The 60,948-nt window shown below is 32.8% G+C and overlaps 7 protein-coding genes, 1 non-coding gene and 1 pseudogene across 12 annotated transcripts; 5 read left to right on the top strand and 4 right to left on the bottom strand.

The window, feature by feature from the left end:
* Window positions 1-11,260: 11,260 nt before the first annotated feature.
* Window positions 11,261-11,701, bottom strand: LOC11418635 (protein AGENET DOMAIN (AGD)-CONTAINING P1). Its single transcript, XM_003610003.1, has one exon. It carries the CDS (start codon window positions 11,699-11,701, stop codon window positions 11,261-11,263), a length of 441 nt encoding a protein of 146 aa, XP_003610051.1.
* Window positions 11,702-14,066: 2,365 nt separating this feature from the next.
* Window positions 14,067-19,320, top strand: LOC11418634 (RNA-binding KH domain-containing protein PEPPER). Its single transcript, XM_003610002.4, has 6 exons — window positions 14,067-14,460; window positions 14,829-15,081; window positions 16,138-16,286; window positions 16,482-16,733; window positions 16,951-17,142; window positions 18,834-19,320. Exons 1-6 carry the CDS (start codon window positions 14,191-14,193, stop codon window positions 19,011-19,013), a joined length of 1,296 nt encoding a protein of 431 aa, XP_003610050.1. The 5' UTR covers window positions 14,067-14,190; the 3' UTR covers window positions 19,014-19,320.
* An 842-nt stretch (window positions 19,321-20,162) lies between these two features.
* On the top strand, window positions 20,163-24,734 carry LOC11440751 (alpha-L-fucosidase 2-like; annotated as a pseudogene).
* A 366-nt stretch (window positions 24,735-25,100) lies between these two features.
* Window positions 25,101-26,788, top strand: LOC112421046 (macrophage migration inhibitory factor homolog). The gene is made up of 3 exons (XM_024781032.2): window positions 25,101-25,303; window positions 25,528-25,728; window positions 26,582-26,788. Exons 1-3 carry the CDS (start codon window positions 25,193-25,195, stop codon window positions 26,615-26,617), a joined length of 348 nt encoding a protein of 115 aa, XP_024636800.1. The 5' UTR covers window positions 25,101-25,192; the 3' UTR covers window positions 26,618-26,788.
* Window positions 26,789-29,111: 2,323 nt separating this feature from the next.
* LOC11446016 (macrophage migration inhibitory factor homolog) lies at window positions 29,112-30,017 on the top strand. Its single transcript, XM_003610000.3, has 3 exons — window positions 29,112-29,350; window positions 29,514-29,714; window positions 29,800-30,017. Exons 1-3 carry the CDS (start codon window positions 29,240-29,242, stop codon window positions 29,833-29,835), a joined length of 348 nt encoding a protein of 115 aa, XP_003610048.1. The 5' UTR covers window positions 29,112-29,239; the 3' UTR covers window positions 29,836-30,017.
* A 2,988-nt stretch (window positions 30,018-33,005) lies between these two features.
* LOC11445794 (proline-rich protein PRCC) lies at window positions 33,006-37,444 on the bottom strand. Its single transcript, XM_003609999.4, has 2 exons — window positions 36,326-37,444; window positions 33,006-33,436 (listed from the first exon to the last, which is right to left on the bottom strand). Exons 1-2 carry the CDS (start codon window positions 37,298-37,300, stop codon window positions 33,278-33,280), a joined length of 1,134 nt encoding a protein of 377 aa, XP_003610047.1. The 5' UTR covers window positions 37,301-37,444; the 3' UTR covers window positions 33,006-33,277.
* Window positions 37,445-41,375: 3,931 nt separating this feature from the next.
* Window positions 41,376-44,028, bottom strand: LOC11425441 (uncharacterized RNA-binding protein C1827.05c). 2 transcript variants are annotated; one of them, XM_024781424.2, is made up of 8 exons: window positions 43,827-44,028; window positions 43,623-43,721; window positions 43,417-43,531; window positions 43,145-43,346; window positions 42,139-42,208; window positions 41,933-42,042; window positions 41,795-41,842; window positions 41,376-41,556 (listed from the first exon to the last, which is right to left on the bottom strand). In XM_024781424.2, exons 2-6 carry the CDS (start codon window positions 43,710-43,712, stop codon window positions 41,971-41,973), a joined length of 549 nt encoding a protein of 182 aa, XP_024637192.1. In that variant the 5' UTR covers window positions 43,713-43,721; window positions 43,827-44,028; the 3' UTR covers window positions 41,376-41,556; window positions 41,795-41,842; window positions 41,933-41,970. The 2 variants fall into 2 exon arrangements, with proteins under 2 accessions (XP_024637192.1, XP_003610046.1); XM_003609998.4 differs by having other exon boundaries at window positions 41,791-41,842; window positions 43,827-44,027.
* Window positions 44,029-45,602: 1,574 nt separating this feature from the next.
* LOC11438644 (mannosyl-oligosaccharide 1,2-alpha-mannosidase MNS1) lies at window positions 45,603-53,745 on the top strand. 4 transcript variants are annotated; one of them, XM_024781550.2, is made up of 14 exons: window positions 45,603-46,117; window positions 46,204-46,413; window positions 48,157-48,269; window positions 48,358-48,423; window positions 48,584-48,755; window positions 49,381-49,470; window positions 49,723-49,847; window positions 50,418-50,483; window positions 51,249-51,357; window positions 51,437-51,535; window positions 52,348-52,428; window positions 52,503-52,673; window positions 53,020-53,307; window positions 53,420-53,745. In XM_024781550.2, the coding sequence occupies exons 1-13, from the start codon at window positions 45,911-45,913 to the stop codon at window positions 53,263-53,265; spliced, it is 1,755 nt and encodes a 584-aa protein (XP_024637318.1). In that variant the 5' UTR covers window positions 45,603-45,910; the 3' UTR covers window positions 53,266-53,307; window positions 53,420-53,745. The 4 variants fall into 4 exon arrangements, with proteins under 4 accessions (XP_024637318.1, XP_003610044.2, XP_039688459.1 ...); XM_003609996.4 differs by having other exon boundaries at window positions 53,020-53,745; XM_039832525.1 differs by lacking the exon at window positions 50,418-50,483 and having other exon boundaries at window positions 53,020-53,745.
* A 6,434-nt stretch (window positions 53,746-60,179) lies between these two features.
* On the bottom strand, window positions 60,180-60,252 carry TRNAA-UGC (transfer RNA alanine (anticodon UGC)). The gene has a single exon. It is a non-coding gene; the product is annotated as a tRNA-Ala (tRNA).
* Window positions 60,253-60,948: the final 696 nt, after the last annotated feature.

Here is a 60,948-nt window from a genome sequence, read left to right as displayed (position 1 = left end):
AAGCGACTCTAAAGTTATGATCGAGACTATTCTCTCTAAGACATGTTTGTGTCTTAAAATTTAGTGTCTTGATCTCTAATATTAAGAGTATTTTATTGTTGCATTTTAACTTTGAGGTTAAGTTTGCTTGACAACAAACGAATATGATTGTTCACATCCAACATACGATTAACATGATTTCAAAAGGAAAAAAAAAAAGGTATTGATATGTTCTGTGAACCACCCTCCCATCAGGTAGGATTACTATAGGTACTCGAGAGAAATTAGAATAAGTGGTTTAGGGGATCAAATCTTGCACCCATTATGTAATGGAAGCTAATTATCCTCCTAGATGTTAGTAAGGTGACAATTTCCCACCCCGATTAAAATCTTGTACCCATTTGTTCCAATGTATGTATCCATTGAAATTTTATTTTCTCCCGTTTTGTATGTATGGTGCGACCATGATTGTTTGATCATAGCTTATGCGTGGTCCCACAAATTGGATGGTAATTGAAAACAACCCTTGACATGGGGGAGGATCGATTAAGCCACTAACTTGATAAGAACATCTTAGCCTGCTGAAGAGATAAATTTATCCTTTCAACCTTTAAGCTTCTTTCAGACTTGATCTTTAACAAAATCACGAATTTGCTGCTTTGATCTATCTATTTGAATTGTGTCTAAAAAATCCTTAAAATGGATCCATATATTTGCAAGAACACTTTGGATAAAAAAAAATCTCAAATTTGCCAAGATTTACAAGCGGATTCTGTAATTTTCTTTAATGGTAATCAAAGATTAATTATATCAACCTAATTTATGTTTTTCCATTGAAAAGATTTGCAATGAAAAAATTGTGTGGTTTGTTAGAACCAAATTGATTCAGATATAATATCTTACTATTGATTATACTAGTGTGTAAATCCGTGTCGGGCACAGGGAAAATTTATGTTAAAATGTTTAATATTTTAAAATAAAATATTAATATTTGAAACAGAAAAATATGAAGAATAAAATAAAAAATAGATTTATGATATAAATAGTTTAAGTAATTGCTACGTATCTGTTTTAGCCTTTGTAACCCGAAAAAAAAATATTGCTACTTATCTGCATATCAATCAAAACAGTTATATGTTACAAAAAAAAACACATTCAACAGTTTTATCTCACAAACTCATCCATTCATATGAAGGTTTTTTTTTTTTTTTTTTTTTATCACACGGTTGAAATTCTCATAATTCTTAATGAGTAAAAGTATGACCCCTAAAGAGAAGTAAGTGAAACAGTAAAGGTATTAAATAGTAAACAATAAGTGACAAAGAAATTACAGATTGTTGAAAATTTCATTGTAGACAACGTTTTGTAGTGTCAGCACATAGATTTCCTTCATCATCCAAAATAAGGATCTTCAAACCTTTTCTTGTCCTTGCCCTTGAAATAGCCACATAGAACTGGCCATGAGTGAATACCGGTCGTTGTAAATATAGACCAACTTGAGAAAGTGATTGACCTTGGCTCTTATTTATGGTCATTGCAAAACACAACGACAATGGAAATTGTCGTCTCTGAAACTTAAATGGAAAGCCTGGATCAGATGGAATCAAATTCACCCTTGGTATGAAAATCTTATCACCAATGCTTTTTCCCGTAATGACAATTACACTGACAATATTTGGACAAATTCATTTATCAACAACCTTGTTCCATTACATAGCCCATTGGCTTGATCTATATTCCTCAAAAACATGACTGAAACACCAATCTTCAACCTCAATCGATGATTTGGAATTCCTGAACATTTCATGTCATTCAAAAATTCAGGGGTGAACCAATATGCCTATACAGCACTATTTTCATAAGAAAGGACTGTTGAGTCAGAACTTAAGTATTCATGTTCCTCACCTGGAATTAACGATAGAACAAAATTATTAACAACATCTACAGAATCATGAGTTGGAGCAAGTATTGCCCTCTCTTCTAAGTATTGCAAATCGCTCATGTTCTGTAAAAGCAACGGATATGTTAACTCAACTAAAGATAATAGAGGATTTTGCGAGTCAGTAACCAATAAGTTTTCAGGGACATGAAGAGAGCTCTCTCCATATTCATTTGACTCTTGTTTATCGTTTCCAATATCAAGCATCCAATCTGCAATTTCTTTCACGTCATTAACATCTTCGTTGGGTCCTGGAGCAGTCAGCCGCATGTTTTGGGACAAAGTCAAAACTTTACAGTATTTCCACAGTTCATATGAGTTTATCGAAGCTGACACTATGTCATGCCTATCACCCTTTCTAACAACAGGTAATATTTTTCTAAAATCACCTCCAAAAACAACCACTTTCCTGCCAAATGGTTTATATAGGTTAGACTCATCAACAGTCCTCAATATATCCCTTAAAGTACGGTCTACAGCTTCAACACAATATCTATTTAACCATTGGAGCTTCGTCCCATATAATAAGCTTTGCATTCAGGATGAGTTTAGCCTTATCACTTTGTTGAAGGATTCCACACGTAGATGTTTCGGTCGTAACAAAAGGAATACCAAACGCAGAATGGGCTGTCTTTCCTCCAGGCAACAATAAAACCGCAATCCCACTTGAAGCAACATTCAAAACAATTAAACCTTTGGATCTGAGAGCAGCTGACAAAGTTCTCCAGATAAATGTTTTTCATGTGCCTCCATACCCATATAAGAAATAAAATCCCTCTGAAGTTAAGGTTGACATCAATGAGAGGTGGATTGCAGCTAACTCATCCATGTTATAGTTCAATTCATCTGCCAAGAACCTATGTTTGAATTGTTCCATTTCTGCATTTGTTGGTTGTGGCATGGACTCATAACTCTTTAGAGATTTACCATTCATGTATAGCAACTTGTCAAACTCAATTAAACAAAGATTTTTCAGATCGTTATCATTAATCTGAATACCTGCAACAGAGAGAATGAATGATTGTAAACATATATAGTCAATATGTGGATATACTAAGGACAACACAATTTCAACACACAAAAATTCCAAAATATATAATTGAATACCTGTGTTGTTTAACCTCCTCCTTACGTCGTACAAAATACCATCACACAAAAGTTTCCATGTTGCTTCCCAAATGACAAAAGGATTTGTCATTGAATCCATGAACAATAATCTTACAAGCAATGCCCTCAACTGCCTGCCAGAGCCCAAATGATTTGCCTCAGTAATACCATTCACGAATTCGTTGTCATTCTTGAGCAATCCCAGTGCAGAACATGCTTCCCTAAGCTCCCGTGTTTTGTGCCATTCACTGTCTTAAGATCGTCGTAACTCATGCATCCTTTTTGCATAGTCAACATAAGTCTCAAAAAGTAAACATTACCACTTCCTGGGGAAAATAAGTAACCTTTCAATGGAGTTTCCATTTTTCTAGGCTGCCAAATTCTGCTACTTTTGATATAAACAAACCTTGTTGGGTATTCAACATAAGTCAACTCCCTTCCAGCTGGATATTTTTTGTTTGCCTCAAACCAAGCAAGAAACATTGTGTCAACCTCTTCGTTATTGGATACAACAGACTGAAGTGTAGTATTTTCGGGAAATGTTATAGACTGTTCATTTTCAAGGTGAAATGAAAGCCTTATAATAGGAGGCCAGCTCTGATGGATGTCATACTCAAAAGTCCTCCACACAGCCTCACATGGCGCCAAATACTTACACTCATAGTACTGTTTGATTTAATCCAAGATCTGACCAGATTCAATTCGATTTGAAATCTCAATTGTGGCTCTGTCAGGCCCTTTATTAACATATTTAAACAAATATTTGATTGAGTTTCCCTTATTATAGTACTCAACATTCACATGTGCTTGATATATCATTAGTAAATGCGGATTGTAGGAAACTACATACCTATTGTCCAAAGTTCTTCCTTTTTTCAAAACAGACAAACCAGTATCTCGGTGCATGTACTTTGGATAACCTTCATCATCGACTATAGTTGAACGACGGTAATCCTTTGGAAAAAACTCTGAGCACTTTCAATCCTTCATGCACGTGGCATGTCCACATGGACCATGGATCATGAACCTTGAAACAGCATTTGCAAGTTTTGGATATAAATTGTGATCGGGCAGTTCTGCTGAAATGAACTTATCAATGTCGGCACCTGTTTTCAATGCATTTGATGCTTCAAGCTACAACAATATGTGTTTGTGTGGGAATCCCTGTAACACCCCATTTTCCCAACTTAAAAATTTCAGAAACATTTATCAGAGTAACAACAGATAACAGGATATCACACTTCTTAAAAATCATAAAACAGATAATTAACTAATTATCCTTCAACATAAATCATCAGCGTAATAGCAGCGGAATTAATCCAACATCATAAAAAGTCTTTAAGACAATACGTAAAGGAATAGAAACATGCAATCAAAGACCCCATCCCGTTACGTATCAGAGCAACCTAAGACTCAGTGAGGAAAGGCCACTCACGACGGCAAACACAACAACCTACTCTGGACCACCTGCAAGTTACTCATACGAAGAGCAACATTTCCAAGCAGAAGGGGTGAGATTTCACAAAACAATAATATTAAGCATATAATTCAACAATTATATTTAACAACATAAAGACATCTTATTATTCATCATAGATAATAATATATCATAAATCACTTCGTTAACAATTCATATAAGTAATCACAACTTCACATCTTATCATCATCGACTCAACAAATGCAACTATGCAACTTAGACCTCTTATATGCATGTGGTACCAATACAGGGCATCAAGCCCCCAACAATGAAATGTTAATGCATGGACTCGACCTCTTAAACATCTTAATTCGACAACCTCTTATATAATCCAATAATTTGGAACATCATCATCTTCATCAACTTAGACCGACTCATGCAGCTTAGTTAAATAACAACAGCAACATAGGCAGTATACAAAAACAGCATGACATAATAATATCAATTGCAAGTCAACATCATCTTAAATAATTTACAGCAAGTCAACATCAACAATAATCATCTAATACAACCATTACAACTTCATATCAACATCTTTCACAATATATAAATATTCTCACATTAATCATCAAAGTAAATCATATATTCTCCAAAGGCATATGAACATTTCACATAACCAACAACAGCAACATAGCCAACACTTAAACACCTCAAGGTATAACAACATCAAATAATAATCAACATCTTAAAACATCATATATACATATAACACTTCATCAATCATGGACAATATCGTATTCACAACATATACATACGTATATTAATTCATCAATCATAAACAACATCATACTCATAAACATATACATTCATATAACACATCATCAATCATGAACAATATCGTATTCACAAACATATACATACATATACTAATTCATCAATCATATTCAATTATTCACTGTGACCTACGTGCAGTAATTTGACCATAACTCAAGTTCTATAAATCCTTTTGAAGTCAAACCAACGGCATTAGAAAGCTAGCATCCATACCTACAACTTTCGTGTTTACACCTAAGACCAATTATGTACCAATCAATACCAGTTTTCATTTCAAATTCGGACAAAGTTGTGCTGAAATTCATAAACATTCACTGTGACCTACGTGCAGTAATTTGACCATAACTCAAGTTCTATAAATCGTTTTGACGTCAGACCAACAGAATTAGAAAGCTAACATCCATACCTACAACTTTCGTGTTTACACCTAAGACCAATTTTGTACCAATCAATACCAGTTTTCATTTCAAATTCGGGGCAGAGATGAAAAGAAAAATCAGAAAAAGCAACCTATATTATTCAACTTCACTTTCATTCAAAATCATCACTCTTAACCCTAATTCTCAAATTCTCAAAAACTAAACCTACAACATGTTAAATACAATTTTCAGAATCATAGACTCAAGATTATTGAATGTTAATCCCACCCTTACCTTAAGAAATCGATTGCAAGGTTCTCTTCTCGTTCCTCCTCTCTAGGTTTTCTCCCTTTTTCTTCAAAAACTGGTTGTACGTGAAAAATTATTCTGACTTCTCGCTTTTCTCTTTTTATAACCTTAACCTACCTATTTTCTCTTAACTCCACTTATTCTCTTAAACTCTTATAAATTCCCAAATCAGCCCCCAAAGTCTCAATATTCTATTTTAATATATATATATATATATATATATATATATATATATATATATATAGAGAGAGAGAGAGAGAGAGAGAGTGAGTTAGGATCCGTTGACACCAAATTACATCCGTTTATTTTTTTAATCCAAAGATCCGTCATTGTTTGTTAAATTTACTTCCGTGGGCTTTCTTCCCTTGATTCCTCCCTTCCCTTGTTGGAAAAACTCGTTTCTGCTTCCCTTGTTTAACGCATCTAACTGAAAGTATGTGTGTTGTCGTACTCTTAGATCTCAATTACTCAATCACCTCTACACATATCTAGCTAATCTAATTCTTTATTTTTTTCTCAATATTGGGATTTGATATCAATTCAATTTGAAGGGTTTTCCATTCTACCAAAACTATAAAATTCATTTTGTTGATATCCAATCTTTTGAAACGATAAAACCCTAGGATTATTTTAATTCATATTCAATCATTTTTTTTTAAGGAAATTCATATTCAATCATGGTTAAACACCTAAAATTAAAAGCAAACTCATCTAACAATCTCCTACTTTCACCATTATCCTCTCCAATTGTGATTTTATCATAAGCTTGGCATAAATTTCCTTCATATGCTGCAATAGATACGAGGAGTTAAATAAGAGGGAAAGGAGATTCAAACAAGAATAATAATATTCATAGGAGTGGGGGAAGAGAAAAACAATTTTCCTAGAAGAGAATAACTAGTATCAATACACCATGTTTTCAGTTTGAGTTTTTCAATCACTAAAAGCAATAATAATTGTGTGTGAGTGAGAGAAATGATACACAAGAAAAAAAAAACACGGGTTAATTATAGGCCTTTGAATTAAAAGAACTGACGGATGTGATTTGGTGTCAACGAATCCGTTGACACCTGGTGTCAACGGATCTTAACTCATTTATCTATATTTATCAAGGTTGCAACTTAATCTTTCACAACATTTTTTTAATTAGAGACATATACCATCGAGTTTCAGAAGAGGGGACTGTAACGCCCTCTTTGAATTATTTGTTTTATTTGATTATTTTATTGAGTTTAGAGTCTTTTTGAATAATTTATTTGATTTACGATGATGTATGTTATTTTTGTGTTATAGGTTGGTGTTTTAGTAGCATATTATATTATAATATATATTATTTGGTGTAGAGATATTATGTTATTTGTTAGTATAATATATATGTTATTTGATGTAGAAATATATTATATTATATTATATTATATTATCTAGTGTAGAAATATATTTGTTATAGAAATATATTTGTCCCTAATTATAAGACCCTTTTGCTAAAATCACGGGAATTAAGAAAGCGGATATTTGTATTAAAGTTGTTTGTAATCACTATTGTTTTTACAATTTTATCCTTAAGAGAGAGAATTAGTTTATGTTTTCCATATGCTACTTATTGCTGATTGAAGAAAAAGATGTATAATAAATAGGGGCATGTAGGTAAAGAAATAATTAATGTAGTTGGAAATAACAAAGGGATCTTATAAAAAGGGACAAAAAAATTTCTCAAAAGGGTCTTATAATTAGAGACGGAGGGAGTATTATTTATAGATATATTTTGACGATAACAAAGTAAAAGAACAATTTGTCTACTAACTGTTTATTTAAGTGAAAGATTTAGTTAGTAACTAGTATATTAATGACTATATATTTTAAGGTAGCATGGATTAAGAGCAATTTAGGAGTAATAATATAAGTGATGTTCAGTTGAGTAATCACAAAAGATTATGATAAACTAACGAACAAGTAATCATGTTTACTACTAGAGTGTTTCTTAATCTATAAGTGAAAGTATGATTGACCAAAGAAATAACATTCTTAATTAATTCGTCATATATACATGATGATTTAGTTAAAAATCATCTGGTCCTTGAAAGCAAGACGCATTGCTCAAAACTAAGTGAAGCTTGACGTATAAATCATTGTTCAAAACAATTCATATTGATTGAAGCAGCGGAATGCTACTTCATCAAATAAATGTTGGTGGCATTTCACATGGGAAAGGTGAATCCTTTTCCATCATGGGAAAGTTTTTTTTTACCATTAGATTAGAGATGAACATAGATTTTATGATGGTCAATCTACACTATATATTTTTCCCTCATCATCTTCATCAATTTACTCTTAAAAAACTCAGAAAATTATAATCCATATCCATCTTCAGCTTCATCGGTTTGCTCTTAAAAAACCACCAAAACCAAGAGACTACAATCCATATCCATCTTCATCAATTTGCTCTTAAAATAAAAAACAATCCAAAAACAATATTCATGTAATTAAAGTAAAAAAAAAATAAATAAATAAAAAAAAAAACACGCTCTTTTAAGGAACAACAACAAAAATTAAATTATAAGAATAAAACAAGCACAAGGTGTGCAAGTATAGGCAAAATACAAAGGTTTACCACAAAAATAGGTGTGAAATTGATTGATAGCGGCAGCCCCCCACAGAAAAATCCAAAAAAACTAGCCAACCTTGGGTAGAAATACACTGATTAATAGGAAGTGGGATGAGATGTTGGGCGGAAGCAGTTGGTGGGTTTGATGTTGCCGAGCAGCTGGTGTTGTGATTGATGTTGTTGGTGGCGGGGGAAGGAGAGAAGGGTGGTGGAAGATGTAAAAGAAATAATATAGTGTTGCAAGTGTATGATAAGATCGTGCTCTTTAAAATGATCTAATGGTTAAAGTGAACTTTCCCATGGTGGGAAAGGATTCACCTTTCCCATGTGAACACACACCATAAATGTTTCGAAGTTCTTAGTCATTGTTCAAAACATTCCATTAAGATCGAAGGATATAAACGTCAATTCATTCGGTGATCATTAGATCGTAAATTGCCTTGACTAAGAAGAAATTTCCCTGAAGTTAGTTAAAGTCAATTCGAAGTTCTGGTAACTCGTATCTAAAGATTCAATTTCAAATTATCCTCCGGACAACACAAATTACACAATTACTCACTTCGTCTCACATTATTAGTCGTTTAAGGTTTGTGCACAATTATTAAGGAAATAATTAATTGTGTTGATTTCAATAGTAAGATTAATATCGTTTATTAAAATACCTTTATTAATTGTAGTTAACAGAGCGCAGTTAAATTAAATGAAATTCGTCTTCGTGAGCTTAGCTCAGTTGGTAGAGACAAATGCATAATATATACAAGGTCCGGAGTTCAAACCCCGACCGTCACAAAAAATAAATGAAATTCAACAAATAAGGGTATAACAAATGAAAAAAACAATAAATGTTGAATTAGTATTATAAAATGACAATTATTTTGATACAGAGACAATTAGTTTGAGATGGATTTATATTCGGGGGCTTTGTTTGGTGGTTATGGTGTACCGTCTATACGCGACACCATTTGTATCTTAATTCGTTCATACCTTACGTCTTGTGAAGATGACGTTTTAATAATATTTGATGATTAAAAAACTGTAAATAGTACACTACTTTTCAATGGCTCTATGTATGAATGCAACATATCCAATTTGTGAATAATACCACTTTTCAAAGAAATATATTCTTCGGTACTATAAAAGCAAAATCATGTAAACTGAACAGTTTGTTGATGACCAATGGACTGAAAGTCCTTGAATAATAACTAACTCTAAATATTCATAAAATCATATGGTGAAAGATATCATGAGATGTTCAAGTTAAACATCTACAAATTAGAGAAACTAGAAGACAGAATAAAAAAGGCAAGTTCATTAAAGTAAAGAAATATTCATAAAAAGCCATGAACACGTGTTGACACAAGCTTAACTACAAAAATTTGAGAGTTATGAAAGCATAATATAAATCATTGAAGTTTTTTTTATACACTTGAATGGTATAGCTTTGAATTGTAACATCTCTCTTTGAAAGTCAAAATTTTAGCTTCGAGTTTGTATCAATTAAGATACATTTTTTGACTAATATTTCGATTTCCTCCTTGAATTTTAAAAAATCGGTCAAATTCGTCTATAAATTTTGCGAAATATCTATTTAGTCTCTGAATTTAACAGACGCCTATCAAAATGGTCACTTCGTCCAAAAGCTCCGTTAGTGGCGATGACGTGTCCTCTTGCATGCTGTGTTGTCATGTACACGTGTACAAGGACTAAATTGATGGAAATGGTAAAAATTTGAGATTTAACTTTTCAGTGTAATTTTCTCGTGTTTCCAATTATACCCCTCTAAAATATGGATCGATTTGAGACTTACTGGCATAATTTGAGGACTAATTTGATGGATTTTGTTATAATTTAAGGGCTGATATGATTGATTTTATTTGCAGAGAATGCGTACAAGGAGATATGGCATGAAAAGACCAGTGATTTCAAATGACATGCATAAACAAACACCACTGAGGGGTCCTGCTCCACAAAATCCAACTGCTCCTGGAATTATTAGAGTTTCAAATCCAAGTTACGGGCCATCCGCTTCTACTCAACCCCAATACTTGGAGTCTATCCCAACTTCAGGATTTCCAAAGCATTTATGCTTGTTTAAATTATGATTTTGGACTAGTTTGATTAATGCTTTTTGGACTTGTTTAGTTTATACTTTTTTGGATATGTAATCACTTAAGAACATCAAATGATTTGATGACTTGATGACTATGCAATGTTATTTTTTTTTGGCTATGTAATGACTTATGAACATCAAATATATGACTTATGATGGTATGCAAATGTTTGTCAAAGTGTCTGTCTTCTACTTTTTACTTTGTTCAGCAAATGTATGCACCAAGGATCACAGTGATATCTGTTGTGAAAATTCAAGGACCTTTTTAATCGGGAGGATTTAATTCCTTGTAACACGCTCCTGAAATTGATCAATTGACAATATTATACCACATCCACATCGAAAGAATAAGAGAGAAATGCACATAAATGAGAGATGTGCGCATAAATAATCAAGAAAAGAAAACACAAAAGCAGCGAAATAAAGACAATTAAATATTACCAATTACTTATTGAAAATACATAAAACAAATCCCAATTTCTACGAATTGTAAATATCATGTAATCAATCTTATAAATCCATATACATGTCATTATTCCATATTAATATTATAAAAGCGACAAAAATAAAGAGCCTTGATAAACGAGCATGTTGATAATATGAATTAAGGTTTGGTGATCCATTCTCCTCCAGACAACTCATGATGAACTCGGATCTGATCACAACAACATAACCTCTTTCGAGGAATAGTGGGAAAGTACACACTAATTTTATACTTCTTTTTCCTGAATTCCTTCTTGCCAATGATTTTCCCTAACCACCATCCATCTTTGCAAAAAACATCAACTTTTTGGTTGAGTTGGAACTTGGGAGGATTTTGGACACATGGAGGCATTGGACGAAGGTCCTTTGATAAAAGTGTCTCCTCGAGAGGTCCAAATTTGTCTTCCTCAAGAAGGTCCTTGTAACGAACCACATATTTCCCATTCTCAAGGCATACAACAATTTTGGCCTTGAAGTACGAGCCCCAAAACCCTTCATCTTTAATGCAAACTTCGACTAAGACTCTTACTTGATAATTAACTATGTTCACTGACGTACACATGGTTGCACAAGAACAAATGAGAGGAAAGGGGATAGTGGGGGGGGGGGGGGGGGGGCGAAACTGATAGAGAGAGATGGGGGCAGTTCTTATATAATGTATATTCAGGTGACGTGTAATTTTGTAATTAGGATTGAGATTGTATTTAATAAATTATTCAATAAAAGGAATTTATTGCATTAAAATTCTAAAAAAAATATTGTTCAAATACCATGTTTGGTTCTTTTAGTTTGACAGAATTCCCAAGTTAGTCCTTTAAGTTTCAAAAATGTCCTTTTAGTTGATAACTATGCCACCGTTACCCATGCTGTCAGTTAATTTATTAACTGATGCTGATGTACCCGTTAAGTTGTTCACTTGGATCAAAACGTTTCTTTTTAAAAGCTCCAGGGTGTCAAAACATTAGTTTAATCGTCACAAATGATCATTCTAGCACTATAAATGTCGTTTAATAGTGTTAGAACGACATTTGTTGTTGTAAATAATTGTCTTTCCAGCACTATAAATGATCATTTGTTGTGACAACATGGGTAACGCTGAAATAGTTTATCAACTAAAATGACCTATTTGAAACTTAAAGGACTAGATTGAGCATTTTGTCAAACTAAAAGAACATAATTTAAACTTTCAAAACTTAAAGGACTAACTTGAGAATTCTGTCAAACTAAAAGGACAAAAAGTGGTATTTGGCCAAAAATATTTTCTTAGTTTCTTTGGTCAATAATTATTTTTATTATAACAACCGATATTAGACATAATCGAATATCTGTAAATTTTTATTAAATTAAATCTTTAACATTTAAAAAAAGATTTAATACCAGTTTTAGCCTCCTAAGAAAAAAAACTACAAAAGCGCACCCTAAGTTTTGCCTCTGTGACAGTTTTGGCTCGGTCAACGGACACGTGCATTTTTTAATTTAAAAAAATTAATTAATTAATTTTAATTATTTAAAAAATATATATTTTTTATTAAAAAAATGAAATAAGATTTTTATTTATTTTTATTTATTTTTTAATTATTTAACTTTTTATTTTTTTTATTTTTATAATACTTTTTTATTAAACAATGTTTTTTTTAATTAAAAAATAAAAAATAAATAAATACACACGTGTGCATTGACCGAGTCAAAATTGGCCTACGGGGCCAAAACTGGCACATGGGCAAAACTTAGGGGGCGGTTCTGTAGTTTTTTTTCTTAGAGGACCAAAATCGCAACTTCTTAAAACTTATGGGGCTGAAACTGCTATTAAACCTTAAAAAAAGTCAAACGATATATTATTAATCTAGTACCGGAGGATGTTTTACACAACCTAATCACTATATATTTTCTCCTATTTTTCCTTCTTCTCTCTTAACCTAGTTGTCACCATTTTGCATTCCTTTTTATCCATTAGAGATAGATGCCCCTCGAAGTCTCTCTCTCTCTCTCTCTCTCTCTCTCTCTCTCTCATATTTGATTTTTCTTTTGTATTTTTTTATATTATTTGGTTGTTTCAGTGTGACGTTGTTGTTTTGATTTCTCATCTTAGTGTGTGATGTTCATTCGATTCAAGTTGAAAGATTAGTTTCGATTTACTGCAAATTCAATAAATGGATTTGACATCATTAATGTTTCATATATTAAGGTTAATGGATATGTTAGTGTTTTTGTAACATAGTTTTATTAAAAGGTAACAATCTAAACCTTACAAATATGACAATTAGATACCGATCAATGTGGTACAAGCGTAAAATTTAAAGGACATCATGATACACTCGACATAAATTATTCTTTATCAACTTTATAGATACATATTACTAGTTATAATTTAGTAAAATTAATATTACACTTAAAATGTTCACATAACTCAACTAAAATGTCAATATTGTTAGATTAGTGACATTCATATAAGTTTTAACACGAGACTTTAAACGTTCGAACGTGGGTTTAAGGAGTCAAGACCATCTTCATTTTTTCCATTATGTTTAAAGAATATAAATACAACAATGATGTAACATATTCATTATTTTTCTTCTATTTTTTCTATCTTAGGTTCGGACTAACATATTCACTTCAACTCATAACAATTCTAATGAAAACTTGAGCATTAAATGTTGCAAAAACGTGTGCCGATTCATTTTGTTTTTCTTTTTAGTTTTTAGTTATCTTGAATATGTGATAATCTATGTATTTGTCTAAATATTGTTTGATGGCCAACTCTAAACCTTACGTATATCATATGCATTATCCTTACTAATTAAATTAAGCTCACAATGACCATGTATTTGTCAATTTAAATGAATGAATATATTTTCAAGAACTGACCCTAAACCCAAGATAAAATAAAACAGCGGTTAGGTTACTGAACAAAACGTCATCGTATTGCTGGCTGAGGTTGTGTAATTGTAACAGTGTGTGTAGAGACAGACAGCAAGGTTAACTGGTTAAGTTTTTAAGTTACTTGACTTCGATCTTCAGAACTACGCCTACGCCTCTCTAAACCCTTTTCATATGGCCACGGCGGTAGAGCCAATTCCAAACGGCACTCTTCAATCAGAATCATATACAATCTTTGACGCCGCCGCGAATCCTACGGATGAATCTGAATCCGAGAAGAGATGGCCAGGTTGGCCTGGTCACTGTGTTTTCCGGCTAATTGTTCCCGTTGTTAAAGTTGGCATCATCATAGGCCGTAAAGGGGAATTGATCAAAAAGACTTGCGAAGAGACTCATGCTCGCATTCGTGTTCTTGATGCTCCAGTTGGTACTCCTGATCGAATTGTGAGTTTTCTTTCTTTTCATTATCATCCTTTCTGGGTTTCATTTGTTTTGCTTAATTTCACTTCAAATTCATCTTCAAACACAATATTTCACTTGCCCAACTCTTCGGTTTCATTTTGTTCTTTTACTTTCGTTTAATGCTTGTTTTGTAATTTCATTTTAGTCAATTTTTTATTTATCTTAAAAACTAAAATTTAATTAAAGAATCTTTGCTTGTTGGTGTAGTGGAGTCTCTATAGGATTTATATGACTTGATGACACTACTAAATTCTGTTGAATTTTGTAATATATAGTTTGCAACTTTCATCATTCAATGTTTGCACTTTGATTAGATGATGGTATTTCATCCAATTACATTTTGATTTTAGGTGCTTATATCTGGAAAAGAGGATTTGGAGGCACCGCTCTCTCCTGCAATGGATGCTATTCTTAGGATTTTTAAACGTGTATCCGGATTATCTGAAACTGATAACAATAATACAGCAGCCGCAGGGGTTGCATTATGTTCCATCCGTTTATTGGTGGCGTCAACGCAGGCTATCAATTTGATAGGAAAACAAGGCTCTTCAATTAAAGCTATACAGGAAAATACGGGTGCTGTTATTAGAGTTTTGTCGGGAGGTATGCTTGCGCCTTAGTTCCCTCTACTGCTTGATTAGCAGCTATATTTTTTTTTATTCATATTGACTAATGTTTCAATAAGTGTTATGAAATATATCTTTAACTATTGGTGTTTGATGTTTGACTTAATTGGATTTATGTGGAATATAATTGAAATAAGGGAGCTTTTTGTCTTCCTGTTGCTTTACCCAGTATGTATAGGCTGAGTGCTTATGTATGTGGATGTTTTGCCTCGCTAAATGGAGCTTTGAGTGGCTATTTTTGAACATCAGTGACGTTAGTTGTGTAAAGACAAAATGCCTACCTACCATTACGATTAGACATGTTTATCATACTAATATACTATACATTTCATTAGATTCTCTCTCCCTCTCTCCCCTAATTATAAATTTGTTAGCAAATGCCTTTCTTTTGAGCCTAATTTGTTTGTGAAATTCAATTTAACTTGATATTAAGAGCTCATGTAAGACTTGCAAAATGAGCTAATTTCTGAAATGAGTTTAAGTGATGAAGTTTCCACCTTAGATTTACTTGCAATGTGAATTTTGCTCACTGAAATTGGAAATTCAAGGGTCAATACACCCTTTCTCACTTGAACAACAAACTCAATAAAAAAAGTTTTTTCTTAATAGCTCTGTCCCTGCTTTTTATTTTCCTTCAAAGAATGAGTTTTCATTTTATTTTATGTTTGTGGTTATACAACACAAGAAAAGATTAGGCATACAATCATTAGAGAGAAAATTAGGGCAGTTCTCTCATTGTAGATAATTAGGCATACAATCTTATGCGGTTTGGGTATGATTGGAGAAGACCGGTAGCAGCACTAGTGACGGGGGTTGACTAATGGTGGTTAGTTAATATTTAGAGGTAGAGAGAAATCATAAAAAAGTAAAGGTCAAACCATCAAAACGAGATATAGAGGTAAACAATGTCTTTGAATCAACACAAGAAAGGGAATTATGTTGTGTTTGATATACACATGCTTGATTAATATTTGCACTGCATTTTTTGGGTTAAATGATGGGAGATTTATGATGAAAAACCATTTCCTGACAGATGAACTTCCATCTTATGCTGGTGCCGATGAAAGGATTATTGATTTGCAGGGAGAAACCTTGAAGGTCCTTAAAGCTTTGGAAGCCGTAGTCGGGCACCTGAGAAAGTTTCTGGTTGATAGTAGCGTTATTCCCCTATTTGAGAAAACTGTAAGTTTGACATTTTCCAAATTTTTAATTAAGCTCAAAAACTCGATATCATTGTATACTTTGTATGTTAAACTGCAACATTATTTTGGTGACGTGTTCAAATATCATCGAAGAAAATGTGAAAGCCATCTTTTTCTGATTTCATGTAATTATTCTCGACACTAAGATATGCTCATCCTTTGTTTTTTGTTTAAGTGCAATGCAACAATTTCCCAAGACCGCCAGACAGATGCCTGGGCTGACAAACCATCACTGTATAGTGCTTCACAACCTAGCATTGTTGCTGACATTCCCACAAAGAGGGATTCTTTCTTTGCTGACCGTGAAAGTCAATTGGATTCATTGCTTTCTTCCTCGACAATGTCGTTGTATGGACAAGATTCTTCTTCTATTTCTGGTCTTCGTTCTTCGGCGTTTAATCGTGCCAGTGCTTCCATTGTTACTACAGTAAGCAACTCTAACTTCTAAGCACCCAATTTTAATCGTGCCAGTGCCCATTGTTACCATGAACAAATATATTTGTACTTTTGCCATCAGTTTACAAAATAATCGTGTATCATAATTATCTATCAAGTGTTTTTGCAAGGCTTTTGTTTTTGTTTTACTTCGTGCGGTTCAAATTTTAAACCCATGTTTCATGTCGATTTATTGTTTCCCCTATCAGGTGATACAAACAATGCAAATACCATTGTCCTATGCAGAGGACATAATTGGTATTCAAGGGACTAATATTGACTACATTCGTCGCACCAGTGGAGCTATATTGACTGTGCAGGAGAGCAGGGTGCCTGATGAAATCATTGTGGAAATAAAAGGCACCTCCACTCAAGTTCAAACAGCACAACAATTGATTCAGGTAGAAACTTATCTTAAGAAAAAAAGTTAAATCTTCCTGGTCCTTCTAATTTTTTTGGTATTGATAGTGAGTTATGCATATTGCATCGGCATATGTGCATGTTTGGACGGGTAATTAATTTTTCAGCAAATGTTAAATGTAGACACAGGTCTTAACACTCACATTGCTCGTTTCCGTAGGTGTAAATGTATTTAGTATAATGCTTTACACACTATTAGCTGATATCCCTGTTCCTTGTTTTCTCAAAAAGAATTATACTAATTAGTAATTGCAACTTGATAGTTGCAGTGAGACTAAAAATAAGTAATTAAAGGAGAATGAAATGTGAGACAATATATTAATCTGCTTTAATTATAGGGAAGTAGGAAATAAAAAAATGAAGACAGTTTCTTCTTCATATATTGGTGAGAGTGGGAGTCAGACAAAGGAAGTATCAGTTTCAAATTTCATAAATACTTCTATAAACTTACCTGGGTCGGGAAACTGTTAAGTGGACATTATATCATGTACTGAAAGTCAAAACATGTGACCTTTTGGTTTTTGGAAACATATAACCATTATGTTTGGACAAGTACATGTCGACTTTTCCCTTACTACATCTGCATAAACTAATCATTTAGAGCTTTTTTTCTCTGATGGATTGACAACAGCCAGGTAGAAACTTATCTTAAGAAAAAAAGTTAAATCTTCCTGGTCCTTCTAATTTTTTTGGTATTGATAGTGAGTTATGCATATTGCATCGGCATATGTGCATGTTTGGACGGGTAATTAATTTTTCAGCAAATGTTAAATGTAGACACAGGTCTTAACACTCACATTGCTCGTTTCCGTAGGTGTAAATGTATTTAGTATAATGCTTTACACACTATTAGCTGATATCCCTGTTCCTTGTTTTCTCAAAAAGAATTATACTAATTAGTAATTGCAACTTGATAGTTGCAGTGAGACTAAAAATAAGTAATTAAAGGAGAATGAAATGTGAGACAGGTAAGACTTATTCAATTTCACAAGACTAGTTAAAAGAAAGATGTGAAAATTTCATCTTATTCCCAGCTTTTGCCATATTCATTTCATTTGTTATAAGATGATTTTATAAAATTTGTTCGTTATGTATACACTTCTTTTGTAGCAAATAATTGTACTCCCTCCGTCTCATAATAATTGTCCCTTTACCCATTTTTCTTTTTCTCAAAATAATTGTCACTTTAGAATACCAATGCAACATTTATTATTTTTTCCCATTATTATACCCTATTGAATTTCATTCAACTTAACTACTCCACTAACTACAATTAATAAGGATGTTTTAGTAAATGATACTAATTTTACCATCAAAATCAACACAATTAATCATTTCCTTAATAATCGTGCATAAGCCTTAAGCGACTATTATTTAGAGACGGAGGGAGTATAATATATACAATTGTTTCCGGTCATATCTACTAACCTTTATATTCCCACTTCCTCCTATGCTGGCTGTTTTGTTAATCAATTAAGGAATAAAACTTTGTCACAACTATTAATTAGTATTACCTGATTTACTTCTTATTTTTCACACATACATTACACTCTTTCATTATATCATTTTGACATTTGACTGGGTACTTACTACCATCAAGGAATTAGTTCATGTTGTAAGAGTAGATTATCAAGTACACTTTTGCTTATAGAAATGTCTTTCTTTGTTACAGGAAGTTATAACCAATCACAATGAAACTATTGCCAGTAATTATGCTAGGTTAGATACAGGGCTGAGGTCTTCTTACTCTCAATTGGGTAGTTCATCCTATCCATCATCTTCTTTGCCATCACAACCCTACAATGGGTATGGATCTTCTGGTCCAGGGGATTATAGTACTTTCAGACTTTAAATTGGCATCTTGAAGGGAACATAATCTTGAGGCAAATTGTCCCAGCTGGGTCTGATTGGAATGTAATATAAAGCAACAAAAAGCATCTTTCATATTATCTGATATATCATTTGATGGTGTAATTTTAAATGTGGCTAAGAGATGTGTAATGCAATAGAAAATATAATGAAATATCAAATTATTAACCATTTTCAGGATGTTCAGTTTCGTAGTGTATATGTGCATGGGTTTGAACCTTAACCTTAGGATCTATAGTGGCTTTGAAACTATTTTACACATCTGTTTGTTTTTAAGTTTGCACTGCCAATAGCTGTTGTCAATATCACTATTTAAATTTCTCCCCTTACTGTGCTGTTATTGTTAAATATTAGTAAGCTATAAGATTTGACTAGCATCACAATGCAAAAGCACTTTCCCATTCACGTCCTCACTCAAACGGATCACAATCGTCCTAAACTTTTATTGTTCTTCGTCTATTGGATGATGGGCCACGATGACAAGGAAGGTCTGGCTAGTGCATGTTTATTATTACTGTGTTATAGTCACGATTGATCGGGATTTTATCAATCCATCCTGATACTAAGCATACACTTAGGGGCCACCAATTTCCTATAATGATTAATTAATTTTAATGGAAAACAAATAAAATTAAGGGCTCTCAGAATCAAGGTATCATCGTGATTTTATCAATCAAATGTGATACTAAACATGCAATTAGGGACCACAACTTCTTATAAGTATGATGAAATGGTTGATTAATTTTAATGGAAAACAAATAAAGTTGAGGGTCAATGACACCTGGATTGAAACATTTGGTTATTTATCAGTCTCTCCTATCAAATTTATGCTAACTAGACTAACAAAAGTTATGGACAACATTGCCACATAGCCATTTTCATTGACATGGCGTCATAATTTTTATATTAATATTTTTTTTTTTATCAAAACCATTTCTATATTATTATGAATAATCAGTTAGATTTAATTTTGTTTATTCAATTTTAAAATCAAAATTCCAAAATTTTTGCTAGTATTATAAATTATCATTTTTTTATTTTTATCAAAAAAGATATAATTTACCATTTTTAATAAAAAATTTACAATGAGACACTTGGATGGTTATGAATGGTGACAAATTACCACTTGTACAAACAACTATCACTCTGCTTTGTTCAGTTCCACTAACTCAATCACTCTCTCTCTCTATTCTCTTCCTTCCCAATTCATCTCACTACCTTTTTTCTACAATGGAAGATGGAGAATGGATTATGGTGCAATGTCCTCCACAGAAGGACTTGTGGAACCCAAGTTTAGCAAATGCAGATGATGATGAACCTTCAATGCCCTTGAAGGTTACTTTTTCTAGGTCTGCCAAGTACTGGACTGATGCCATCCCCATTGGCAATGGTCGTCTTGGTGCCATGATTTGGGGTGGCATACAGTCTGAAGTTCTACAGCTCAATGGTAAAAACACTTACTTCTTGCTTTCGGTTCCAATCTTGAAGACTTTCAGTATAGTAGTAATTATTTATTTTGATCCAGAGTGCATGCTGGGGGGGGGGGGGGGGACAGTAGCACTAGAGTCTAGGCATTTTCTAGTTGCAAATTTATAGAATTAAGATATCAGGGATAAGGTCATGCTGCATTATCTATAGAGGAAACACTACGAATATGTCTTTCAGTCCTTTGTTATTTAAAAGCATACTAATATGAGGATTCAATTTTTTTCTTCACAGAGGACACACTATGGACTGGTATACCTGGCAACTACACCGACAAAAATGCTCCTGAAGCGCTGGCTGAAGTCCGAAAACTTGTCGATGACAGAAAATATTCCGAAGCTACAACTGCAGCTCTCAAATTGTTGGGACCTCCTGGTGAAGTATGTAACACACTGCAAATTCATATAACCCTTCCAGCATTATATATATTTTTTATTTTGAAAAGCCAAAACCCTTCCAGCAGTTAATGAGGAACTATGCTATTTTTTAGACTGATATTAGGAGTTGACAACCAAGGAACATGATATATAAATAGAGGAATCCATGTAATTGCAATTTTTCTTGAATATAAATCATATGCATGCTTTCATATTAGTGTTCTCATTCATGGATTGTTTACTCCTCCACCCCACTCCATTACTTAAAATATATTGGTGCATGAGTTAGGAACCTTGTATAAAATGTGTGAATTCATGACCTCCTGTTTTTATATTTTAAATGAAGGTATACCAACTTCTTGGCGATATTGAATTACAATTCGATGATTCTCATCTTAAATATTCTGAAGAGTCGTATCACAGAGAACTTGATTTGGATAATGCAACAGCAAAAATAAAATATAATGTGGGTGATATGTTGAATTTACCAGAGAGCATTTTGCTTCTAATCCAGACCAAGTGCTAGTGACAAAGTTTTCCACAAGCAATTCGGGGTCATTATCATTTACAGTATCTTTGGATAGCAAATTACATCACAATACGCGGTTAAGCAGCAAAAATCAAATAATAATGGAAGGAAGCTGTCCTGGCAAAAGGATCCCGCCACAAGTGAATTCAAGTGACGAACCAAAGGGAATTCAGTTTTCTGCAGTTCTTGATGTGCAGATCAGTAATGAAAAAGGAGTTATACATGTTTTGGATGATAAGAAGCTTAGAGTTGAAGGTTCAGATTGGGCTATTTTGCTTCTGACAGCTTCCTCGTCGTTTGATGGTCCATTTACTAATCCTGAAAACTCTAAGAAAGATCTTACTTCCGAGTCCTTGAGTAAAATGAAGTTTGTGACAAGCTTAAAATATGATGATATTTATGCTCGTCACTTGGATGACTATCAAAATCTATTTCATCGGGTCTCATTGCAACTCTCTAAAAGTTCGAAGACTGTTTTAGGAAAACCTATTTTGGACGAAGGGAAAATGGTTTCTTGTCAAACTAACATATCTCAATTGAGAGGTGGTGATATTGTTCCAACTTCATCGAGAATCAAATCATTTCAAAATGATGAAGATCCTTCCTTTGTGGAGCTTTTGTTTCAATACGGTAGATATCTGCTAATTGCTTGTTCACGTCCCGGAACTCAGGTGGCAAACCTACAGGGTATATGGAACAAAGATGTTGTGCCTAAATGGGAGTATGTTTTCCCTTCACTTTCCATCCCCCTTCTAGTGATAAATAAATATGTAAAAGGAAAGTAAAGAGATTAAGTTTTATTTGCTTCTAGATTCTAAGGTGGCTTAGAGTTTCTATATGGATAGGGAGTATCAAATAAGTATTTAGAAGTAATTTCTTAAAGAATTGATGAGAATTTGTAATTTGTCTCTTTTTTTTTTTTCATCCAGTGGGGCTCCACACTTGAACATAAATCTTCAAATGAATTATTGGCCGTCCCTTTCTTGCAACTTACATGAGTGTCAAGAGCCACTATTTGATTGCATTTCCTCTTTGTCAGTCAATGGTAGTAAAACTGCAAAGGTATTTTGTTTCTTTACTCTTTCTTTCTTATAATTCTTGACATTCTATGGAAGAAAGGGATTGGTTATAATTATGTTTCTCAGCTATCAGTAACTTGTTACTAGACCTCCTATTGATCAGGTGTATGTTAAGCGCAAGCCAAAGCAATTAGCTCCAATTTAATGTAATTGTGTGTGTTTTAAATACAAGGATAGGAATTACGCAAGCAAAAGAAAAATAATCTAGTTGTTGTGAATTTTATATATTGTATAAAGAATTTCATTTGATCTGGCATGCAGGTGAACTACGACGCAAATGGTTGGGTTGCACATCATGTTTCTGACTTATGGGCTAAAACATCCACATATCGAGGTCCGGCTGTTTGGGCTTTATGGCCAATGGGTGGAGCCTGGCTTTGTACCCATCTATGGGAGCATTACACTTATACAACGGATAAGGTAAGTTCCGGTCTTTTATTAAATTTGCAGATAAAAAATAACTGTTATACTTTGAAGAGCTGAATATTCCATAATGCCAAATTAACCTTCTATTTTCATGGCATTACTATAAGTTGTAATAGAGATGATGTAAAACATAAGCCACTTTGACTGTTTTTTGGTTATTATGTTTCATTTGCATGATGCAATTTCAAACTGGTATTAGTTCAACAAATATCTTGTTTAGCTATGCTGATTAATAGTTTTAGGAGACAGCATGCGGAAGAAACATTGTTGAAGGCCGAAAAGTAAAGTGTAGTTAACTTCAAGTTTCATCACCAACAAACATTTGATTACACACACGGAACAGTTAAGGGATACACATGCTGCTGAGGGATTAAAGATCTAATATGCTATAGATAGTGATACATACATATATGCCTTTATTTTTAAAAAGAAAGAAAGTACTGTATTGTGTAAATAACGGTTGATTTTTCTCTTATATTAGGAATTTCTGAAGAATAAAGCATATCCTTTGTTGGAAGGATGTACATCATTTTTATTGGATTGGTTGATTGAAGGCCCTGGTGGATTATTGGAAACTAACCCATCAACTTCACCAGAGCACATGTTCATTGCATCGGATCAAAAGCGGGCTAGTGTGAGCTACTCATCAACTATGGACATTTCAATCATAAAAGAAGTTTTCTCTATAGTCATTTCTGCTGCTGAGGTGAACTGATCTTAGTTCTCAAACCAATACTAGACACTAGTTTCTAGTTATCCTAATTTTTTCTCGGTCCCTTGTCAAAAACAGATTTTGGGAAGACAAGATGATGCTATTATCAAAAGAGTATTTGAGTCTCAATCTAAGCTTCCTCCTATAAAAATTGCTAGGGATGGATCAATTATGGAATGGGTATGCAATCGTATTATATTGTGTTTTCCATCTCTTCATCTTTCAAGTGTCAATTTGTCAAACTTATGTCATCTAATATCTTCTGATCTTCAATGAAAATTTTGGATTGTAAACTAAAAGTTCCATGTTAAATTTAACACCTTATTTATTTGACAGGCTGAAGATTTTCAGGACCCAGATGTACATCATTGGCATGTTTCACATCTGTTTGGCTTGTTTCCGGGGCACACAATAAATATTGAGAAAACTCCAAATCTCTGTAAAGCTGTAAATTATAGTCTAATTAAAAGAGGTCTTTTACTTGAGCTTTAATTCTGATTTTTGTCCCCGACATAGTAGTTATTTTAGGTAATAGTACTACGTCTATTGATTTTAATAGTTAAGTCACTTTATTCATTAAAACCTCCGGGTAATGTAGAAAATAATCACAACAAATATACTACATTCTCAAATTAGGAATTCCCTCGTTCATGTTCATGTACAACCTTGTAAACCAAAATGACCTAAGGTTGTATCTTTTTAGGTTTAATACTAGAAATAATATATCTTAACAGCAATCACATTTCTTGCGTTATGTTACAGGAGATGAAGGTCCCGGGTGGTCAACAACTTGGAAAGCTGCATTGTGGGCTCGTCTTCACAACAGTGAGCATGCATATCGCATGATAAAACACTTGGTTGTCTTGGCGGACCCTGAACAGGAAGCTGTTGGTTTCGAAGGAGGACTTCACAGCCATGGGATAGAATGTGCTCTAGGGACAGTTCAGGGCATCTTGTTCAAGCATTGACAAACGGACAATATATACTCCTACTGATTCATGAAGGAAATGCTTGAACTTCCCTATCTATTATGAAATGGATCATGTAATTTTTGATTTGATTTGAAGTTGGTAGTGTATAGCATTCAAAATCATAATTCCATATTGTTGTCACTTAAATTTCGTCCCCTAATATGTTGTTATTGTTAAATATTAGCAAGCAATGTGATATGACTAGACTATGATTAGGATGATGAGTCATGATGGCAAAGAAGGTTTAGTATTACATTGAATTTGTCATAATCACAATGTCATCATGATTTTATTTTGTATGTCATGGTACCAAACTCGTTTCAAGTATTATTGCCAAGGGCTCCTCAACAATAACACTTGGATTGAAACATTTTATTGTCAAACTTTTTCTTTTTGTTGATAAAAATGACAACTTGTTGCAATGTTAGAAAGTTGGGGACCAAAATGAAATAATTAGAGTGAAATTAAATTTCTTATTTGATGTCATAAAAATAAGTAATAAAAAACCAACTTCAAAACACGAATTGGTGTGTGAAGGGAGAAACACCACCTACCTTATCCTGAAGGACTCAAGGACAACGCAATGCCCACTTTGAACCTCTTCACCAACATCCCCGTGGATCCTGTTATTGCTTCCGACATTCTCAGGGATGCCACCAAAGTTGTTGCAAAAATCATCGGAAAGCCCGAATCCGTTGAGTCCAATTTCTTCCTTTTCCTCCTTTGTTTATTGTTGCCCACCAAATGTTTGATGAAATTACTCTGTAAATATCAAAACTTTATCCAACCCATGTCTTCAAAACTACATATGCTATATGCCACCAACACTCAATCGTACTCTTTATTTTAATCTTAATCTTTTATTTGACATGAAATGTGTGACTTTTGTTTATAAATAATGTTTTCTGTGTGTTTCAGTATGTGATGATTTTGTTGAATGGTGGAGTGCCTATTGCATTTGGTGGGACTGAAGAGCCGGCTGCCTATGGAGAACTGATATCAATTGGCGGACTTGGTCCAAGTGTTAATGCAAAACTGAGTTCTACTATTGCACAAATCCTTCAAACTAAACTATACATTGATAGCTCCAGATTCTACATCAAATTTTATGACTCGGAGGTAAATTTACGATTTCTTTATAGCTTATTTTATGTATATATGACTGTGAATGCTGGTGAGTTTGATGCATTCATTCATTCTTATTTGATGTGATGCCATTTCGTACATTCTAACTTGTTTATTACTATGAACTTAGAGGTTTCTCGTTGTGTTTGTTGGAGGAGGCAAAGATAGGTATTAAATTAATACTCTTCTGGGGCAAATTTGTTGCTAATACATGTTATTTAAGTAGAGATTGATATCTGATGTTGTTTAGCAATACTTTGACTACAATAACAAGAAAAGTATATTGTTCTTATAAAGTCTTGGAGTATTAACATCATATCAATAACCTATGGCGGATACTGCGTGTGAGGATGTTGTCCTTGAGGAATATGAATGAATATTTTAAGGTTGCCAAAAATTTTAGTTTTTTTTCTTTCTTTTCAAATGATTTTAGCTTATAAAACTGTAATGGATATTGACATACTGTTATTTTAAAATTGGTATCCCCATAGGAAGGTAGCTTGCATTTTGATTGAGTTTGACTGCAACATTGTAATCCAAGAAACTTCCCTATTTTTTTGTAATAAGATATTAGTTCCCATCATTTTGTTAAATCAGTTCACGTGGAAATAAAGAAAGGGTTATGAAAATAAATTAGCAACCAAAGTCAGCAAGTGATGTGTCATATGTATCATATGATTTATGTATTTTCATTATTATTTTGAATTTGCTCAAGCGTATTTTATCATGGATGGTGTGGCAACAATATCGATCCAACAGCTTCCTTTCTGTGAGATGAATGCCATAGTTATATCTTTTTGTAATTTTTGTTCTTTTACTTCATGGTTTATCTGTGTTTGTGGTGCAGCGCTCATTTTTTGGGTTCAATGGCTCAACCTTCTGATCAGTCTTTCACATACTTGGGCAGTTTCTCAAGGAAAAAATATATTTCATCTTTCTGTGGATTATTACAAATTTGTATGCGTAATTGTTGTGAACGAATACATTTGATACATGAAAAATCGGAAAATGATCCTTTTGTGTCATTTTCATCTTTTCAAGATTCATCAATTTATATAGTTTGTGACACTCATCGTGGGATAGAGAATAATGAAATATATAAAGAGTAGTGATATTTGAACATCCATCCGAGACAACTTCTTTTTGGAGAGAGAAAAATGAAGAGAGAGAATAAAAATATAATGTGAGTATGTGAGAGAAAGTTGTCATGAAATGGTTGTGCAAATATCATTTCTCATGTATAAAAAAGATAGAAGTGATTTATATTATATTATAAGAGAAATGGAGGTGACTTGCATGGACTGAGCTAAAAATTAGGTCAAATATTTCTCCAGGTCCTTTAAGTTTCATGTTTGTATAGATTCTTTAAGTTTCTAAAGTTTCAGATAGGTCTTTAAGTTTCCAAGGTTTCAGATAGGTCCTTTAAGTTTCCAGTTTGTTTTAGATAGGTCCTTTCTATCAACCTCCAAAGTTGATCTAGTTGGGAAAAAAATTGATGTCAAGTGTCAGAGAGAACCACCTCACCCACTTAACGGACATATCAGCTTTGATTTAATGGACATAACAACTTTGGCTTAATAGAGGTTGACAGAATGGACATATCCAAAACAAACCCGAAACTTAAAGGACTTATCTGAAACCTTCGAAATTTAAAGGACATATCCAAAACAAACGTGAAACTTAAAGGATCCAGTGAGGTATTTGGCCTAAAAATAAGTTTAGGAAACCAAATTTAAACTTATAATTTCAAATGTCTAACATATTCAAAAAATTGAAGACATTATCAGATATATCTAACGTTGAAATTGTCAAACAAATATAAAAAGAACTGACATTTATGAAGTTGTGCTTTTCGTTGTTCGTGAAGTTAAAATAATCAGTTACCATATACGATGTAATGTAAAAGTTCTAGCATACTAGTATCATATCAAGTTTACCAAAGAAAATTACAGGAGCCGTACAATTTCAAGTGACATTCCACGGACTAAAATCTTGTATCATCAATATTTGAACTTTGTCGCGAGATGATATCAAACTATAGATTTTTTTCTATGGTGTATCCGGTTCGAATCCCAAACCTTGTATATTACCTCCGTCCTTAATTATAAGATCTTTTTGAGAATTTTTTTTATCCCTAATTATAAGACCCCTTTGTTATTTCCAACTATATTAATTATTTCTTTACATACATGCCCCTATTTATTATACATCTTTTTCTTCAATCAACAATAAATAACATGTTGAAAATATAAACCAACTATCTCTCTTAAAGGATAAAATTGTAAAAATAATAGTAATTACAAACATATTTAATACAAATATCCACTATCTTAATTCCCGTTATTTTTTCAAAAGGGTCCTATAATTAAGGATGGATGTAGTATTATGAATTATCTTTTACCAACTGATCTAAACTCACAGACATCAAACTAAAGATTTTGTCGGTGAAAAATAAATTATTAATATTTTTTATAGTAACATTAGCTTTGTTTTTTATATAATATACGATTGTTATGTGATGGATTATGATAGTGGCATAGTTTGTGGACCTGAAAGATGTACCGATTACTTTCAGCCACTCAAGTCTAAAGGCATAGAACCCTCACGTAGTTTTTTCCATACATATGGTTCCAAGATCAAACGGAACACATGTTTAAAGCATGGGCAGATTTAGACATTTGATACATATGAGGCTAAAATTTTAAAGAAACAATAATACAAACTATATTAAAAATAAATTGTTTAATACAATATATTACAATGAAAATGGTTTCCTATCAATTTGTTGATAATATGGACTAAAATAATATCATTGATAATTGTTAAGAGAACAAGAAGGAAAAAGGAGTTCTCGTTGATTTGTTGTTGTTCTTATCCTTAACGTATTGTGTTTTATTTGTAATAATAAAAAATTTAAAAATAGGGAAATTAGATGTTTGGCTTTAACCACACATAGCCTTTGAATGGATCCACCCGTAGTTTAAAGTGTCTAAGCTAATTAGCTTCGACTCAAACCGACACATGTTGATAATAGGAAAAGATGGAAGAAAAGTATCTAAACTAATTTTATCTTTGATAGGATAGTTTAGTTCCTAAACTATTAAAATCAACTAAAAGCCTTAAACTTGTTAGATAATAAAGTATCGGACTATGTTATTGGGTCTGTTAAGTTAGAGTCCATTAAGTTTTATTATATATTCTCGAGTATCCTTTTGTAATATTTATCTATTTTTGTATTCGATGAAACCCTAACTTTGTCTCTTTTAGACTTTTTGTTATTCTATATTGAAACCTTATATTGTTAACAAAACTATTATATCATCCAACTATTTAGTCGATTAAATAACTTGAGACTAAATTGATGTGTTTTTCATAAAAGAATTTTTAATTTGAGACATAGTGTAAGAACTTTTAGTCGATTCATTCCTAATATAAAAATATAGGAGAATACCAAAATGAACAAAAAAACCGTGTCAGTGCAATAGCAACTAGCAAAGGCAACATAATGCCTACTTTGAACCTCTTCACCAACGTCCCTGTTGATCCTGTTATTGCTTCCAACATTCTAAGGGATGCCACCAAAGCGATTGCAAACATCATCGGAAGACCCGAATCCGTTGAGTCCACTTATACCCTTTTCCTTTTCAACCATTGTTTTTTCTTCATCACGAGTTGTTTAACGAAGTAACACTCTCAATAGTAGTCTTAACTATTAGTAACTTTTTTCTCAAGTAACATTTTTGTAATTTTAGTCTTACTTTGTTTTGTTTGTATTTCAGTATATGTGTATTTTGGTGAATGGAGGAGTGGCAATTGCATTTGGTGGTACTGAAGAGCCAGCTGCCTATGGAGAATTGATATCAATTGGGGGCCTTGATCCAACTGTTAATGCAAAACTGAGTTCTACTATTGCACAAATCATTCAAACTAACTTACACATTCATAGCTCCCGATTCTACATCAAATTTTCTGATGTTCAGGTCAATTTCTGCTTTCTTCTATTTTATGAGATACGACATTGCTTGATTACATTCTACATCTCATTTTTTGTGTTCTTGTCTACAGCCCTCATTTGTTGGGTTCAATGGCTCAACCTTCTGATCGGACTTTCTTTCAATTCAAAGACGTGGACAGTTTCACAAGCAAAAGATCTATTCATGTTTGTGTATTAATATAAATTTGTATGTGTAATAATTGTTGTGAACGAATACGGGTGATAAAATGTATCCTTCTATGTTCCTCATTTTGATATTTTCAAGACTCGTTCATTTTATTGTTCTTCATGTTGGATCTGAATCTTAGTAATAGTAAACTTTACTCCCTCTGTTGTTTTAAAATGAGTGTCGTTTTAGCAAAAAAAAATTGTTTTAAAATGAATGTCACTTTCAATTTCCAATGCAATAATAATTTTTTCTTTTCAATTGTACCCTTCAATTAATATTATGTTACACTACTTCCAAAGTATTATTTTTTCTTTAATGAAAAACAAGCCAATAGTTGATTAGGATAATTTGGTAAAATTGCTATGACATTTGACTACTTTATTCAATTTCTTAATCTGTATGCAATTGGCTAAAACAACACTCATTTTAAAACGGAGGGAGTAGTATAAAACAGGTACAAGTCATTTAGGCTTCGTCACAACGGTTCACTTCAAAAGTTTATTATCTCATTGTGAGCAGATAAAATTAACACAAATTTTAGAAAATGAGAAATAGAAAATGTTTTCATGCCTTAGATTTTAAACAAAAATCGAGTGCCCTTGTATATGTCATAGGTGGTGATGTATCAAAATTTAAAATGACATGACATTAGACATGTTAACGGAAAAGAATTACAAAAAGAAAAAACAAGTTATGAACACTAATACACAAATCTCTTGAGTCTGAAAACCCTAAGCGTTTCCAAAATAAAATTATGAAGAAAAAGAACTAGGGACAAAGGATTGCTTAGATTGTTTTTAACTAGAAGCTGATGAAATGACACTTTCATGGATATGTGAGACGGCGAGTGTCGCTTTTAGGGACAAAAATAATGGTCTACTTAAAGATGTATTATCACACTAACAATTCCTAACAAATAATATCTTCGAAAAATGCTAAAGATACTCTCTACAATCAAGAACTTATAATAGTTTTACCCAATAAAAAAGTGAATGTTAAAAAAATGGTAAAAATAGAGTGTTTTTAACGTTCAATCTTTTGTATGTACCAACATGAGATGAGATTGAAGCGTAAACCATATATATTCAAGATATTTGATTATCTCTTAACCATGTTCATGATGGTGCATATATTTGAATAAGTTAAATTATTAACATTAACAAATCTAGAATGAAAAACGATGTCATTTCCATTAGAAAAAAACGCATCATGTGTTGCTTGCTTCTTTTATATTTAGTGTTTTCTTTTTCAACAATGATATTTAATACTCTTCAACACTTCATTTTATTTTTATATCTCTTTTGTTATTACATGGTCACGTCACTTCTTATATATGTTTTTATCTCTCAATGTATATACCTTCATATGGTGTCTATCGATCATTTTCCTTTTTTTTCTCTCTCCCTCTTGTGATCATGTCACACATCACAACTCTATTTCCCCCCTTTTATTATCTCCTTTATTTTTTTTTCTTGTCCCCTTCACATAATTCACATCAGCTGACTTGTGAAAACGTATTAATCTTTTATTAATATTAGAAGGTATATATTCAAGAGATTTAATTATCTCTCAACCATGTCAATGACGTTGGTACATTTGAATAAGTTAAATTATTAACATTAACAAATCAAGAATGAAAAACGATGTCATTTCCATTAGAAAAAAACGCATCATGTGTTGCTTGCTTCTTTTATATTTAGTGTTTTCTTTTTCAACAATGATATTTAATACTCTTCAACACTTCATTTTATTTTTATATCTGTTTTGTTATTACATGGTCACGTCACTTCTTATATATGTTTTTATCTCTCAATGTATATACCTTCATATGGTGTCTATCGATCATTTTCCTTTTTTTCTCTCTCCCTCTTGTGATCATGTCACACATCACAACTCTATTTCCCCCCTTTTATTATCTCCTTTATTTTTTTTTCTTGTCCCCTTCACATAATTCACATCAGCTGACTTGTGAAAACGTATTAATCTTTTATTAATATTAGAAGGTATATATTCAAGAGATTTAATTATCTCTCAACCATGTCAATGACGTTGGTACATTTGAATAAGTTAAATTATTAACATTAACAAATCAAGAATGAAAAACGATGTCATTTCCATTAGAAAAAAAGAAATGATATTTAAACATCTATTTTATGACAACTTTCTCTCTCATACTCACATTACTTTTTACTTTATCTCTATTGCTTTGGTTTTCGTGCAAATACAAACTTTTTCTTTGTAAATTATGATTGTCCTAAAAATTGTCAATCAAATAGTTGTTCAAATAACACCCCTCTTAAAAAAAAGCACACCACGTGTTGCTTGCTTCTATTATATGTAGTGTTTTCTTTTTCAACATATTTGGACACACAATACTCTTTTGCTATTACAACATCAACTTATTATATGTACCACATCACTCCTTATATGTTTTTTATGATTTTATCTTTCAATGTGTGTGTATACACTTATATGGCTATTCCATTCTATTTAAAAAACAAAGTGTAATTAAATCTATCATGTATGCTAATAGCAGCAAAACTTAATATGTATATAAGGTCTAAGGTTCGAACTCCAATCACCACAAAAAAAAAAATGTCTCTAAAGTCTTTTAGTCTCCAACTCTATTTGTAGGACAAATAGCGTGAAGTTTATTATATATATTTTTATCAAACCCAAAAAAGTTGGAAGAAAAATATTGTTGAAGTAAATAGCTTGGAGCTTCACATTAGACGCGACTACTAATCACTTTAGACAAGGGAACGATTGTTATCAAAATTTACACATGTTGCCATCGAATATATCTTGGTATATCAGTTTTTTTTTGGACACCCTTTGCCATATCCACTTTTAAAAACTGCGTAACAGTTACGCCCTTTCTACTCCAGAGCATTTTGATTTCATCGCAGAATATGAAAATGAACAAACAACCAAGGCTTATAAAGGAGCCAGAAATGGTAAAGGGACTCTTATTCGAGTTAGACAAACTTTATAATACGAAATTTGGTCAACTTATTGAATGCGTACTATTTTTTACGCCCAACAAAATGCAAGGTTCGAAGAGTAAATGGTAATAATCATATCCATAAACCTGACCTCTAAAGCTGATTCAAAAGAAAGAAATGTGATTTTATTCATCACAAGGAATAAACTCTACGTACAAAAATCCACAGTAAATAATATATTATAATCTCACCCTTTGCACTGAAAAACAGAGTGAATCAGATCAGTCATCAAAGAAAAAAACAGAGAGAATCTGTAAATTTATACATACAGAACAGTAAAACACAAGGGCTGCTGCTACATTTGAAAGCTATCTTAATAAATCATGTTACAATGGAAGTTCATAAAATTACAGCATCATGCCATCATCCCCTACATCACCATCCATATTTCGCTTGAGTTTCAGCCTTGGTAAGCATGCCCTTTGCACGTCGTTCCGCAAGCTTCATTTCATTTTGTTTCATATCAAAGTACAATGAACCAATTTGATGCTTCCTCTTAAGCAGCTTTGAAGGCTTTCCCTTTGCCGAAACAGGCTACAATAGAAAAGAAATTTGATAAATACAAAATAACAATATGAACATACTCTTCGGGGGAGAAGAAAAATTACAGGAGCTGTACAATTGCTAGTGACAGTCGACTAACCAAAATCTCCTCTTGAAGATTTGAGTTTTATGGTGACATCACATAATACTGCTAGGTTTTGTCTATGAAAAATAAATCATCAACCTTTTATTTTTTTGTCAACAGTAACAGTTAGTTGGTAAAAAAAATTAAAGTTTAACCATTAAACAAATTTAATATAAAACATTATAGTAATATGTAAAAAAAAATTCTACATATATTGTTTGAAAAGATCAATAAATGTAACAAGAAATGTGTTTATTACGCAAATAAAAAATGTATTATAGTGAATTGTTCGGGGACGCGTGCCCACAGGGCGGAGGGTATAATCCCCGTCCCCATCCCCGCACCACCCCCAGGGGGACTTTCTCCCTCATCCCCATCCCCATGGGGAAAATTCCCCGGCTGTGGATCCCCAAACAGGGCAGTCCCCGCGTGGATCCACATTTAAGGATGAAATTAACATCCGTACTCCCAATTGGCAGGCGAGAGGCTGATCATCCAGATTACATTCAGCCACTAAGACACCTCACATAGTTTTTTTTTTTTTGCATGCATATGGTTCAAGAATCAAACTGAAGAACACATACTTAAAGTAAGTTAAGCACCTTCCACTTAAATCGACACATGTTGATAATTTTGTAATGGCAATATTATCGTATATAGGGATAGTTACAGTAGAACAGTCCAACAATATTATAGCATAATTCTTTTGACTGTTGTAAGAGGACTCAAGCTTACAGCTGTTTAAAAGATTTCCTTTGTTGTTGCATAGGCATCCAAAATATGGCAACACACATAAACGTTTAAAAATAAAAGCAGGTTTAGTGTATAGACAGACATGACAACAACAGCCATGTTTATTCCTACTAGATGATATCAGTTACACTTACATCGATTAATTAACGTACGCAAAAATGCTCTGCTGTGCATTAATTCAAAGATATATCATAAAATTGTCAAATTCCATTGTGTAATGATTCAAAGATAGATCATAAAACTGTCAAATTCCATTATGTAAAAATTCAAAGATAGATCATGAAACCATCAATTCAACAAGAGCATTGATCCTAGACCATCTCACTGATACTCACTCTCCAACTAAAAGGGTCACATTATCAGTAATTTCCAACACTTGCTGAAGAGGGAACTCCTCCATCTCCAAATTCAGTTTTGCATTTTTAAAAAGAATTTGAACAGAGGTTAATTAATCAGACATCCAGAATTCTAATGCTCAAGAATAATTAATGGACTCAAATTCAACCCTTGCACCTTCTGCTGAAAAATTAATATTCTATTTCCTTTTGCCTATTGTCTTAGTGGCTAGGAGGATTGGAGACGGGAAACATAAAGATTTCCAGCACCACTGTGTTTCCTACCAGATGCTAACCCCTCAACATATAGTGTGTGGCTTCACCCTTAGCTTCCTGACCATTGTGTTACGCACCAGCCAAATGTGATAGCATATCAAAATTGTTAAGGTCTACCATACATATGCGCTAAACTAAACCAAGATAGAGTACCCAACGCTTAACTGCCTCCAGGAACAACTAAGGAGGATCAGAACTGGTGACCACCAAATTACAATCACAACAATGACACTGTCTATTTCAAAATCTTTAAGCCATGAAATTCCATTTCTGTTAACAAAAATGTACGACGCCATATTTGAAGCCTTCTACCCTGCATTCAGCCATTCATCCCTAACCACTGCTTCAGGAACTAATGTAAGCATATGCACCTTTTCTTTACACATCTCCATTGATTGCTATTTGGACTATTGCTCGATGGGTATTGTTCATTCATCCAACTTAAGTTTGGGTCTCAAACCAGTGTTATTTTGCATTTTATTTTGTGCTTTTTAATTTGTTTTGACTCAATTATTTCTATCTAGCTATAACTAAATCTATCATGCAATTTAGGATTTCTTTTACATTTAGCTGCTGTGCTATAAAAGGGGCTTAACAGCTGCAACAACTAACAAGGGAGTTAAGTTTTCCTTAATAAGCGGTGTTTTACAATTTTTGTTGAATACACTCCAACTGATAGCCAAAAAATCCGCCATATATTGAGTTTGTTAGATCTCCTATACTGTTTGAACGTACTTTCACATATGGTAAGATTTAACAAGGCTCACAAATCATTTCAGACCATGTTCTTGTTTAGTCACATTTGCCAACTCAACCAACACATACATGTGCGATTTATTAAAAGGCACATACCTTATCGTACTACCACATAAATCTAACACAAACATACATTCAAAGGCTAGCACAGTAAAAACCATAATATGTAAAGACAGAGTGACACACACACAACATCACCATCAGAAGAAAAAAAAAATAACTCACAGGCACACACAAAATCATCGGCAAAAAAAAAAAAAAAGAAGCAATAACAATAGCCAAAATCTTTTCTTACTAGGTGGAGTCAGCTACATGGAACAATCATGTATAAAGAAAATTGACTAATAATGTAACTCCAAATGCTTTTTAATGATTTAGCCGTAATTTTCCACTACCTCAGATTATTAGACTATCTTCCATTTGGTCTAACCTCCTTATGCTAATTTTATACATGTTCTCCACAGTCCGCATAAATCCTATTCATCTACGACAAGACTCTATCATCTTTTCTAAACTAGTTAGTTTTCAACTTCCTCTCTAATTATTTCATTCAAGGTTTTGTTTTGTCGGTTCATCCATTATAAAGTGAGTATATTTCTTGTAAGATATATATGTACATCAACCATAAAAATAAAAAAAAATAAAAACTAAAAAGACAACAAAACTAAACAATACCTGGTAAGAAGGTCCAAAAGCTAACCCAGTTAGCTTGGATTGATCTTCTCTTGGTCTGTTCTTAATCAGCTCATCTTGCTTCACCTCGATCACTTCCACAGGAACGTCCTTCCTACCTCTCTTCCCAGTAAACTTCAACATACTCTCACTAATCCCAGAAGGCTCTGGCTGCACCACGGTTGCCGCTCCCGACCTATCAACCCAATTATTCCCATACTGCCCATAATCCTCATAAGCACCACCGTAACTTGCATATCCATCACTATTAGAAGCTGTACCCGTGCTAGCACCGGAACCATCATACTGATCCGCAGAATATTGGTAATTCCCATAACTATCATACTGATCAGTGGCATATTGGTAATTCTCATAATCCCCAGTATTTTGCTCAACAGGAACATTGCTCTCCACGGCAGCGGAGGCAGAACCACCACCGGAGCTTGTCTCGGGTGCCGGTGTACTAGTTTCAAGGATGGATCTTCTTCCAGAACCAGAGCTTGATTGAACACCAAGAGTGGAAGAATTTCTAGGTGCTGGAATGGTGGATAAAAACGATTTGACAGATGGAGTTTGAATAGAAGATTCCATCTTTCTTCTTCTATTTCGTTCCTCTTCGTCATCTTCATCTTCGAGTTGGGTGGGTTTTGGTAATGGAATAATTGGGGGTTTGAATTGAACGACCCTTTTGGGTGGTTGTTGGTGAATTTGGGATTTAGGTTTAGGAAGGGAAGAAATTTGGGTGAAATTGGAGGGTGCGTCGATAGGAGTATCGGAAGAGGGTTGTTGTTTGGGAGGGGGGAGGGAATTGAAGAGGGAAGAGGAAGAAGATGATGATTTAGGTTGAGGGAGAATAGAAAAGAGAGAGGAAGAAGAAGAAGAAGACGTCGTTTTGGATGGGATTGGTTGTTGTTGTTGTTGTTGTTGGTATTCATCTTCTTCATCTGAAGAGGCGTAGTTTGCTAGCAGAGAATCCATAGCTACGACAACGATAGGTTCCAATTTGGAACACCAAATTCTTCTCTTCTAACCGAATCGATCAACCCTAATGCCTTTGCTTGCGCTGCCTATTTTTTATTCTCAACTTTTTTACGCTTTTATGAGATTTTTTATTTTTTATTTGAACCTTTATCTTAAAAAAAATCTCCTTCAAACAAGTTATAACAAAATAAGAAATAATGCAAAAATCTTTTTAAAAAATTAAACTATAATAAATGAACCATAAGGATTTTTAGCTTGAGTCAAAAGATGTTTAACTCACTTTTTACATAAATATATCAAAATAATAATTAAAGCCTGAGAAAAAAACATGTTTAATTTTTATTTTATAATATAAAAAAGATATTGATCACAAATCATGATTGTCTGATATTTACTAAACATCTAGACACATGTGAATGCTAAAAATCATCCACTTAAGTCAATTTCAGTCCAACAAAATTCTCAATCTATAAACACTCTTTAAACAAATAATTTAGAAGACATTGAATACATTAATACGGTAATATGAGATAGTATTGTTATAATAATTACTTGAGACAATTGAAGTGATGCATCTAGCTCAAGAAGATATTAAATCCTTTCTCCGGTCACATTTACAAGCAAAAAAACATTTTAGATTCATTAAATAATTAATGTATCGGTCACATTTATATGTTAGATACATTAATTATTTAATGTACTTAAAAAATTATTTTTTGCTTATAAATGTGACCGGAGGGAGTATACAATTATGTGAGATGATATAAATATAAGGATTTCTCTATCATATGCAAATTTACACATGATAAAAAGTTTAAGGAGATTGCTAACCATTGTCCTTAGAGCATTCGTTAAGTTAAAGCATAGTTTTAAAAACCGACGGTCGTCGACTCGGTAAGGTCACTGAGTCATTGGTGGAACCACTAGATCACTGGTTGAACTGCATGACTGAACTGGATGAAATCGGATTACTCGATCGTATAACTCGGCTTCTATAAAAATTTATATAGGTATTAAACCGGATTACTCGATCCCTAAAAAATTCTTAAAAACCCATGATGTTTAAATAAATATCAAAAACATCATTAAACAAATTCGTTTTTTAAATTTAAACATATTTACAATAAATAGTTAGCAAAAATATATTTTTTTTAAAGAAGTTAGCAAAAATATTTAGAGTTTTTCTACTTGCATCCTAGTTAATCATGGTTGCACCCCAAAACGACAAAATTACCCTTTCATAAAATTTGATTTTCAAAAAGCTTATTCCTTCTTTTTTGGTTACACCCCAAAACCCTTCTTCCAAAACCATGATTCTCCAATCGATCGATTGTGTTCTGCGAAGATTTTCAAAACCATACTTTCTCACGTCCATTCATGATTTCAAAGAAAATTCGAAGCAAATCAGGTTATCAAGTGTTGTTCTTCAATCGATTGTGTTTTTCTTATTATGGGTTCTCAGTTCTGATTTTGTGTTTTCCTTGTTCTGCGATTCACAGTTCTGCGATTTTGTAAACTCAGTTTAAGTAGGTTCATGTAAAGTCAGTTTAAGTAGGTTCATCTAAACTCAGTTTAAGTAGGTTCATGTTAACTCAATTTAAGTAGGTTCATGTAAACTCAGTTTAAGTAGGTTCATGTAAACTAAGTTTACCCTACTTAAACTGAATTTAAGTTAACCTTGCCAATGTAAATTAAAACCGCAATCGTACAGTGCATCATTGCAGTTGAAGGAAAAAAATTGAAACCAGCAAATAGAAGAAGAAATTCACTTACTTATATCCAATTGAGTATAGATGAAAAATATTTTGATTCACTATTTAATTTTTATGGAGATTGGATTGATATTGAACATCAAATTGTTTGATCAATCGGTTTGTGGGATGAAAGAGGGTGAAACTCACTGACAATGAATAAAATTAGGGTTTTAAGAAAATTTATATAAAAGGGCAATTTTGGTATTATAAAAAAAATTTAAAAAAAATTGGGTGTATCCAGAAAAACATGGGTGTAAATAGAAAAACTCAAATATTTACTAGGTAAAATATTTACAATTCATATAATAAAATTTTACTAGGTGATAATTTACGAGGTAAAGGCTTCACGTGTTCCCTATGTCAATTAGAAATAATAATAATAATTTACTAGGAAAGCCAATTGAAACATAAATGCATAAACAATTTACTAGGGAAGATAACTCTACTTTTCTCATCAGCTTTTGGCTTTTTCTAGCGCCGTTTGCTTTCTCCCTACCCAGATTGATAAACTTTGATTTGTTCTCACTTTATTCTCTCTAATCAAATCCTACAACTCACTAATCTTCCAAAAATTGTAGATCTCAATTGAAAATACACTAGATCTAACCTGTTTTCATCATACTCTTTACAAGTTAGTCGAATCTGTCTGCACAAGCTTCCTATCCTTGCCTATCTCTCCGTCGAATCATCTTCCTTTCATCTTTTTTTTCCTCAAAATTTTTAAGGTTAGATTGCACTTTTCGTCCCCTATGTTTTAAAATGTTGTAGTTTTGGCTCCATATTAAAAAAAATAGCAATTTTGGCCCCTTTCATCAAAAAATATTGCTGAGAAGACGACACGTGTCTCAAAAAAGGGACCATAATCGCAACTTTTTGTAAAGATAAGGGTCAAAAAGCATATTTCCCGTATGTTAGGAGGTCAAAAGAGCATATTTCCTAAACATAGGGGGTCATTTTTGCCATTTTTTTAATAGAGGTCAAAATCGCAACATTTTAAAACTTAGAGGGCGAAAAGTGAAGTTTAGCCAATTTTTAAATGTTGCCAATTAACCCGGTCCGGTTCGCCAAACCGGCTGAGTCCCGCTGGTTTTGACCGGTTTAATTGCACGACCGATCCAATTAACAGCTCGAACCGGTCATGTCCCCGGTTTGTGGTCCAACCGATTCGACTGGCCGGTCCTAGCCGGTTTTAAACTATGGGTTAAAGTATTAAAATAAGTAAGTTTGCATCGAAAAATGGTATAATTATTGTTAAGAAAAAAGTAAAGACATGTATTTCCAAAATAATGTTTCTATTAATGAAATCTTTAACCATTGCCCATATGACAGTGGATAGCAAAACCCAACAACGTTTAAAAGAAAAAATAAATAAAAAAGTCAGATTGTATTGAAATTTGTCCATTTAATATTATATATGTATATCTTTTTAATTAAACCCTTAATGATACACTTTATATTAAGATACACTTTATATTAAGATTTTTTTTTTTTTAACAAATCAAAATTGTATTAATGGTTTTTCTAATTGTTATTTTTCAATAAAAGGTTTTCACATCTAGTCATTTTAGCATAGATAATATTGTATATGTTGCACAAACCCTTAATATTATTATACGAGACAATTGAAGTGATGCATCGAGTTTATGAAGTGGTAATTCAATGTTTGAAATGTTAAATAAAGAGGCATTTAATCTCCAACTCTTAAATACGAAGAAAAATTGATTACAAATTAGAGAGTTTACTTTCCCACAAGTTGTCTTAGAAATTCAAGTTGTCTCGATCCACAAATTCTCAATCCACAATATTGATCTTAGAAATGTAATCATTTTATTATATTTTAAAAACAAGGAGAATGCTATCCAATATCCTAAGGGCATTGGTTAAGCATCCAAAACAAGAAAATTTTTATGAAAAAGTTGTGTAATAATTACGTGATCAAAAGTAGTAACATTTTATATGTCCAAGATAAAATTTCTATTTATAAATTCCTTAACCATTGTCCTGAAGACACCGATTAGCAAGACCTAATACCAAACACTTCAATTCAACTAGAGTAGCTTTTCAGCTATAAATCATTTATCAAACTAATAACCTACAGCTTAATGTTATCAAGTGTAACTTCAGTATCAAGTCCCATTTTTTTTTTTTTATTCTTGGTCGAAAATAAAGACCAGTCCCAATAAACAGGTCATTTTGTACTTCCTAGAAACCTACAATTTCCCAAATACTAGTATAGGGAATTCAATATTTTTCAACTCGTGTCAATTTTTTTTTCTTTTCAACTCGTCATAATGAAGGTGATTAAATGCAACAAAAACTACTGAAAATATGAAATGGATAACACTACTACAAATATTTTTCATAATATAATATTTTGAGTCTCAAAATAGGAGGGTCTTGCCCCTACAAAGAGGATAATTCCTTGCTAAATTTTAAGATCCTAAAAAGGACGGTTTGTTGCCACATCCACCAGTGACACAGTACACCATCAGCCTTCATCTAGGGAAAAAAAAGAAGAGATTAATCAGTTAAATGCGTAAGCCCAATATATTCGGGATATTCAGCAATTTGTTGCAAGTTGGACAACAAAAATACATTGACATGAACATCAAACACAACATATGGCAAAGGAAAATGAATCTCCTATATTAGGTCAAGCAATATATAACCATTAGAGAATCCACCCTCTTTGCTGAAGGTGAATGACCAAATTTTTAAAGAGGAAACATGTACCTACTCAGACTTTGAACTTTATCTTCTTTGGAGCAGGCTGGAGGTTGCCCACCTGTAACAGCAATTAGACATAACATGGTGAAAATCAGAGACATGGACAATGAAAACAACTAATCAGTAAAAGAAAGGCTAAAAAGCTCACAATCTGGGGACATTCATAATCAATGCCAGCAGCCTCTATCATTTTCCGACTTTTTTGTCACGTTTCATAACCCTGTCAACCAACTTTTTGTGTTCTTCCAATGTTCTTTCCTGAAAAGGCAGCAATAATGAATACACTTCCTTTTTATACATGGCACCATACTAACACAAAATACAAAAGATGGACTTCCTCATCACACTAAATACCTTGTCATGTCGTTCCCGTTCAATTTGGAGAGAGTCCAGAGGCTTGCAACGATAATTGAATCCTCTCCATCTACAAAGAAAAACTTTACATTTTAATTTATTCTTTTTCATGAAATTCAGGAAAGAAACAAATCTTCTAACCGTAGGCACGACTTCTAATACACCATTAGTTCAAATTCATTTTGAACACATAGTTCTGTTACATGCTACCATTGTTTTACAATTATCATTATATGGCCTTGAGCCTTCTTTCCATAACAACTGATTGCCGACGGCTTTAGGTGCTTCAAGTGGCGAGTATTCTTTTATTGGCATAATTGAACAGTTTCAACTTTCAAGTGTGCTCAAAAGCTAATAATTGTCCTCTTCTTTATAAATAAATAGTTGATTCCCTTTTTTTTTTAACAGAATTAAACAGTATCAATACAAATAGCAGTATATTGAAGTTTCTCTCATATATTCTCTATTTTCATTCTTTCTGATTTCTAACAAACTTAAACTGATTGGCCAGATATGTCCTCTTACATCTTACACACAAGGCGGGGAAAATGATCAAGAGCTTTGGTCTTTTTCAGACATGTGGTGGTGTATTTGGTTAAAAGATAGTTTTCCTACCAACTATTAGAGTATAGTATCTCATCTATTTAAAAGTCTCTCATTTATTTTGGGAGAAGGGAACAAAATAAGCATCTTGTATAGTGCAAGCAGCTTAATCCTGCAACTTTGACAGTATCATCGAATTATGCAACCATAATCATAAAGATATTTATTGGATATCTAGAGGGATAGATAAGCTTTTGTGCTGATTTACCTTTCCTTTCAAATAATTCTAGTTAAACCCCACCCAAGGATTGTTGATCCTCCAATAAAATTTCTTATTTTCTCAAAATAAACTCTTTTTAAGTAAAAAGAAAGAAACAAAGAAAAAACTAGAAAATAGAAAAGAGAATATTACAGTCGAGCCTTAAGTGAAATTACAGAACCAACGAAGTAATTGGTAACTTACAAATTGGGATGAACATCTTCTGAAGCTACGACGAAAACCTGAAGAAGGTGTTCAAAGAGCAAATAATTGTGCATAGTATCAGCAACAATTTTTGCTACCTCAGGAGATTCAAATTCTATGAAGCCAAAATGTCTTGATTTTCCAGTCTTTTTATTCCTGGCAATTCTCAATCTCTTGACGGTACCGAATTGTCCAAAATAAGCTGCAAAAAGCAATTAATTGATAAACACAGATTCCTTGAATATAACAAAACAAAAACTGTAAGCACCTACCCTCCATCTCGGTCTCATAGAACCCGTGTGGAATGCGACCAATGTATAAAACAGGGGAAGTATTTTCCAGGGGTTTAAGTTCAGGAAGTTTACGGCCAGGACCACAATCCAACGGCTGAGACAAAATCAACATATTAACAAATAATGAAAAAAAAAAGGTAGAAAATTGAGAGAAAAAGTGTGTTATTATAAACAATGAGACATACCAAAAAATCAGCAGCAGGTTGAGAATGCGATGGTTTAGCATTGATCCTTTTCAAACTCTTGTGCATGGCTTTCTTTGCCTTGGTCCCCATCTCTCACTGCTAAAAATCGTAGAAGAAACTACATAAACGAATTGAATTGGACATTGGAACAATTTAAACTTGTGTTGAAACCCTAAACCCTAACCTGAAGGTAAGAGAACAAACCTGACACGGTAGACGGTGGCTGAAGGTGTGATGGCGGTGCTGACTGCGCTCGCTAGGGTTCCTTCAGAGTTCACAGCACACCAATATTTGATTTACTCATTTCGTTAATCAACTATGCTAGGGGATATTATTTGTTTTTACAGAAACATTTTCACTATTTTAATTCCATACAATATGGTATAAACTCGTAATTACCTGATTTAAGAGTAAAAGGTAATTCAAATATATTGAAAATAGCTTACACCAGAAAGAAGAAGAAAAAAAAGAAGTTATATTTCTTACCAGTAGTAATAGTAGTATAGAGGAGCCAAAAACATGCCGATAAATTATATCTTATATTATGTATAAATTTTGTCGTTAGACTTTTTAGAACAAAAGTAGTGACAATTTCTAAAAAGAAATAGAAATTTCATTTAATAATACATTTGTTTTAGTTTTTATTTTATTTCAAGAGTTCTAACCTTGAAAGGATTTCAACTCCGTATAATTAGGGATGTTAATGAGTATCCATTAGTACAGATAGTATGATATCCGTCCTCGTTCCGTTGGATAAATATGGTACCCGTGTTCGTCCCTTTACCCATGCGGGTATCTTTATACGGATAATTCACGGGTCTTTACATACCCACAAATATTTGCAGGTAACCCATGATTTTTTTTAATTATCTATGAACTTCAACTTTTAAAGATCCATGCATAACATATTCCATTCAAATTTCATAATTCATACCATAATAAAAAAAAAATTATGATTCTTGCATAATCCCAAGCAAATTCATCCTACCATAATGCATATGATTCTTACCTAATCCATACAAATTCTTGAAGGAAAATAAAAGGATAAAAACATCCAACATCTAAATAAACATCCAAAAAGCATAATAACCTCTAATAAAAGGTATAAAAGACTAAAATCCAAATATACATCCAAAAATTCATATGCATTCCAAGCTATTTTATGTATAAACATGGATATTTAGTAATTTATTTAACTTATTAACGGTACGGATACCCGTGGGCACAGAAATCATCAAATCCGTGCCGGTGTCCAAAAAGTAACGGGTAATTAAATACCCGTTTATTATATCCGTAGGTACCCGTTTAACTATCCGGCCAGTGCCCTTGACAGATTTTATCCGCGAATACCCGTTGGCATGTATTGTTTTGCCACCCCAATGTATAATGTATAATCACAAACGATTAAAGTAAATTTGTTTAACTATTGTCATTCATCTATAAGTTTACACCATTTTTACTAACATATAGAGTTTAGGATTAATTCGATTGATAAGAAGTTGATTCATACCTCATAAATTTATAAATTCAACTCTTTGTCGATATTGTGATCTCGTTGGTGGATAATTTTATAGAATGAGAATCCGACCCTTGATAAACTATTCACCAACTACAAAAGATTCTTTTAATAAATTATACGATTTTTTTGAAGGGAATCAACTAACGATTATGTAAGAGAACTAGATTTGATTGTTGGATGAAACAATTATCGGTTAGATTACCATGGTTGAATTTTAAATTATTAAGAGAATGTGAAGGTTATAAAAAAAAGAGGAGTGATATCTGTACAAATAAAATTAGACAACTTTGATGATAACTAATTTTCTTCTCTTGTGATTGGACAAAAATAATGGAGAGAGATATAAAAGAGAAAGAATAAGAGAGAATAAAAAACATATATGAGTGAGAGTTGTTTAATGAGTTCTGTGATTGTACAAATTTCATTTGTTAAATAAAAAAAAAATGCAACGAGTAGTAGTATTCTTTGAAGGGATTGTCTACCGCTCATTAGTTTCACCATACATGTAATGTAATAACCAACCACAATTTTCACCTCGCTCCATCCTTCGTTCGTTCCTTCCAAAATCGTGGAACACAGAAACAGAGGAAACTCCGAATTTTATTGTCCACTTTCCCTACATTGTTAAACAAAGGTCGCATGTAACACCACCACCCTTGTTACTTCTTTTCCCTTTTTGCACCCATTTATGATTGATTATACACCCTTCTCTTGTAGCAGAAATTAAAGAACCCAACTCCTCCACATTGTAGTAACATACATTTTCGGAATGGCGAGGAAAAATTATTCATCATCTTCATCTGCATTGCGTTATGTTCAACCTCGTTATTACGCAAAAAGACCCAAACGTTTTGCATTTCTCATTTTCCTTTTAATCTCTCTTGCATGGTTTGTCTATGATCGTCAATTACTCAGTAGAGAACACCAACAAGATATTTTCAGATTAAAACAAGAGGTTACCCGCTTGCAAAAAACTGTAAGATCTGCTACAAATTATAGTTTTTTACATTAAATTTGACATTTTTTTTTTGGTGGGTTGATTTGTGTTATTTGAAATTGCAGCTGGAAGATATAAAGGGAAATATAAAAGGGTCAGAAGAAAGTATTGAAATTGATGAAAAAATCAACAAGGGTGTTTCTGTTGCGGATGAGGAGGAGGAGGAGGAGGAGAATGATCCTATTAGCTTAGAACGAAGAGAGAAAGTTAAAGATGCCATGCTTCATGCATGGACATCTTATGAAAAATATGCCTGGGGCAAGGATGAACTTAAGGTGCTTTTCCATTTGTTTTGTATTTTGTTTATCTACTTCTTGATTATGTCTGTTTCTTGGTTTGCTTTTCTGAATTAAGATATTTAAGTTATCTTCATTTTTTTTTTATAGACAAATGATAGTGGTTAGTTTGCTAGGGGAGATATAATTTGGCTATGTTTGTTAAAAAATAGCGAATAACTGATGAGTTAGCTTATAGCGGATGACTTATAAGCTAGCTTATAGCTGATCATGGATAACCAACTTATTGAATTTGTAGAGTTCGGTAAAATCAGCGATTGAAGTAGCTTATAAATATGAAATGGCATAAAAAATGTGCATTTAATTAATTTTTTTTCCAATTAAGATTGCAGGGGTCAAATTGAGATAAAAAATGATAAGCTATAAGCTACTTGAATTAGCTTATCAAAAACCTTTATAAGCTCATGAAAATAAGCTACAAGCTCGTGTAAAAATGACCGTTACCAAACAAGTTTTTTTTAATCATATGAGCTTATAAGCTATAAACTATAAGCCATAAACTCAAATTTATGTCTTATCAAACTGACCCAAATTTGTTAGCAAAAGGGATCTAACGCTAGACTTTCTTTTTAATACTCCTTCGGCGTCCCACCATCCCATACAACTGGGCTTACACCTTTGGGGACAATATTGTAATTATCTTATGTTTTACAGGGAAAGTTAGTAACTAATTGCTAAGGAAAAAATTGATTAACTAGTCATGCATTGCACATCATTATTAAGTTCGATTTTGATATTATGCATTAAAGTTATATGCACAATTGCTCTTTTATCTGACAATATTGAAAAGCCAAGATGTGTGATTAACTGATTAGGGGGTAAAAGGTTTTTATATTTTACATCAATTGTTACAGTTGTGACCAGATAAGGTTTTGATCGCTGACTTTAATCGTGAACTTGTAGGCTTTTCAATGGGATAGACCTTTTTCCAAATAGAACTTTCCCCACACCAACCTGTCCCTCAAGAAAATGTCAAAACCCTCACACTAACCATCTCGTCCTGCACATATAAATATTTTAATATAAATCCATTCATTAGTCAATTACAATCTCAAAATCCATTCATCATATCATACAAGTTAGGAAATGTTTATAGTATTTGTTGAATCAATTATGAGTCATATTGTTCTGTGAATAGATATTACTTAATACGAATGAACAATTACTTTACTTTACTTAATATTGAGACTCGTGACTCTTATTTAAATGAGTGGTGTGGTATTGTGCTGGGTGAATTTACCCCAAACTCACGATATCCCTACAATAAAATTGCCCCATCCACCCTATCCCATTGTCGGGTGGGTAAACTCACCCCATGCAGTGTTAGACGAGTAGGGTTGTTCTGTGTCAGGCTATGTTTGGCAAGCCTGAAACATTGCTTTAAATTAGGCTGAAAAAATCCTTTTGTTGCAGCTGAAGCCTGGAAAAGAGATATGTATTACCATACTAGGGCACACTCAGCTTTTGCTTTATATCGCAAGACATGACCATATGTGCATATCATCTCTGCGACTGAGATTTATCTAGAACATGTAAAGCAGTAACAAAACGTGTCTATGCAGTGTTTACTTTTTTTTATTTCTTTTATGAAAATATTCAGAGTAGGAAATAGTGTTTCCCCTTGTAAATAGTTTGCTCTATTCATTTACATTTTGACTCTTTAATTCTCTCATTGATAAAATCTCAATCTTGCCACTAATTAGCTACATGTTCCTCTCACAGCCACCATCAATGACTGGTGTTGACAGTTTTGGCGGTCTAGGGGCAACTTTAGTAGACTCTCTTGACACATTATTTATTATGGGCCTTGATACCCAATTCAAAAGAGCTAGAGAGTGAGTTCTTCTTATTCTTCTTCATAGTTCCAGTTTCTGTATTGTAGGTTGGTTACCCTTAAAGCATCTAATATTAGAAGTATTGCAGGTGGATCGAGAAATCATTGTATTTTAACAAGGACCTCGAAGTTAGTGTGTTCGAGACAACCATAAGGTTGAATTAGAAGGTTCAATCTTATATTTATTGAAGTTCTTTCTCAACTGCCTGATAGTTGCTCTAACTTTGCCAATTTCAGCATATGTTGCTTATACTTTGTAGTTTGTAGTCCATTTTCACTCATCTGTCCATTATTTTGGTTGTATTCACTATTCAGAGTTTTGGGTGGGCTTCTTAGTGCTTACGATCTCTCTGGCGATGAAGTCTTCCTCGAAAAGGCTAGAGATCTTGCAGATAGGCTTCTGCCTGCTTGGAATACACCTTCAGGAATCCCTTATAACAGAATTAACTTGGCTTATGGCAATACAGATAACCCTAAGTGGACACGGGTATGTCTGGGCCTCACTACGTTCTTCAGTTACTTTCCGAAAGCTAATTCCGTACATATAAAAGCACTGTTTTATAACAGAACATTATTTCCAAACTGTGTTCTATTTTCAAGGACTTAAACATGGCAACTTGGATAATGTTTAATCTTTGTTTGATCGTGTCAGGTTGCTAGTATGAATTTTCAAGTGCTACTCAATGTGGGACTTGGGAACTCCATAATACCCAAGTCCACCAAACATCCCAGACTTCTCAATGAGAGATCTGGGCACACCATAATACCCAAGTATGGGAAAAACCAAACCACTTAAACACTTAACCAAGTATCCCATACTACTCGATGTGGGGCTTAGGCACCCTATAATACTCAAGTCCCTATCATAGTAATCGTATTAACTTAACATCCAATATTTCTGTTGGGTTTGTAGTCTGTCTACTTTCTATCTTTTCTTGCATAATGTCATTTGATTTTATTTAATTGAAAAAAAATCAATGAACCTTTTTTGCAACTATTTGCATCTATTTACTGTTAGAAATGCATTGCTGGAGTAGTCTATAAGGAAACTAAGAATATTTTCTCAATTGTTCTGCGTTTTATGCTCTTAATAATTTGTTCTCCGATACTAGGGGAACAGTATTCTTGCAGATTCTGGTTCAGAGCAGCTTGAATTTATCGCTCTCTCTCAAAGAACCAAAGATCCCAAGTACCAGGAAAAGGTAATCTCCAGCCACTTATGATGAATTTCCAGAATATTTATATACTTCCGGCAATCATTAGCTTTCAACTTTGTGAGTCTCTTCTTTTGAGGTGAACTAAGCCCACACGTTCTTGTTTTGCTCACCCCAAGTGTACTGATTTCAAGAATGCTGTGATTGAGAGAGAGAGAGAGAGAGAGAGAGAGAGAGAGAGAGAGAGTAGAAGTTTATTCCTTATGCAAATTTTGAGGTACTGGCCTTCTGATATTTCAGGCTGAGAAGGTCATCAAAGAGCTTCGTAAAAGGTTTCCCGAGGATGGGTTGCTTCCCATATATATTAATCCACTAACCGGAGATAAATCAGCTGGAGCAATTACATTTGGTGCTATGGGTGATAGGTGATGATGTTGATAACGTCTTATCTTCTAGAATTATCATTTTATGATGTTATCTTACAGTTGCTGGCCATTTTGGAATTTGGATGATATAAATGAGTTGTCAAACTCCAATGAGGAATAAAACAATGTGATTATAAACTGAATTTGAGATAAAACTTGATGATATAATTCAGCTGCCCATCGTGCATTATGGTTACGGGGGATATGGAATAAACTGGAATTGTTAATGTTTAGTGATTGCAAAGGTGCATATTGTTCTTTAATATGCTGACATGCACTTTAGTGATCGTTCACCTGTGAATAGAGACGTTTCCATGCATGCATATGTTGAAAGTTTCCATGCATGTTACAATCACATTTTTGTATGAAGAAGATGGGCAACTAATACCAGAATTAATTATTCAACTCAACTAATTGTTGTTTTCTGTTGAATAGTACTAACAGTGCAACAATATGTTGAAAGTTAATATCAACTAGCTTGCTTAACCTTTGCTAGACCGTAGACTTCTTGACAATTTCGAGTCACGTCATTCTTCACATAATTTAAAGGTTGTCGATTACTGTGTACAGCTTCTACGAGTATCTGCTCAAGGCCTGGATACAAGGAAACAAGACTGAAACGGTGAAGTTTTACAGGTAAGGAACTTGTAATGTCTGCTGTCCTTTGAAAATCACATATTTTGTTGTCTCTGTATGGTAAGAAGTTACTGGTCCAGCTATCCCGTGTTACACACTTGACTCTGCATCTCACTAATGCACCATGGATATATTTTGATTTATGAAAGAAGCCAAAGTATATATGGTCGTCCTTAGATCCTACACCCAAAGTTGTAAATTTGCAACTATTTCTATAATCAACAGAGTTTAATTTTTCCAATCTCCGAGCTCTGCGATGCATGTTCTACAAAACACCCGACATTTGACTAACATTTCTTCACTGTCTATTATGCTCTGATACCATCTTAAAAATCGTGGTTGGGCTTGACACAACCTCACAAAATCGGCTTTGTGAGGTTGTGTTAGGCCCAACCATGATTTCTAAGATGGTATCAGAGCCTATCGGTCAGGCCATCCACCATTTATATACACGCACCAAGCTAAGAGTGTTGGGCGTGAGGGGGTGTATTGTTAAAAACCCAAGTCTCACATTGGATAGATAGGACTCTTGATAAGAGTTTATAAAGAGGAGGCACTCCTCACCTTACAAGCCGGTTTTGTAAGGATGAGTCAGGCCCAAATTTCAATAGAATGTATTTTTTGTTTGGTCCAAATATGCAACAATCATCTGGCGCACCTTTTTTTTTTTTTTTGTGCATTGCTTTGCTATGGAAGTTTAAACTTGGAAATAGGCCTACATCTGGATCCCTGTGTATTCAAATGTGCGATAAAATGTTTATTCAGGGAAATGTGGGAGACATCAATGAAAGGTCTACAAAGCTTGATTAAGAAGTCAACACCGTCATCTTTTGTGTACATATCTGAGAAACTTGGAAATTCACTCATTGACAAGGTACTTTTGGAAAGGAAACTTATTTAATTTATATGTATACGTTATGGAAAATAATGCTTTGATCTTGTCTCTTTTTTAGATGGATGAATTAGCATGTTTTGTTCCTGGAATGCTGGCTTTGGGATCTTCTGGCTACGGTCCTGGAGAAGATGACAAATGTATGGCTCTTGCAGAGGAGGTAATACTTTTAAAGTATTTGTTCAATTTGTCATCACTCAATTTGTCTACAAAACTCCGGGCAGTTCAAACTGTTCAGGTTTTAATAATCATCTTGTAAACAGAAAGAAAAAAATTGCCTCCGCATGAATGAGGTAAAGGTAAGAAGCCTTTGGAACAGGGAATTCCTCGTGAAAGGTGTTGTAACTTGTAACTCCTGGTTTTTTCCATGTGACCTTGCTTTTTTGTTGACGAAATATAATACCAAAGGATCAATTCTCCTAAACACTTTAAGCTGTATGGTGGAGGATTATATAATTCTAAGAACAACAATTGCTGAATTAATTAATCATCATATACATCAGTCTTAATGTTTTATCCGTAATTTATAGTTGATTGATGGCTTGTCTAGTAAACAAGCTGAAACTCACCTCAATATTGAATGCGATGGTATTTTTGCTACACATGTTATAGTTTTAGACTTCAAAACACTTTCAGTCCTTTTATTAAGACCAGCGCACAAGTTTTCTCCATAAGTTTTGCTTGAATTAAATCCCAGCATTATTCTTGCCTCTTACCCTACAAATTGGAACCACAATTCTGATTTCAAAACAGAATAAAGAATTAGATTGCATCCTGAAGCCAGACCGTAACTTCTGTCTGACCAGTGATCATCACCATACTGCAAAGCATCTGAAGTTTTAAATTTAATCGAACATTTATTTATTAGTTTTTTTTAGTGAAAAGTGCTAATTTGTGCCTGAAATTTATTGGTTTTGTTTGCTCTTTTTTCTCTCAAACTTCTACTGAATTATGGTGCATCTAATTGTGCAGCTTGCATGGACCTGCTACAATTTTTACCAGTCAACGCCAACTAAATTAGCAGGGGAGAACTATTACTTCCGCAAGGACGAGGTTTGAATCTTTCGTTTTCACGCAGTTCTTCAAATCCCCTTAGATGCTATGTGCTAAGGTAAATATAATTGTAGGATATGAATGTTGGTACCTCATGGAATATCCAAAGACCTGAAACAATAGAGTCACTGTTCTACCTCTGGCGTTTCACCAGAAACAAAACATACCAAGAATGGGGTTGGAATATTTTCCAAGCATTTGAAAAGAACTCTCGCACTGAAACAGGATATGTTGGACTCAGAGATGTAAGAAATTCTTAAAGCCCTTCGCTTTTTTCTCCAAAATGATTTGCTTTCTTAGACTTGGAGTTTCTGCATGTTTTTATCAACTACTCACATTTGTGGCGAACTTGGTTTGCACATACATTTGTGTTGCCAAAATGTGCTAATAGTCTCAGTGAGAGGAAAATCCTGCAGAAATTGGTTGCATGAGATGACCAAGTAATGTATGATCTATTGAGAACAGATTGGGTTCATAGATTCATTTTTTGTTCGTTATGAGGAATATTTTCTTATGCATTATAAAAATTATGGTTTTCCTATTGTAACTTGTGCACTACGGAACATAACTAAACCATTGTTGAATACCCAGGTGAATACAGGTGACAAAGATGACATGATGCAGAGCTTCTTCCTTGCAGAAACCCTCAAGTACCTCTATCTCTTGTTTTCACCACCTTCCGTTATCTCTCTCGATGAATGGGTGTTCAACACAGAAGCACACCCTTTAAGAATTGTTACTAGAAATTCTCATGAAGAAGGACAGAGTATAGACCCAGAGGAAAAAATTCCTCATCATTTGCATGGTAGAAAAGAAGGTCGAATTGATTACAAGTAGTTAAGGGTTGTTGCTCTATGATTGTAGCAACAAACCCTGAAGGTATGCATGACTTCCCTTTTCTCAAATATCCAGGACATATTTGTGCTACGTGACAGCCGTTGTCACGGTCTTGCATGTGGGGGTGATCCACCATTTTGGTTGATTCTTGCAGAGAGGCAACTCGTCCTGCTCCATCAACATGCAGTTGGTTTGTCTGTGGCCTCTAATCTGAAGTTATGTGGGTAATGCAGTAAAGAATACTTAGAAGATTTTTTTGGTTTCAGTAGTAGTAGGATAAATGTGGGTGTGTAAAAGCCTGTGTAGATATTGAAACCTCTCTACTTACAGTTTTAATTATTTTCTGCACTTGTAAATTCTTGTATATCAATTGACTGACCACTTACAGAAACGTGGTGCAATATGAGATATCAGTTCTGAAACTTTTAGAATTTCAGGCTCTTCCATTTAAAAAATTGGGCAAATTTGAGTTTGATATCAGTGCTCTGTAAATGTAACTTAAGATTGTTGAGTAGCACTGCCTATGAAAATGACAATTCTTGCTAGTTCAATTGACCATGCTGCCTGCAAATATGATTCCTATTCCCAATGCTTGTTATTGTGGTTCGACCAAGTCGTGCAACAGTTTATGAGCGGCTTATTGGTTGATTTGCTATTTAGATAAGGAGAAAACTTAGGTAGAATTCCTTAGATGTTTTTCGTATTTCCTCAAATCCATAATTTTCTCAAAGTTTATTATATCTAAAAAATATGTATTTTTAGTTAAGAACCATACGAAAAGCACCTAAGGAATTGTACCTAAGTTTTCTCCTTTAGATAACTCACCCCAACTAGGTTGAGTGAGCTTAAAAATGAGATGAATACTAACTGATTCTAGATTCATCGGAATTAAGCTAGGCAGTCTCGTCCACAAAGAAAGTAACAACTACTTTTTTTTTTTTTTTTGGTAAGGAGAAAGTAACAACTACTAAGAGTTCATAAAAACTGATTGATGGTATTTTTTTCGTAAACAAATGTTAGTAATTAGTTGTTATTATGTTAATATTATTATCCTAAATTAGGGTTTTGAACTTGGATCTTCTGACACCTTCAACCCCTTAGCTCAAACCAATTTCTCCTAGTTAAAATATGTTTTCATATTTAAACTTTTTCCAAACTTTTTTACACATTTAATTTCTCAATAAACAATTGTAAGTGCTATTTTCGTCTTTACTATAATTGCTATTTGACAAATTCATACGCACACACATATATATAAAAATTACATATAATAAATAACATCACAATTTTGGATGTAAACCATTATGGTCCGTGTGTATATACAAAAACTAATTTCTCGATCCAAATAGAATCACAATGTTGGACAAAACTATTCCTCAAGAGTTTTAATGTTATATCTAATTTTAATGTTGCAAAACTCTTAACCGGTTTTTAAACAGGGATTAAATTCAATGACAAAATTTTTCATTAGTGTTTTTAATCCTGTTAAATTAATTTTTTTTTTAATTATGCTTAAAATTTTAAATTTTTTAATGATTTTTTACATACTTGTTTAAAACATTATAAAAGGTTCCGCCACAATAAATTAGTTCAAAATTTTATTTTTAGGTCCAAATTTTCATTAGTTTTATCTTGAATTTTTGGCGTTTTAAAAAAAAAATATATTTAATTCATTGCATGTTAAAAAGTTCTAATTTTTTATAAAAGAGATTATTATAATGTTCTTAACATGTTTGTCAAAAATCATTTAAAAATATAAAAGTTTAAGTATAATTAAACAAATTTCAATTTAACAGGGACCAACACATACTTTTAGTCCTTGTAAAATTAAAATTTGCTCAATTGTGCTTAAACTTTTAAATTTGTAACAAATTTTTCACATACTTACTTAGAATACAAAGTTCCTCTGCAAAAAAGTAATTTAAAATTTTATTATTAGGTCCAAATTTTCATTAATATAATCTTGAAAATTTGGCTTTTAGAAAAATTCATATTTAATTCATTACATGTTAAAAAATTAAAAAATTTACAAAAGTGTGTCTTACGATGTTATGAACATGTATGTAAAAAATCTTTCAAAAATTTAGAAGTTTAAGCATAATTAAACAAATTTTAATTTAGCAGAGACTAAAAATATTAACAGAAAAATTTTTAGGGACTAAAAAGTGTGATTTATTTTTATAGGGACTAAAAACAAAACTGCAGATATTTATAGGAACAAAAACTTAATTAACAATAAAGTTAAACCAAAGTGAACTTAATCTCTGCTTGCACTCCCTTTTGGAATCGGTCACAGTTAATATCGCTTAAATATGCACAACATTGTTTGCATTGTGATAGATTGTATTTTAATCACAATAGAGTAAACAAAAAAATATTAGAATATTCCACTATCGTCACTATATATCAAAGTGTTATAAAGAGTTGGCACTAATAAGAATAAAGAATTAATATGAAAGAGGAAATTCAGAAGCTCAAGCAAAGAGATATATTCCTACCAAAAAAGCATAACCAAATTGATATAAAAGCAACCTATGCATCCCCACCAACTCAGCTGCAATAATGACACTAAGAGTGGAAGTGGAGTCTTTTTATTAAAGGTATAAAAAGCTTCAAAATAATTAATTATAATGACATAAAAGGATTACTCATCCTCTAGCTAATCAAATACTTAAAATTTCCATGCAAATATAAAAGTGGTAGACATAATGATATATATTATGCATATTTAATTGAATTAAGCACTCAAGAATGTGCATTCATTCTCTAGATGATGAGATCGAGAAGGCAAAAAAGTGTAAGTATAGAATCTAGCTAGTACTATCTCTCTTGAGAGAAGTGATGGAATTTTTGAATTGGCAAAGAGAATCCTTTGCTAGGAGATAGAGAAACTTGAAAAGGAGAGCCATATTGAAAGAGAGAATAAGAGATAGCTTGTGTCAGCTTGATAGTGCATGCGTTTTTAATTCAAACTTCAAAGAACTTGTTTGTTTGTTTGTTGCAACTTATAACTAATGTGTTATATGCAATATTGGCTTCACTCCCCTTGTCTTTTTCCTATATGCTTCCTCAAGTCAGAGTTTATTCTTTGCTCTCTAAATTCTCAATTAATCTCATCTATTATTGTAAAATGTGACTATGCATGCATTATTTGTGGAATAAACACTAATCCTCTTAAGAGACCAAATTACATTCCTTTGTTATGTCTCTTAAGTGGGAATTCATTGGTTTTACACATTTATGCATGCTTGAGCATTGAGGACATCAAAATAAAGATATGAGGAAGCTTTTTTTGATTTGATACTCAATCCAATGATTAAAATACATAGATGAAATTCTTATTAGTTATTATTACTCAATAAAGCAAGGTCCAAAAAAAAGGTGTTAAAGGTGATCTGTGAAGCTTTTTGACTATAATAGTGGCAACTTTTTATTCTTAATAATCTAATTTTGAATCTGTTGTTTAAAAGCTTTTTGCCTCAAAAGTTATTACTCCTATCTTGCGCACATCAAAATGCTGAAAGCTGATCAGATCCATGATAACGACTTAATACTCCTTTTTCTTTATTTTGAACATTTAACCATGACATGCACCTTACCTTACATTGTCCAATTCATAATTCATACTCCAGTATAGTCTAAATTCTTCTAATTAATTACTAGTTTCTTAAGAACATAGCTAAATCTTTTTAAATAACTCGTAGAAATATATTTGAATTTAGAAATAAAATTAGAACTAATACAATTAGTTAATAGTTATATCTTGATATGTTAATAAAAGGCATAACATATAACATATTTATATTATATACTGAGGTGTAAGCATGGGAATGATTGAGTTGGAATGAACAAAAGGTGAAGACAGATTGAAAACTAGGCACATCAACTCTATCTATCTCATTTTGTCGGACACCCCTCGAATCCATCTCAGAATGTATGTATGTGACAGACAGGTTTTTTGTTTCTTGGAGACAATAATTCCAAATAATTGTTTAGATACACTATACTATACGTATTCTCTCTTGGATCAAAAAATATATATACCCGTTTTGCTTGTATTCTTTTCCAATCTTTCACATTTCTGGATTGAGATGAAAGAAAGTTGGAAATAATGCTAGTTTTCATCGCGTGAGTACATTTGGTTTCGGAATATATTGTCCTTTGTACTTTAACGTTGGAGTCATACATAAATCTTTTTGACGAGCATGTTGAGATCATATTGGAGGGTTTTCTTTCATTTTCTTTTTTGACAAATGGAGGGTTTTCTTGAATCTTGATCTATCCAAAAAGTAAATGTTGACCGTAACCAAGAGATTAATTAATTATAGATTTATACAAGGGAAATGCTTAAAGTGGAAATTTTTATCTTCTGATTTAATTTGTGTGTTCAACATATTGAAGCATCAAAAAACAATTTTTTATACATAAAAGTTATTAATTGTTTTCATTTTTAAAGGCTTAACATGAATGATTATACAAAAATGATTTAGTGTCCATCAATATATTGGTCCAAAAAGCATGGAATTTAGATCTTTAAGTAAGTGGTTTAGATTCGATCATTTATGGAGAGAAGAATGTTAACAAAACACATTTTAACAATTTTTTTTTCAACCCACTCTCTAATTGGTTGAAATTCAAATAGATTCCATCAAATCATGTAGGTCTCATGTAAATTTAGTAGAATCAATCTAAATTTAACTGATTAGAGAGTGTGTTGCAAAGAGTGTGTTATAATGTATGTTTCTGACATTTCTCTTATGAAAAAACATTTTTTTAAAGGGAAACCTCATGCTTATAACAATTTTTTTTGCAAGCTTATAACATGGTAACATAAAAGATAAATGATTTAATGAAAACACATTGTTAGATTAAGAGGGGGAAATGAATGTTCAATTCTTATTAAAAAAATAATAATTTTCAATGATTAGAAAATACAAAATTACTTTTAACACCTCTGTTATAAACCTTGGAAAAAATCATGTGACATATAGTGTCAGAATATTTTTGATGCAAAGGAGGGTTAGAGGAACAAGAAAACAACTAACGCCTGGATCCATGCGGGATAGAAAGCTCCATTACATCACGCAACATCAACTGAGTACAATTAAAAGGAACATGTTGGATAAGTGAACCCCAAATGAGCAAGCATTAACTTTTTAGTCAGCTAATCAGCAACAAAGCAAGCCTACTGTGAGAATATTTTAGTTAATCACCTAAAATTTGTTGGAAAAATAGTTCAATTTCAGTTATGTTAGTAGTTAGTTAGTCGCAATAGATACATAGTTAGTTAGCTTTGTGTCTTAGTAAGTGCTATAACCTATGAAGCTCAGATATTTCAGATGAAGATATATTTATTAGATACATATCAGACCTTGATATTCTGTGTATACTCGCGGATATGCATCCAAGAAATACCAAAATTAATTAGTTGAGAATTGAGATTCAATTTATTGAGATTCAATTTATTGAATCTGATGTGCTAAAGTGAACTTGATATCTAACTCCATAAATAAAATAAAAAGTGTTGTTAACTGGTACTCCGGGGACAATGGTTAAGAAATACATAAAAAAAAATTTTGTCTTGAGAACATAGGTTTCTTGTTTTATAATGCAAATCAATGCCCTTGAGGCACCGGTTAACATTCTTTACACAAAAATGTTAGCTATATTTACTTATTCTAAATTTAATTAAATATATGCACATGTATTTGTTTCAACATAAATCCAGAGACCCAAGGGCATGCTTAATTGCACAGGTGTATACATTAATAGCAGTAGAATATGAACATAAGAAGAGTTGAGAGGGAGGTCTATTCAAAGACCAGCATTGTGCAGACAAAGATGCATAATTTCTCAAGAATCAAATTCCATCAAAACCCAAAGTTGTTTTTTGAAAGGTCTATTTTGAGGCCAGCAGAAACACATGCAGAATTTGTTTGTTCTGATTATAGCCTCTGACCTATATTACATTGCATGGCAGCGTATATATAGCTAGGCTTTGTTTTCTTATGTTTTGTTTCTCTTATATGTATGCTACATTCTGTACTACCCCCCACCCTGCATATTTATCCATCAATCATGTGATTATCAACAACAACTGAGCTGAGCCCAAAGAAAAGCTTTTTGTAAATCAATTATTACATCTCACCCTGCTAAATTATATGTGTGACCACCATCTTTGTGCTACAATTTTATTCGTCTAACTCTCAGACCAAAAGGTTACAAAAGGGTTGCTGTAAAGACTGTAAATTCAAAACAGTCTGCTGTTAATTCCTTTTTTCCAAACAAAATACTCCCTCCCTCTCTCCCTCCCGCAATAGATGACTCATTTGAAAATGTGTAATTTTAACCTAATTTACTTTGACCACATTTTTCTACTAATATATAAGATAATATCATATAAGATGTCGTTAAATTCATCTTGATGAGTATTTTCAAAATATTAAATTTTCATAATTTTTTCTAATATATTATTCAAGATATTTAAGCTCAAAATTATGCATAATAAGGTCAAGTGTGTCATGTACTATGAGACAGAGGGAGTAATACTTTTGGTGTTTCATATATAGTTTTGGACAAGTTTACTTTTTATTTAATTCCATCATACTCTTTTATGGAAAAAGATAGTTGGAATGTAAGTCTAACCATGTCTAAGATTAAACAAATCAGGTATTGGTGACCTCCCCCAGGCCCAACTCACTTAAGTTTTTAGTATTTATAAAAAAGAAAGTCACAAATTACTGATGAAAATTTTCATAATTACACAATCTAAGGTGTGATTAAGATTAAACAAAGAAGTATTTTATGAAACAGCAAAATCTTTGGAATCTGGTTTTCAGTAGTTAAGAGATAGTAGTAAATAGATTGCAGGGTGATGACTGATAAAAAAAGATAAGTGAAACCAAAAGTAACTTTGGAGATGCAGGGTATCGAACCCTGTACCTCCCGCATGCAAAGCGGGCGCTCTACCATTTGAGCTACATCCCCAATCTGTTAATTGTTTGTACGTGTTAATTCAAGTATCAATCTGCAAAATTAGGACACATTACGTTACACAATTTTGTTTTTGACATAACGGTTGATTAATACAATGATATAAGTTCAATTGATTCCTTAAAAAAATAAAATTAAGTTGATTAATGATTATAATATGCTTAAATATGTACGTATAATAATGCAAAACACATAATGAAATCATTTTCTGTTAACTTAAATTTATTCTTTCTTAACCATTTAATCTATGCATAATCAATACTATACTTGAATCAATATGCACTGACATTATATAAAAAATTACATATTACATAGACGTTAAATTATATTTCACTATGTACTACACCCTCCGGTCACTAATATAAGCAAAAATCCACTTTTTAGATACATTCAATTAATGATGTATGTGATCTTTATTATATGTCACATACATCCTTAAATGAATGTATCTTAAAAGTGAATTTTTGCTTATATCAGTGACCGGAGGGTGTATGTATATAAGATTCAGAAAATAATATTTTGAGATTGTACCCAAAAATAAATAAATTTGTGACGACACAATTATGAGATAAGATTAAACTCTTATCAGTTAGTTATCACTATAGTTCGACTATACAACAAAATCATAATTGAACAACTGAATCATGAATCATATGACAATTAATTTAAAACATCGATTGAAATACAACC

Source organism: Medicago truncatula, chromosome 4 (genome assembly GCF_003473485.1).
Source record: "Medicago truncatula cultivar Jemalong A17 chromosome 4, MtrunA17r5.0-ANR, whole genome shotgun sequence".
NCBI lineage: Eukaryota > Viridiplantae > Streptophyta > Magnoliopsida > Fabales > Fabaceae > Medicago > Medicago truncatula.
The sequence above is the reverse complement of the archived record's forward strand: the minus strand, read 5'-3'. Positions and strand labels throughout refer to the sequence as shown.

Coding starts and splice junctions, on each gene's coding strand:
- LOC11418635 (XM_003610003.1), bottom strand. CDS start 11,701: ATGTGTACGTCAGTGAACATAGTTAATTATCAAGTAAGAGTCTTAGTC.
- LOC11418634 (XM_003610002.4), top strand. CDS start 14,191: ATGGCCACGGCGGTAGAGCCAATTCCAAACGGCACTCTTCAATCAGAA. Junction 15,082..16,137: donor TATTAGAGTTTTGTCGGGAG/GTATGCTTGCGC, acceptor ATTTCCTGACAG/ATGAACTTCCATCTTATGCT. Junction 16,287..16,481: donor TTCCCCTATTTGAGAAAACT/GTAAGTTTGACA, acceptor TTTTTGTTTAAG/TGCAATGCAACAATTTCCCA.
- LOC112421046 (XM_024781032.2), top strand. CDS start 25,193: ATGCCCACTTTGAACCTCTTCACCAACATCCCCGTGGATCCTGTTATT. Junction 25,304..25,527: donor TCATCGGAAAGCCCGAATCC/GTTGAGTCCAAT, acceptor TGTGTGTTTCAG/TATGTGATGATTTTGTTGAA. Junction 25,729..26,581: donor TCAAATTTTATGACTCGGAG/GTAAATTTACGA, acceptor TTTGTGGTGCAG/CGCTCATTTTTTGGGTTCAA.
- LOC11446016 (XM_003610000.3), top strand. CDS start 29,240: ATGCCTACTTTGAACCTCTTCACCAACGTCCCTGTTGATCCTGTTATT. Junction 29,351..29,513: donor TCATCGGAAGACCCGAATCC/GTTGAGTCCACT, acceptor TTTGTATTTCAG/TATATGTGTATTTTGGTGAA. Junction 29,715..29,799: donor TCAAATTTTCTGATGTTCAG/GTCAATTTCTGC, acceptor TCTTGTCTACAG/CCCTCATTTGTTGGGTTCAA.
- LOC11445794 (XM_003609999.4), bottom strand. CDS start 37,300: ATGGATTCTCTGCTAGCAAACTACGCCTCTTCAGATGAAGAAGATGAA. Junction 33,437..36,325: donor CTTTTGGACCTTCTTACCAG/GTATTGTTTAGT, acceptor TTTCTATTGTAG/CCTGTTTCGGCAAAGGGAAA.
- LOC11425441 (XM_024781424.2), bottom strand. CDS start 43,712: ATGGGGACCAAGGCAAAGAAAGCCATGCACAAGAGTTTGAAAAGGATC. Junction 43,532..43,622: donor AACCTGCTGCTGATTTTTTG/GTATGTCTCATT, acceptor ATTTTGTCTCAG/CCGTTGGATTGTGGTCCTGG. Junction 42,209..43,144: donor GAAGATGTTCATCCCAATTT/GTAAGTTACCAA, acceptor TTTTCTTTGTAG/ATGGAGAGGATTCAATTATC.
- LOC11438644 (XM_024781550.2), top strand. CDS start 45,911: ATGGCGAGGAAAAATTATTCATCATCTTCATCTGCATTGCGTTATGTT. Junction 48,424..48,583: donor GTGTTCGAGACAACCATAAG/GTTGAATTAGAA, acceptor TTCACTATTCAG/AGTTTTGGGTGGGCTTCTTA. Junction 52,674..53,019: donor GATATGTTGGACTCAGAGAT/GTAAGAAATTCT, acceptor TTGAATACCCAG/GTGAATACAGGTGACAAAGA.